A 72,089-nucleotide genomic window follows, 5' to 3' on the forward strand; every position below is an offset into this window, starting at 1 on the left:
GGGAAGAGACACGGAGAGATGAAGAGAAAAAGGAACCTGACTTAGGATAGTCAGACAGAACCTGGCTTGTCTGAAAAAGAAGGTTTCTGAGTAGTAGGAGTCTAGTAGACTTAGCAAGAGGAGCCTTTCTAGAACCCTTTTTACCTTTGGAAGGAGAGAGAGGCTGTCTATGCACAAAGGCAGGTTTAGAATGATAATTCCTCTTAAATTTAGAAATAGGGGGAAACAAAAATATGTTTCAGTTCCTGCAAGGCCTTGCCCTTTTCTTGCAGGGACTTAAAAGGCTCAGCAGTTGCAGAACAAAAAAGATTTTTATTATCAAGGGGAGCATCCATCAATTTAGCCTTAATATCATCAGACAAAGGCTGGAGGTGAAGCCAAAAGTAACACCTCAAGACAAAACCAAAAGCAGCAGCTCTAGAAGTAGCATCAATTGCATCAGAACTACATTTAACAGAATGGTAAGCCACATGAGAAGAAGAGCCCACCAAAGAGAGGGCCAAAACCTTCTGCCTCAGAATCAGGAAGGTCAGAGATAACTGGATAGTCCTGAGAAAGAAGAGCTACGACAGACCTGGTGATATGGGTCTGATAATTAATACGACAAAAGGCCAGGGTAGCAGCAGTATACACCTTTTTGTCCAGCAGTTCCATGGCCCTACTGTCCTTGTCAGAAAGAAGTAATTTAGTAGAAGGAAAGAGCTTGGAAAGTTTGTCAAAAGAGACAGACACAACAGAGGGGTCATCAGAAGGACATTTGTAGAGAAACTTACAATCACCAGGGACCTTATAATACCTATCAGGCTTTTTAGGGACTGGAGGATGGGAATCAGGAGCCTGAGAGGCTGCTGAAAGTGTCCAACAGGGCAGCTAGTACTGGAGGGAGAGCAGGGGGCTTAGGGGCTCCATCTGGATGAGCTCATAATACCCCTTCTGGATGTCAGAAACCTGAGTGCAGTCCCACTTAAAGAATTCCATTATACAGGAGATAGCATCCCAAAAGAAAGGTCCCCAAAGGGAGAATCTGGACTAATGGAATCCTCCTCAGAACGATAGTCCAATGAAGAAGGAATCTGACAGGTGTAAGCCAAGGACTCTTCTACAGAGTCCAAGTCCTTATCAGAAGAACTCCCTGGAGAAGCTTCAAGGCCATGAGTGCATTAAACAACCCCTGTGTAAGATACTGCCATTCACGCTGTGGATGTTTGGGAGCAGAGGAAATATGTTTACTTTTCTGCTTCTTCTTTACAGGGATATCAGACCTAAAGACATTAGGAGGTTTGGACCCTTGCTTCAATCAAATTAAATCAAATTCAATCAGTATAGAGGTAATCTCCTGCCAAACAGAGATCTGTGGAACACCCTTTGGTCTTTTGAATATGATCATCTGAGGTTTCTCCTTACATCCACAAGGGATGCCTGCAGACCTTCTGAGGACATGTAAGAAGCTGGATCTATGCTGGCCTCTGTCATGGTAATGGCCATGGCAGAGGAATCTGATTGAACTGGACAATCCTCTGGGCTTTCATCAGCCTCAAGAGAGATGTCTGGGGAGGTGATTCTGCAGCCGAATCTGACCTAACTTTTTTGTTGTTCTTCTTGGCAGAAAGTTGACCCTCAGGATGGGAAGATTCCAACATCACAACCTGCGCCAGCAACTTAAAACGTTGGTTCTTTAGGCTGATAGACAAGGAGGAGAGATGGCTATGAAGGATCTTAAGGACAAACACTTGACAAATCAAGCACGAGGTATGGCCTTGAGAAGCACCCAAGCAAAAAAGACACTGCCTCCTGATGGTCCTTATGGGGAATCTGTCTCCCATACTGACATTTTCCCTTTCTGGATGACATGTAAAATCACAAACCAAAAAAAAAAGAAAAAGATAAGAAGAAATCCCCAATGGTGCACTTATCTGAAAACAGCCTGGTAACCAGCACAAAAGAAGCGATGATCAAAGATGGCGTTCGGACTGGTGGCAAGGAAGTTCTGAGGTAGGTAAGTCCATATGTCACTTATATGCCTTACAACATGAGTGGAGAGCATACGTGTGATGTATGACATCTATAATATCCTAAGGCTTTGATATACTTGACGAATGTTGGGCAACCCTTGACAGGGGATCCCTTAGTGAAGAATACTGCAACAGTGATATGGAAGGACATCAAGTTACTGATCTACGGCGGCAGTACCAGTGTTGCACAATGCATTGTTTTTTGCAGAAATAAGTACAAAACAAGTATTGCTATGGCTTATGCTTTTGTGTTTGTGTGTGTTTGCGTTGCAGTACTGCCATAAATTGTGTGTGTGTGTGTGTGTGTGTGTGTGTGAGAGCATGGATGCAGTATATTTAAGAGTAACAAGTTGGCAATATTTTATTTCACTCACAATCTCATATATATATATATACCTTATATATGACAGGTGGCTATCTTTGTTGGCTTGGCAAGATGATAATGCATGTGAAAGTAACTGATCATTGCACCGATTAGCACTGCCATCTCACAGTGCTTTGTTCTGGGCTATGTGGAGTCAGCATGCCCTCCCTGTCTGTGAGTGACTCTATCCATCTGCTCTGATTAACCCCGACACCTCAAAAACATGCAAATGGTGAAATGAAATTGCTATCTTTTCCCTGAAGGTGAATATGCAGTGTGTGTGTGTGTGTGTGTGTGTGTGTGTGTGTGTGTGTGTGTGTGTGTGTGTGTCATTGTATGTCAAAAAAAAAAAAAAAAAAAAACACTGATTTTTTTATCTGTGCACTCACACAATAATGACGACCACATGCATAACTCTTCTGGGCAGCAGTGAAACAATGCAGTTAACAAATAATTATACTTCAAATGTAAGGCATAAAATATATCACAGAATATTCAGACACTTAGAGCTTTTAGGTTCATAGGTTCATACTAGGCTATCTGCCCTAGGGCATTTATAAGCCTAGCCAGAGTATGTTTGGCTTTCGCCACCCATTTTAAATTAATTTTGCTATGCCCTTTTTCAAGGTTAGTATACTGTGCCTCTGTCTAACAGTGACACAGAAGTGATACCCGGGGTAAACCTACGATCTCCCATCCACTCATCAAGACTCCTCTTGAAGAGAGTCAATGAGGGACTCTGCCTAACCTGGACTGGGATTTTATTCCAGAGTGAAGGGAGCCTCTGGGTTATGAATCTGTCCCTCCAGCATGTCCTATTTATTTCAGTGCTGAGGTTCAAGTCTCTCGAGCGTGTAGCTCGATGGGATTTGGATTTTTTGAGGTGCAGCATGTCCCTTAATTCCGGGTTGGACATGGCCTTATACGTCAGGCACAGGTCATCTCTGAGCAGGCGGTATGCCACTGAGTAGAGCTGGAGTTTCTTTAACCGGGCAGCATATGGCATCTGTTTGAGCCCTTTGATCCTCTTGGTGAGGTACTTTTTGGAATCTGGTGGCCCCCCACAACCCAGACTGTATAAATGGATTTTGACATGGACATAGCAGTGGCCTCTGCCTTCATCCACACCCATTCTAAAACCAGCCCTGCTCAAAGGTGTGAGTTTGTGTGTACAGAAGATTGCTGTAGATTATGTGGGACTCTGTGTGGTCATTCATAAATTTTTGTCACAATCAAACCTTAGAGGTATACACAAGAGGCAATTACAGCTTGTGCTCAGGCTGGGAACAGTGTACAGTAAGACAGTAGTAAGTAAGTAGAAAGTAGGACAGTTTCTTTTGCTTTTGTCACAGACCTCAGAGGCGTACAAAGAAGGTTACTGCTGCTTGTGCATGGGTAGTGCACTGTCTAGGAGCATCAAAGTGGAATACATTGCTGTTATTTTTTACACTTCCCTCACAATCACAAATCAGACATGGTGAGGAGGCATGCTATATATATATATATATATATATATATATATATATATATATATATATATGGTTTACTATTAAAATTTCGAACGGCACTCCGTTGACTGTACTATAGTCGAACACGGAAGTTAGAAAATGATAATTGCGAAGTCAAAAAAACAATCTGGGAATGGGTTTTAACATGGGTCGAGGTAGGGGAGATGTTTGTAGTTCAGAATAATACTGAACACCTACCTTGACCCATGTTAAAACCGTTCCTAGATTGATTTTTTTACTTCGACATTTGACGTTTTCGAACTTCCGTTGCCGACTATAGCACAGTCGACGGAGTGCCGTTCGAAATTTTAATAGTAAACCATATATATATATATATTATGGGTCTACCACACACTGCCGATATCTCAAATGCCGACGACAATATGATCGACATTTGAAATGCTGACAATGGAAGTAGACCGCGAAAAAGGAAAAAAAAAACTTCAGTTACACTGCTGGCAGGGGGGCTCCACCCCCCCCTTAACTTTAATATACCAACTCCGAGATAGCACTACAGTGCAAGAATGGAAATCTTTCCATTCCACACTGTACATGAAATATATGACTGTGGCTATCTGAACCTCTGCTATCATTCCAATCTAACACCAGAGGGATGCACAGGTTGAAACTGTCTTTTTTTTGGGGGGGGGGGGGTAGTGAAGCAGGAAGTATTCCCAAATAGAATTTGTGTATCCTCACAACAGTTGTCTTGTTAATTTAATGTGAGATACTATTTTAGCAGCTTTTAACAGTAAGCCTTGGCCATAACTTGTGGCTTCTTTGAAAGATAAAAATAAGATTGAAATTCTTTACTTACTCATGATTTTTGTTCAGGTCACCATTGAATTAAAAGGTTAATGCATCCCAGAGCATTGATAACCCTAAAGATCCTGGGGTTCCTGGCTAAACGTTATTTCCTAAGTGGTTATTACTGTCCTGTCTTGGTCAGGAAAGGATGCAAGGAAAACTAAAGCTGAGCAGCAACACTGAATTTCTTTCCTTAATTACAATTTATATTCAGACCATCTTTGGATAAAAATTATGTGTAAAAATAATAAACTCCTTTAAAATGCACTTCAGAGCATAAAATTATAACTTCTTGAAAAAGCTGAAGAGCATAAAGTTATATTTTCTTGAAAAAGCTGAAGACTAAGGCAAAATGTGAGAAAAGGAAGAAAAAAAGTAATTTGCATGGTGTTGGCAGTCTGAGATATTAGGGGGTGTAGAGGGTAGCACTGGTGGATATGTGTGTGTGTGTGTGTGTGGGGGGGGTCAAACAGTAAGCAGTACCTAGGGCATCATTTCAACTAAATTCAGCCCTGTACAATGAGGCGTTATAATGCATCATTGTTGCAACTAAAAGCCAGTTCCTGTGACTGCCCTCATGTAAAATGGGCCAAAACAGTGTGGTACACAGGCCAGTCATAATATAAGAGCATTGTAGCTACAGGTCAGCTTCTTCCTTTACTCTGACTCAAAACGTCTACTCATTGCTCTCAACCTTCCATCTCTAAAATTGGAAAGCTATTTTCATAATGTGGCGCACTCGCCAATAGTTTCCTTATAACTTCAACTAGGAAGCTCACAAGATGGTTAAATGTGTTATTTTATACTCAGAAAATGTTACTTTGATGAATTAAAGTAATTCAGTATTATTTACCATGGATATCGGTTAAAAAGTACAGTTTTGTACCTACCAGATCCACATTGCTGCAGTCCTAACTATTGGGTAGTCCGCTGTCCAGTCGGCCCGAATACCAAAGTATATGGCTGACGTCGGTCAGGGCGCATTAGACTGACGTCAGTACGTCAGGGTACTAATGCGCATGACCGACGTCATATCCTCAGTCTTTTCTTGCCCCAGATGTCAGAAGACCCTGAAAAGATAAGGCCAAAAACCAAAAACTCCCAACATACCTGCACCAAAATATATATACAAAATATACAAAATTAGCAGAATATAACCTCACCTACACAACCACCCCTAAACACAGAGGGGAAGGAGGGAGGGTAAATTGGACTGCAGCAATGTGGATCCTCGAACATCTACATTTATGGTAGGTACAAAACTGTACTATGTTCTTCATTCCACATTGCTGCAGTCCTAACTATTGGGTAGAATCCCAAAGCAGAGGTAAGGGAGGCTGGCAAATCATAAGGAAGCAGGAACTGACAACATGCCTTGCAAAATAGCTGTGGCAAAACCAGCCCTAGACTTAGAGTAGAGAGGAAGGTGATAATGCTTAGAGAAAGTATGCACTGAACTCCAAGTAGCTGCCTCCAAAATATCCTTAGTTGCCACCCCCCTCAGAAATGCTGTTGAAGTGGCAGTAGCCCTAGTGGAATGAGGCCTAATCCCAGCTGGAATCTCCTTGCCATGATGGGAATAACAAAATGTAATGCAACACCCAATCCATCTAGAAATAGTTTGCTTTGACACAGGCTTGCCCTGAGAACTCAAGGCAAAAGAAACAAACAACTGCTGAGACTGCCTAAAATCCTTAGTCCTGCTCAAATAATAACGTAATTGCCTGTGTACATCTAAAGTGTGAAAAATCTTTTCCCCTTTATTTTGGGGATCTGCATAAAAAGTAGGCAAATGAATAGATTGGTTTAAAGCCACACTAGAAACCACCTTAGGCATAAAGGAAGGATTAGTACGTAAAGATACTCTATCCTTATGAAAAATCAAAAAAGGCTCCACTGCCATAAGGCCTGCAACTCAGAAACCCTTCTTGCAGAAGTAATGGCCAACAAAAAAGCAGTCTTCCATGACAAGTATTTCAATTCAGTAGTAGCCGCAGGCTCAAAAGGTTGTAGAGTAAGTTTCTCCAACACAAAATTGAGATCCCAAGCAGGAGTAGGAGCTCTACGTGGGGGTCTTATATTCTTTGCCCCTCTAAGAAATTGCTTGAACAAAGGATGCGAAAACAGCAGTGGGTCACAATCATAGTGAGCTGAAATTGCTGCAGCATGAATCTTAATGGAAGAGAAAGACAAACCTTTGTCCAATAACTCAGTAAGATATTGAAGAGCCACACTCAAATTTGGCTCAGAAATCTCCAAATTGTTTGCTGCACTCCAAAATAAAAATCTCTTCCATTTTTCTGCGTACACTTTCCTTGTACTAGGTCTCCTGGCTTCCATAATCACATTTAAAACTTGTTGAGGAAGTTGAGACCTGCTGTCCTTCAAAACAGAATATGCCAGGCTGTTAGATGAAGAGAGTGAAGCTTGACATTGAGCAGGTGACCGTCTCTCTGAGACAACAGGTGTGGAATCAAGGGTAAAGGCCATGGAGGCTTCTGTACCAGACTCCTCAGTAATGGGTACCAGTGCTGCCGAGGCCAATCTGGAGCTATTAAAATCATCCTTGGCTTGTCTTGTCTGACCTTTAGAAGCACCTTTGGAAGAAGAGGCAGAGGTGGAAACGCATACACATGAAGATTTTTCCAACTGAAAGAAAGAGCATCCACTTTCCAAGCTGTGTGATGAAACCTCTTTGTGCAAAACTTTGGCAGCTGGTGGTTTAGTGGAGAAGCGAACAGATCTATGTCTGGAGTTCCCCAGGACACTGTCAACTTTTGAAATACATGAAGATCCAGTTTCCACTCGTGGGGATCCATGATTTGTCTGCTTAACACATCTGCTAAGGAGTTCTGTGCTCGGCAGAAACCTTGCCTGAAGAGTTAGTTGCAAGCTGAGCGCAGTCTCCCATAAAATCATTGCTTGCCTGCACAATGGGTAAGAATGTGTTCCCCCTTGTTTGTTGATGTACCACATGACAGTTGTGTTGTCTGTTAGAATCAACACCTGCCCTGGAAGAAATAACTCCTTGAAAGCCATTAATGCAAACTGGACTGCTAACATCTCCTTCATGTTGATATGTAGATGCTGTAGTCTGGCAGGCCACTTGTCTTGTATCCACTTTCCATTTAGATGAGCTCCCCAAGCAATGTCTGAGGCATCTGTCGTTAGAATCTGACTCGCCTCTGGCCGGGTCACAGAGAGTCCCTTGTTTAGGTGACATTCCTGAGCCCACCACAAAAATTCCTTTTGAATGCAAGGTATTATTTGAATGACAGTGTCCAAATCCTGGCAGTGCTGTGTCCATACATTTTGAGATACCATTGTAGCTTCCTCATATGCAGTTTGGCATTGGGAAGCACCAGAATACAAGATGCCATGAACCCTAAGGCTTGAAGGACTGTCCTTGCAGTCAGCCCGGACTGAAGAGATAGTTGATGGAAGTAACTGGAAAGATTCTTTTGTTTGTCCGGGGTTAAAAAGGCCATCTGGGCTGCTGTATTCAGTCTCACACCCAGAAAGCACATGTCTTGAGAGGGTACTAGACTGGACTTTATTTCGTTCACAGAATACCCTAGGCATCTTAGCACTGCTATGACATATTCCAAATGCTGTAGAAGGTCTTTCTTTTCTTGAGCCAGAATCAGGCAATTGTCCAAGTAAGGATAGATTTGAATTCCTTTTAGCCTGAAGTAAGCTATCACTGGAGCCAGAACCTTTGTGAATACTCTGGGCGCAGTAGATAAGCCAAAGGGCAATGCAGAGAACTGATAATGAGAATTTCCAGCTCGAAAACGCAGATACTTTCTGCAACTCAGTCTTATAGGCACATGAAGGTAAGCTTCCTTGAGATCTAAAGTTACCATCCAGTGATCTTTGCCCAGCAGAGGTAAAAGCTGTTGTAACGTCAACATTTTGAACTTGGGAATGTCCAGATAAGTGTTGAGGATAGATAAATCCAAAATTGGTCTCCACGTGTTCCCCTTCTTCGGTACTAGGAACAGGCGAGAATAAAATCCTAGGCCCCTTTCTGGCACAGGAACCGGCTGAATGGCCCCTATTTGGAGTAACAGAGAAATTTGCTTGTGAGCCTCTTGTCTTTGCAGAGGAGGAATGTCTGGCATGCCTTTGAAAGGAGGCAAGGTATGGAAATAAAACCTGTAACAGTGGTGAATGATATCCAGAACCCATCTGTCTTGGGTAATTAAATCCCAATTTTCTTTGAAAAGAGACAGCCTTCCTCCCAACGGTGCTGCCAGGCGAGAATGAACTGGCAGCTGAAAAGGCAGGTCATTGGGTCTGCTTACGAAAGGACTGACCCCTGCCCTCACCAGAAGTCTGAGCAGGGGAACTCCCTGTCCTAGGCCTAAAAGAACCCTGAGCTCTACCCCTACCACGTCTAGACCTACCCCTAGACTGGGAATCATAAGCAGGATAAGTCCATCCCTTAGTAGGCCAATTTCTACTAAACTTCGGAGGCTGCACCTGCAAAAAATCCTTAACAGTTTGCATAGACTTAGCCTTGTCCTCCATTTTCTTCAAAACTGCTTCTACAGGCGAACCAAACAACACATCCGACTGCAAAGGAGCATCCAAAATCCGTGTCTTAACATGCTCAGCTAAATTCTGATCTCTCAACCAGGCGTGCCTACGAAGAACAGAACCAGTGGCAGCCACCCTGGAGGAGGCCTGCACAGCATCAAAACCACATTGCAAGGAATGTTTACCCACCTGTTCAGACACATGAACTAAATCCTGCAACTCTTTACAGTCAATACCTTCCGCCAGAGCATCCACCTTAGATTTCAACTGTGAAAGAAGATAATTCTGATATTTTAACATGTGAAACTGACAATTCAACGCCCTCATGGCTAAAGTGGAAGAAGTATACACTTTCTTTCCCCATCTATCCAAAGCCCTTGCCTCTTTATCAGGAGGGACAGGATTTTTAACAACTGAGGCCTTCACACCTTTAGGCCCCTGAGAGACAGTTTCCGGGTCTGCCCTAGGACTCTTAAAAGATACTTATGAGCTTCAGGCACCCTATAATACCTATCCGGTTTAACTGGGGCAGGAGGCAAAGAATCAGGATTCAGGAAGCCTCTGCAAAACATCTTCCACCACATTCAAAACAGGAGGTATAGCTAAAGGCCTATGCTGGGGTAAAACAAGAATTCCTAAGCCTTTTCCTGGAATCAGAGAAATCTTGACCTTCCCATTTAAAATGCTCCCTCATGGAATGCAGAGTCTCTGAAAATGAAAAATCCTCAGGAGGAGAAGCTGAAGGAGTAGAATCATCCACATCAGAATCAGAATAAGGAGGGTACTCCTGCAAGTCTTCAGCCGAAGACTCAGAAGCCTCCGAGCATTGCTCAAAACTCTCAAACTCAGGTTCCACCCTAGGCCTCTTATCAGGAGGGGGCATAGAACCCCTTATCATAGTAATCAAATCCTCTGCCATTTTAAGCATATGTTTCTTAGGCAAAGACCCTGAAGCACTAGGAGAAACCCCCACTGAAGCAAAACTTGGCCTGCCCTCAAAGAAGCCTTGGAAACAGAAGGGGAGGCTCTAACCACCTTAGGAAGAGAGGGAAGAACAGCCACCTGAGAAGCCCCCTCAGCCTGGCCTACTTCCTGAGAGGATACATCCTGTAACAGTAAAGTCTCTCCCTGAGACTCCAAAGAAACACCTGGCAAAACCTCCGGCTCCACTGAGCCCTCTAAAGAACCGACATCTGGGACTGTCGGTTCTTCCACTCTAGGCTTTGCTGTCTTGTCCTTGCGTTTTTAGCGAAGCCGGCCGGAGCATCCGACGGCATTTTATAATTACAACGCTTCCCAAACACTAACCTGGCACAGTCTAACCTTCTCTTAATAGTGCGTTTGTTAAATCTAGCACAAGAGCGGCATCCAACAACGTCGTGCTCAGGCCCTAAACAAGGTATACGCAAAGTATGGTAATCCCTATGAGGTATCTGTTTCCCACAAGAAATACAGTTATTCACTTTTTCTGACATCCGGTTAAATACTGAGGCAAGAAAAAAACAAAATAATCCCCAACGGGGTACTTAGCCAACTTTGATTCGGTCTGAAACTCTGGCTTCAGAAACTTTCAGAACGCCAACCTGCACTCGCAAAATTGCTTCTGCATCGGACCATGCGGCAAAAAAGACTGAGGATATGACGTCGGTCATGCGCATTAGTACCCTGACGTACTGACGTCAGTCTAATGCGCCCTGACCGACGTCAGCCATATACTTTGGTATTCGGGCCGACTGGACAGCGGACTACCCAATAGTTAGGACTGCAGCAATGTGGAATGAAGAACATCAATTCTTAACTCTGAATGTGTGACAGACCCTTTCAACATGGAACTGTGAGGAATATGGGATTCTTAATACTCAAAAATTAGGAATATTTGTCATAATGAGGCACACTTGAGAGGTATGCTTTAACAAAGCCACAAAAAATATGAAAAGCTCTACTTAGTACACATCAAAATGTAACAATATAATTAGACTGTTCATATATTTGACTACAGTTGTTTCTTTGCAGACAGTAGGAAAAGTGTTTAGGTAGATTTACAGTGTTATGAAGGAAAGCTTCCCTGACAATTATCTTAACTGAGTCTCAAGCTGTCACTAATTACATTACTTTGTATGCACAAAATGCTGGTAGAGCATTTTTTCAGCAAAACTTAACATAATCTTGAATCTATGTTCCTGGTTTCATCCACCCGTTATCTTATTCCTAGATCAAGCCTCAGGCCAAGGATGACAAACAATAATCAACTTCAGGCATAATGAACAACCAAAGAGAGACAATTTAAGCCTCCCTCAACTGTTTCCAGGTTGCAATGCTCTTAACATGCATTAGATTTCAAGTAGGAGTCAGTATAACTTGATCTAAAATCAGTATCACGAATACCGAATGCAGATTTGCAAACTGTGTGCCTCTGACTTAAAAAAAAGAAAGTGTTGTAAATTATCTGAAAACCTCCCTTTATCAAGGCATCATGGGAGAGATGCACATTTCCCATAAAAAAAGATTTCAGCACACGGGGTTAAAATGCTGAAGTAATAAGGCTCTCTGACTAGCAAGCCAGAACTCACTAAGCAGGGACTTGTTTGACCTTATGTGACCTCATCAATGTTCCTAGAAATACTGTTGCAAACAGAAGTAACAGTAGGTAGCAGTTGTAATTTAAAGCCTGTGTGTTATCAGCTACAATAAATCAAGGCAATTAAAGACAGTGACTAAACATTTTCAATTCAACAATGCTATTTTAAATGTATCGCTGTAACAATGCAATTCTGCTAACTTTATTATTTTAATGCATCTAATGTTCTAAACCCTAAAACACGACTCCCACGCTTGTAATACAACACCCTGCTGTGCATTATTGCTGACACATAACATACACTTTTCCTGATTTGATCATGTGTGAAAGTGGTTGATTAAGTTGATTAGAAAATGCTTATGTAATTTGTACGCTATGAATTTTCATTGAGTAGTTGAAGACTTGAAGTGCAATTCCATTGTAAAAATAAACGTGACCATTTTGATTGGTGTTTACAAGTAACAACCCTGTCTGTGATGTAAGGTGAATTTTCTGTTATGAAGGATTTCAGTTTATGAAATGTTACTCTGTTAGTTTTCCGCAAGTAAAATAAACTTGGTATATTTTCAACAGGCAGTTACTGCCCAGTGGTATTCTTGTTAAAAAGCTCCAACACAGAAAGTTTGTTGTCAGCTCATTTCTGAATGTAAAAATCTGTTTAACAGCCATAACTTTCCTAACAGCTGCATGCTTATTTTTATGTTTTTATATTTATCTTATAGTTACAATTATTTATTAATATGATTCTGAAAGCCTCATAAGGGACATACTACACCCACCAATGGCCTAATTTAGTTGCAACCTGGGAGGTCATAGCAGTGGTACAGGAATAGTAAGTCCATTGTTTTCAGAAACTCAAAATTCATATGGTCGAGAACATATGATCGAGTTTTTGAAAACTTGAAGCTTTTAAATGAAGACTGCAATACAGTAATGATTGGAAAATTGTGAGGATCTGGAAATTTACCCTTTTCCTTACTGTAGAACAACCTCAGAGTTGGTATATATAATTTGCAAGGGGTGTGGGAGGCACAGACCTGCAAAAACGTAAAAAGGTAGATTTTTGTGGGGTTTTTTGCATTTTTTTTTTTGGATGTTCACGTTTTCAGAAACTCGATATACTGTCTTGATCATATGAATTTCAAGTTTCTGAAAACTCAATCATCTGACATAGGCCCATATATATATATATATATATATATATATATATATATATATACACACACATACACTGACTGTCACAAGACAAATGAACAACACATATACACTTAACATGGAAAGTGGTTGTATACGAGTGTTCCCTCATACCTTATGCATGTGCTCGCACACAAAAAATCTCAACAGCAGAAATGTGATAACTAGCAAATAAAACACTTCACAGTGTGTGTTATCTTACAGAATCACTTCTGGGACGATTCACAGATATACAAGGATAACTGGGTAGTTTGACCTTTCAGAGGTGATGTTATTACACATTAACAAATGACTAAGGAGTGCTTGTTCCTATCGTACAATGGATCATTTGTAATATGAGGAGTTATGATCAGGTCACTGGTTGCAACCACTTTATTATTTGTTCAAGACATGGATGCTAAGAAATTCACCTGGAGCGACAGAAGCTCAAGAGGTGAATGTTGGCATCCATGTCAAGAACACATCATAATGGGGTAAGATCTGTGAGACCCAATCATAGCTCTCAGCTGTCTAGATTTTTGCAGAATGTTCAGATTTTTTTCTTATAGTTTTGGTCTGTTCTGTTATCAAATGTGTGGTTTTCTATCAAATAACTAAGTACTGAAGTCACTAGCTAATGATACACATTTGAGTTTCAGACTTTATGTTGTGTCTTTCAGCTTTCCCGGTTAGGGGTCGCCACAGTGGAACTCCGGTCTGCTAATGATTGGCAGTAGATTTTTACATGCTGAGTTGCCAGCTCTGATGCACAACCTTCAACTAAGGTACACCAATTCACGCATGTCTCCACGCAGAAGATGATCTACTTGAGAATCGAACCGGACAGCGTCGTACTGTGAGGTGACAACGCTACCGCAGCACCACCACCGCAGTTGAGTTTCAAATTCTTCAGAAAATACACGCTAACATAAAACCTATTATTCTAGCAAATGTCTAAGTTTATAAGAACGATATTTAAAATGTATCCCTATTTTTGGGCCCTTGTTCCCCCCATTGTTTTAGGCCTTGTCTAGATTTCTTGCACTAAGAGGTTGAGAAGTATGGCCCCCGTCATATCTCTTTGCAATGCATGGAGTTTTATCTACTCCATACCTTTTACAAAAGAAAAAAGTAAAAAAAAAAAAAAAAAAGAAAGCCAAACTGTTTTACTGGCTTTAAAATCCAGTAAAGCACTTAGCGAGTGCTTTTACATAGACATCATGTAAGGAAAAAGTCAGCAATGTTTTTTTAAATACTGCCATAATTTAAATAAGTTACTTACAGACTAATGTCTACTATGTTCAGTGGACATAGGAGGAAAGATATTCAGGGACTAAAGTAATGTCCCTTACCTTATAACTGACTGTTAACAAGTGCTGTAACATTTGTTACACACCTCTGACAGCACCGTTATGGTTGGGTCTTAAACTACAGTAGGTTGCAACAGATTTAGCTTTTTTCCGATTTTGGAGCGTAGTCACAATGCTCCATGCACTTTTATTGATTTTTCTGAGGAAAAAGCAGACGATGTAACAGTCATCATCTGTGCATAACTCTTTTCTCGGCTTTGAAGATGCACTGAAAAGCAGGAATTACACAATTAAACTGGCGTTTTTGAGTTTCAAGAATGCTGTGAACAGCAACCTTTGTTTGATCTAAGAAGTGGCTGATCTGTGAAAATAGATATAAGAGAAACACTGGCAGCTGAAATAGCACACAAGCAATATTCAAGAAGGTACTGTAAAGTGCGATGCAACTAAGTGGTATGGCCATCACTTCTAAAAATAAAAGTAAAGCAATGCTGAACACATGCCTTTTCCTCTGAAAGTAATTTATTATGTCATCACTTTAGCAATGATCTAGTTTCTAAGTTTAACAACAGGAACATTATGTATGCGTTTTAGTTGGCAATTATTTAATAACATGGACTTGCTCAAATTTAGAATGATATTTTGAATGAAATATAGTAGCACTGATAATTAAGAGCTGTATCTATGGCTTTGTATCATTCCCACAAATATAAATATCCAGAAATGAAAAATGAAACTCAGTGGAACAAAATTAATGTACCAAATGTAAGTGGTTCTCCCAGTTACGTAAACATTATTTATTCGCCCACAATCCCTTAGCGGAATGTAATAAATGTACCAAATTTAAGTGCTTCTCCCAGTTACTTAAACCTTACTTATACCTCCACAATCCATTAGCAGCAATTAAGACGAATGTAATGTTTAATCTGTGTCTTTGCAGCTGTAGATATCAGGCTTTAATCCTACTATAATTACAGTTTAGTCCTTTAAATTAGTTAGTTTTCTATATTATTGCTATAGCCAATTATGTTTTAGTTGTGAGGACATAGAATGTTTTGAATTCTAAACTCATTTAGGCAATCCTCTCAATAATCTTTGATATTCAGGAATGTCTTTGATATTGGCTCAAAGTTAGCTCTGGCCCTAGGCTGCTATGATGGCATACAGAGATAACACCCTAACTAGAGCCCAAGTTGATGCAGTTTCACTTACTGGCTTGGGTGACTGATGGAGCGGGCAGGGAGGGATGGTTGTGCCAGTTCCAGTTGCGACAGCCTTCATCAATGACACTCCCTTAGGGGAGGTATGGCTCAATGAGAGATATTGCCCTTAAACGGAGATTTTGTTTTGTCAAGTGGGTTGTCCAACTGACCCACTGTCATTGATGGTCAAGGGAAATAAAACTCGACATTAATGAAATAAATAGAACTGAAATTACAGCCTGATTAGCATACCAGTGAACACAAGCAGTTGATTATACTGTTGCAAGTCTTGTAATGTAAGAGGAAGTGTGATATACAATTCTATGCACCTTAGGTAGCTAGACTGCAAATGAGGCAGTACAACAATACTGTATTCCGACGTGGATTATTCTCACTGGCTCCTTACTGGAATGTCAGCAATCATAATGCAGAGTGTTGACATGCAGAAAAAGAAAAAGATCAAAATGCAGGAGAAAAAAGAAAACATCCGACATTGATCTTTTCATTTAAACTTTTCTGCATACAGGCAAGCCTCCGTACAACCCCCCCCCCTCCCAAACTCCCAAAATGATATATAAACACCAACTCCAAGATCACCATACCTCATAGAAAAGGGAATTTTCTGAAAAATGTCCGTCTTGGACTTAGTATATGTTAATCAGATTTTTCAGCTATTCAGTCTCAGAATTTCAAGAGTCGCTAAAACAGGTCCTGACATTTCAAACAGTTACCTAATACAGAAGATGAGGTATAGAGAGAAGTATTCGCTTCCTTGGTGGGCTTAGATGGTGCTACAAACCAGGATTGGTTACTTAAAAGTGTGTCAAAGGTGGAAAAAAAAGTTGCCCTAAAAGTAATGGTTGGTATCAGAACAAAAATTTTAATCTGAAACTACAGTCTTAAAATCACTTCTTCCCTTCATGCCCTGCCTTACAAACCCTTCATAATAAACTTCATTGTAAAGATCTTTGCTTTTCCATTATGGCTACATTTCACTAGAAATCTCTTCCCAACCATAAAAAAAAAAAAAAACAAAAAAAAAAAACTTCATTATAACCTTAGATTCTGGTCTTAAAGTCACATTACAAAACAGAGCACCTCATCTATATGAGGACAATATCTAGATCACTGTCCTTTATTTGTTCCTTCTAATATACTTTAAAATTGCACTGACATTTCTTCTACCACGTTGTAAATATTAGACACAGCTTCCTTCAAATGTTTTACTCTGTCCAACACTCCAGAAATGCCTTCCTCACTCAGCAGCATTACTGTTATGGATTTGTTTGGATGCACATCTGTATATTATGACTCCATTCTGAACAGCTTTATTTAAAAAAATGTTCTTTATATTTTTTGCTTCCTTGGGAGTGATGCTGGTTTGACTAGCAGCCAAGCAAGGGTTTAAACATTTTGGGTCTGAATAATCACGTTGATTAAATGAGACACAATTATGCATAGTGGACTCTATTATTTCTTTTCCATGTATTCCAGGGGGTTGAGTTACCTCCATCTTAGACTCTAGACAGTTAATAACAAATGCCATCCTTTTTGGCCATTCTGTTTTTTCTAAGATGGTATTTCCTAATGCAATAAACTAATTAGTATATATTTAAAGCATGAGGCAGGCTTTTCATACAGAGAGTATACTAGACTATTGATTTAGTATCTATACCTCAAATTCAGTAGTCATGTTACCTAGGTTATGTGCATTATGACAAATGGCTTTGTTCCCACACTTGATTGTTGAGGATACTAGAGATAAGAAAAGTAATCGATTGCCATGCTTATTAATAAGAGTTATATTCTTCATGGTTTATTTGAATACCTTTGTTTGTTGCTCTGGGTTCAGGTTCCATGTCAATGTCACACAGCAGTCTGATGTGTGAAATTGCTGCTTCAGAAAATAGTTAAGAGGACTGATACAGATATTTATCAATCAAAACTGTTGCTAAGGTTTCAGCAGAGAATGCAGGTTGATAATCTTGTGTCATTCTATTCTTACTGATGCTAAACATAGTGTTTGTTGTATACATGTATTTCTAGAGATAAAATATAACTGGCAATGCTGTATATGTTTTAGTGTAATTAATAAGGTTACAGTAAACCCGCGGTGGTGGTGCTGCAGTAGCGTTGTCGCCTCACAGTAAGACGCTGTCCAGTTCGATTCTCAGCTAGAGCGTCTTCTACGTGGAGATGCGTGAATGAGCGTACCTTCGTTGAAGGTTGTGCGTCAGGGCTAGTAACTCGGCACATAAAAATCAACTACCAATCATTAGAGGACCGGAGTTCCGCTGTGGCGACCCCTAACCGGGAAAGGCCGAAAGACACAACAACAACAATAAGGTTACAGTAAGTTATAATGTAACAATGAATGTTTATGTAATTGTAAAACAGATTATAGTGATAGACCTGTAGTAATACTAGTGTATAATTATTATATTTTTGAAGATGTGTGCACATCTTTAATATCTGAATGTTTTTACCAGGTGTTTTCTATGGATGTAACTGATAGGCTTAATAGAGGCTATATTCATGAATTACATGTAGAGATAGAATGTGCAGTAAGGGGTAAGCTACTTTGAGGAACATGTAAATGGAACATCCCAGGGTGGTACGGTGAGAATGATGTTTTGCATAGCAGCAAATTTTAATTCTGTGCTAGAAATCCTTAGCCTTGCAGAGCTTCCTAGACTCAGAAAGACTGTACCTTCTAATAATTTGTATTTCCTGTGATATAAACATAAATGTTGGAATCAATGAAGAGGCACAGGGAGCCAAGTATAGATATCTGTGGCATCTTATAAAATAGTTGCTGATGTATGTGCAGTGCTGTTTGTTAAACAGTTGCCTCTATGCAACTCTAGGAAAGAAACAAAGCATCCTTATTTAAGATGCTTTGAGTCTTAAGATAAAGAAATTTGGCGATTGGACAGGTTCTTTTATTTTTGTGGGTTCAAACTTATTAGTTAAATACATAACATGCAAAACACTTACTTTCCATACCACAGATCCTGAAAAACAATGTCTGGTCTACACATGACCTAAAATACATCCTTAAATTAATAGATCAAACATGGTGATCTTCAGAAAAAAAAGGACTCTACAAAATGTTTAACTTCCACAAACAACAATCTCCTGTTTCAGGAAAGTTCAGTTTTTGAAGTTGTTAATAACCTTTTGGATTAAATAAACAAACAACACAAATTCTTTCACCTGCATCTAAACCACAAATAGCCCCCTACTCTCAAAAAAATGTACTAAAAGAATTCTCTGCTTTACTCAGCTCAGACCTTTGTAACGATAACCATAGCCATCCGACAGAATGTCCACCTATTTAAATCTCGTTTTTGTTCTTCTTTCAATAAATCAAATCTAAACAGATTTTACAGCAACTAGACAAGATTTCTTCAGATGCTCTTCAATAAATAGCAAAACTGTATTGATGGTTTATTTATCTATGTGGAGTACACTTAAAAAATTACCTCAGCTACATATGTAGAACAGTTCTCTGTGAAAAATTATTTTTCCTCCATCTGGAAGAAAGCCCTTATCACGCCTACACTAGAAGGAAAAAAAGGAACACAATACCTCCACTAACATCAGCAAAATGTTTGTGCTTCCCACACAAAATATTTGCAAAACCGCTCTACACATAACTGTCAAATTACTTGAAAAATGCATTATACAATCTCTTAAGCACTGCAAGATAAAGGAAGAGCACCACAACTGCAGATTGGATCCTTTTAGATTTCATCTCAGTAAACATGGGGAAGGGTAGCCTTACTGCAGCTATATTTATAGATTTAAAAAAAAGCTTCTGACTCGGTTAACTATATTCTTTTATATAACGAATTAATAAATGCAAAATTTCATCCTAATGAAATAGGTTAGTTTAAAAGCTACCTTATTGAAAGACTATTCAGCATTAAAATAACATTCTCATTAGTTAATTAACTGGGAAAACTACTTGGGTACCAACACCTTTTCCCAACGGTTCTTGGAATTCATAAATTCCAACACCCTGGATGAACTAATCCATTGTCCCACCAGAGGCTCCAATATCCTAGACCTGGTCATTACCAACATGGGAGATAGATGCTTCACACCAGTGGTCACCCCCTCATTGGTCAGGTCCGACCATAAGCAAATCACCCTTGACATCCACATCCCCCCCACCCCACCCCCCAGTAAGGAAACCTCCGTAAAAAATTTCTCCAAAGCCAACTTCATGGTACTTTATTCAGAAGTGACAAACTTCATGGCACCCATGCTGACGGGAGCTGAAAGTTCGACTGCTGAATCCTACACTAAGGCACTATATGAGCACATCCACTCGTGCATGAATCGTGCCATCCCAAACAGAACCAAGACGCTCTCCTCAAAAAAAAGGAAGCCAATCTGGTGGTCCCCTGCCATAAATAAACTATACATCAGAAGGAAGAAACTGTTGCAGAAGAGAGGAAAATCCCAGGATGCAAAAAACTCCATTACCAGCCTCAGTAAGAAGCTGAGATCCCTCATAAAATCCTCCAAAGCTAGTTATGAAAATACAATTGCCAAAGATTCCAAAGACAACCACAAGGCATTCTATAGTTATGTCAAGAATCTAAATGGCAATGCCCTGAGCTACAACAGAATGACATTAAATATACTGATGCCAATATCCTGGCAGATTGACTGAGTGCCCCTTTCACCCCCCTAAAGAGCCTATCTCAATACCAAAAGATTGCCAAATTCCGGTAATCACGGCCACACAGGTAGAAACCGCACTGTCCAAAGCTAAGAATACAGCATCCATGGGACCAGATGACATCCCAGGCTGTGTACTACATGAACTACAAATGAAGTGGCACCTCACTTAAGTGTCATGTTTTCATCATAGCCTCACCTCAGCCCTCGTGCCCACTGAGTGGCACACAGCTACAGTTATCCCACTCCATAAGGGGGGATCTACCTTGGATCCTGGGAACTACCATTCCATCAGTCTGACAAGCCTTATCTGCATGGGAATGGAACGCATTATCATGGAACTTATATACAAAGACACTAGCAACCTTCAAACACTGGACCCCACCCAGTTTGGGTTTGTGAAGGGCCTATCTTGTCTCCTGAACCTGAATGACTTCTTCGAATCAGTCTCCAGAGCTGTGGACGAGGGTAAGGTGGTCCACGCAGCCTAGCTGGACCTTGCCAAGGCCTTTGACACCATCCTCCACTCTGGAATCATAGATAAACTTACCAAGTGGGGCATAAATCCCTAAGTCACTCGATGGATTGCCAACTGGCTTACTGATAGAACCCAGACTGTAAAAGTAGCTGACTCCAAATCCAGCTCCAGACAAGTGACAAGTAGAGTACCTCAGGAATCAGTCCAGGGACCGCTCTTGTTTGGCATCTACTTCTCTGAAGTACAGGCCAACACTAAGGGATTCTGGCTAACAAAGTTCGCAGATGACTGCAAACTGGAAGCCATTATTGAATCCCCAAATGATGTGGATATTCTACAATAGGGCCTTACAGAAACAGATGCCTGGTGCCAGAGCCATGGACTCACACTTAATGCCAAGAAATGTATAGTTATCCCCTTTGGGAAAAAACATGTACCCATGAATTACCACATAGGTGGCAGTACACTAAACACCGAAAGTGTGATGAGAGACTTGGGGACACAGGTGGACAGTGGTCTCACCTTCGATAACCACATCACCACAACAGTCAGGAAATCCTTCTATGTGGCACACCTCATCACTAAGGGCTTTTCATCCAGAAAAAAGTAGGTCATTGTCCCACTGTAGTCATCCCTCATTAGACCCATTATAGAGTACAATGCCCCGTTTGGTATGTACCTCACAAGACCTCTGCAACAGTTGGAAAGGCTGCAGGAATACCCCACTAAAAGAATCACAGGCCTAAAGCAGATACCCTGTGCTGAGGGTCTATATTATATCCTCGAACGCTGATTGATCGAACTTATTTTCACGAAACTGCAAAATATCGAAGCAGCAGAAACTCAATTTTTTTCCTAGGGAAAGAATTTGGTTGTCTGTTTCTGTTGCTTTGGTATTTTCAGTGTTATGGTGGAAAGTTACCGGTCGGATTCAGGTAAGTGTGCGATTGTGTGGATGTGAGTGTTAGGGTGATTTGGGTGAGTTAGGGTTAAGGCTCGGGTTAGGTGTGTGTGCGATTGAGTGGACATGAGCGTTAGGGCGGATTTAAGTGAGTTAGGGTTAGGGAGCAGGTGAGGTGAGTGTGCGATAGTGACGGACCTTAGGGTTAGTGTTTGGGTTAAGGTAAGTGGGTAGTTAGTGGTGTGTGCATAGTTTAGTGTAGGGTTAGGTATCAGATTTTAGGTGTATGCGTGTGGATTTCTGTTTGTTTGGTGTGCTTGTGTTGTGTGTATGTGTTTTGGATCAGCGATTTTTTTCCCTGGGAAAAAAATCACTGATCTGACAGTTCGAGATTGTAAGCTTTCGCTTAAATTAGGTCAATCAATCAGCATTCGCTTTTTTAAGCATTCGATGATATAATATAGACCCTATGCTGAGCGTCTAAAGAAACTCCAGCTATACTCTGTGGCATATCGTCTACTCAGAGACGATCTCTGCTTAACATACAAGGCCATGTCAAGCCCTCAGCTGTTGGACATGCTCCACTTAATGAAATCCCAATCCCTCAGAGTCACATGCTCCAGGGATCTAAACCTTGTTATATCAATGAACAAAACATGCTGGAGGGATAGTTTCCTGACCCAGAGACTCCCCATACTCTGGAATAGACTGCCCATAAATGTCTAGCAAAGCGCCTCCTTGGCCCTCTTCAAAAGGAACCTTGACGATTGGATGGGAGATAGGAAATTCACCCTGGGGATCACGTCAGTCGCCGTGCTAGACTGGGGTCCAGGGAAGTAAATATTGTGGGAAGAAATATCCAGGGAATTGTTTGGCTAGGCTTGTATAGGCCCCTAGGGCTGATAGCCTAGTACCAACCTATGAATCAACCTTTCGCAAGTATGCAAACAACTGTTTTATGATTCTTTACAGATTCAACTAAAATCCTATTATTACTAATTTACTCTTGAACAAGGCCCCACTAAACTTAGCTCATGGCTACAAAACAACCATGATCTTTGGAACTTCACACAAACCCAGAGCTGCAACCAAATAAACAACCATAAGCCAGCAATTATGTCCTCTGTCACACTGCCAGCCCAGCTATCTGGAATTCTGTAAATAATTCTATGTCATTTGTGAATACTGATCTGATTTATACAGAACTGTATGTTATGTACTGAGCTAAAATGTAACTACAGTATGCCCTGCTGACTCAGAACAGAAATGCATATAAACTATATACTTGTGCAAATGTATGTTTTAACAGTAAAAACTAGAACATAAAGGGGTTAAATTTGCAAAACTTCAAGAAAATAAGTTGAAATTGAATTGCTTTATGGTTGTGCTATAAAAGTTCTCTCTCAGTTTCAGTGTAGCAGACATAATGTCTACAGCTAGAGGTTTTTATATTGTCTTGAAAGAGAAGTAATTACTAGATTTAAAATGTAAAAGTGTTGTATTGTTTTATGACTTCCAAGATCTGCAAACATCTGATAGATATGTATTTTTCACACAGAGATGTTAAATAGAAATTATGTACTTACCATAACGTTCCATGTGAGTTGCTTATCTCGTGTTTATTCTCACTGATGGGTTCAGAGCCGATCCTCGGCTCCGACACGGCCGATAGCAAAGCTCAAGGTTTGCCAGTAGCTCGAGACCAAGCCCCTTATCCCACAATGCACTGCTGGAATTACCTCAGATCTTGTTTGCTGCGAGTAACAGTATTTACATATATATATAAATAGTTATTGTTCAGTATATTCACTATTTGTTTAATAATGGTTAATATATCATTATTTATGTTTTCACTTTTAGGTGATATTTGTTGAATATCGCTTTAAGACAGAGTAATGTGATTGTGGTAACACGCATATATGCGTGGTGAGCTCATACTGCTGTTCAACACTGATGACGCTCAGTTTGAGCGAAACCGGTCTGTGGGGCGGACTGTTTCTGGCTTAAATAAAGCCTTTCTTCCAAAACGGCCGACTATTTGTTTTTTATTATAGTGCTGGACATGTTTGGAGTTTTGTATTTGGTCTCGGGCACTGTGAAGATACGGGCACGGATGGTTTGGAACTTTTGGATATATTTTGTTGTCCGGTGCTGTTTCTTCGGTAATTGGCCTACACGTGTGATTTGGCGTTGGGGCATTCGGCTTATGGTTTTGGTTGAAAACAGTTGCTACTAGGATGGCAGTTGGGCGTGATTTCAAATCCTTTTTACAACATCTCACGGAAGATAAGGATGATGTTTCCATGTTCACTTTACCAGAAGCGGGTGATAGCAATGCTCGCTTTAACATTGGTACGGAGGTGAATACTGGTATCATGATGCAGTTTAGAAGGCTATGTGATTTGACAAAGAAGGTACGTTCCATGGTGTGGCATAACAAGTTGTTAAAGGCTTATTTGAAAGCCAAAATTGTACCGAGGGGTCTGCGAGTGCGTTTGGAGCCTGGTTTGGGCAAAGATGACTCTGAGTTTGTTAAAAAATGGCGTGATACACAGCTGGCGGCCTCAAATATGTTTATGGCGCTACTTGTTGATTATTATGAGAAGCAGCTTTCAATTTTGTTTGCTGAGTTAAATGAATGTCAGGAGTGTATTTTGCAGTTTGAATCCATGCCGGACTACCAAAATTTGCATAAAAAATTTATGGAGGACATTGACAAATATGAAGCTGAACTGAGTGCACGTAAAATGAAAAAATTTCAGAGAGATATTAATGACTTTAAGAATGACAAAGTGTTTAATTGGAAAAGGGAAAGAAAGGAAGTACATTTTGGGACTGAGAAACAAACAAGACCCAAACGTAAAAGGGTGCGGTCTATTCTAAAGCACACCACTACAAGTACCTCTGATGGGTCATCTGGTTATTCCAACACGGATACAGAGGTCGAATCTGAATCTACAACTATTGTTTCACCTGAATTACCTTTTTCTAAAAAATCTAAAACCCCTTTAGGAGGGGGGGCCGGAAACATAGGAACTCATATGGACATTTAAGTTCTATTAAAGGGGTTAGCCCCATAGTACCAGTTTCTGCATTGTCTCTTAATAACAATAATATCTATGACAGTAATAATATTGTGGTTAATTTAACCAACCACCAGTTCAGTTTCTCTGAATTAAAATTACTGCATAAGGGATTAAACTTTGTGCCTTCTTTTTATTTATCACAATATGATACTGTTTGTGATTTAAAGAATTTTAGCAGAATGCTTAATTTAAAATGTTATTTTGCTAATCAGGCAGTTAAACTGGCATCTTCTAGTAAAAGTGAATTTATCTTTAAGAAATCTAACTTTACACCAGTATACAATAGTAATGTAAAAATCTTTGAACAAATGGTGTTAAAAGATTTACAGACCAGACAAGGTGAAATTTTTAGAAATGTCAATCATAATATATCTAGAGATGAACAACTGGCCCTGGACAGATTAATACAAAATTTCCAGATTGTAATTACCAAAGCAGATAAGGGGGGTGCAGTGGTGATTTGGGATAAGAATAAATATGATGCTGAAGCTATCAAACAGTTGAGTGACTCTAGTTTTTATAGCCATTTGCATGCTGATCCCACGTCAGAATTTAAATGTGTTGTTGATGTATTTTTACAGCAGGCAGTATGTGAGAATTTGATTGGTTCTGAGCTGGCTAAACAGCTGCAGGTGGAATGTCTAACCTTTCAGTATTATTATATTCTGCCCAAAATACATAAAAAACTACATGATCCTCCAGGTAGACCCATAGTTTCAGGTCGAGGTTCTTTGACAGAACCACTATCTGAGTACCTTGAAAGCAAGTTAAAACCTTTACTTGTGCAGGTAAGAGCTAGAATTAAGGATACCAAGCAGTTCTTGAAATTGATGGAAGATTTGCAATTGTCTTTTGACAGCAAACTTGGGACTTTAGATGTCCAATCACTGTATACCAGTATTCCGCACTCGGGTGGTATAGAGGCGGTAGAATTTTGGATACAGAGATCGGGGCTATATACAGAGTGTGAAATGAACTTCTTGGTTTCCCTCCTTAAACTAGTGCTTGAGCACAATGCTTTCAAATATAATAATGAATGGTATGTACAGGTCAAGGGAACAGCTATGGGGGCTACTTTTGCGCCCATATATGCTGACCTGTTTATGGGCTACCTGGAGGAACTGCTGATCTATAATACTCAATTCCCTTTTTTTGAACAACTTGTCATGTGGCGACGATTCCAAGATGATTGTTGGGTAGTATGGAGAGGTAACGTAGAAAGTTGGTTGGAGTTTAAAGAATATTTGAATTCCAACAAGTTTGGAATCAAGTTTATTGGAAAACTAGAGCTGTTTACTATAGATTTTTTGGATGTAAGTGTTACTAAGGCCATTGATGGCACCATAATTACTTCTTTATATAGAAAACCTTTTTCCAAAAACTCTATATTACATGCTACTAGCTGCCATCCTCCCCATACTATCAGGAATATACCCAAGGCACAATTTAGGAGAATTAAGACCATTTGTTCTGATGTGAATGACTATAATACAATGGCTAAGGATTTATCCTTAAGATTCAAAGCTAGGGGTTATAAAACTGGAAATATTAGAGAGGCTTATGATGCAAGTAGATCCTTGGAAAGGGACACACTTTTAAAAGATCGTGTAGATGTACAAATGCCAATGCAGAAGGGTGATAATATTCGATTTATCACCACATATGCTACCAATACATATCTAATCAGGCAGGTTATTGATAAATAAGAAGTTATGTACCTACCATAACGTTCCATGTTAGTTGTCTTCTCTCGCCTTCTTTCTTGCTTGATGGGTTCGGAGCCGATCCCTCGGCTCCGACTCGGCACTTGCTAAGCTCGAGAGTCTCTTTCACCAGCTCGAGGCAGCCCCATATCCCATGATGCAAGGCAGTAAATACCCAGATCTCGTTTGTTGCCAAAGGGCAATAATACCAAGCAAAAAATACTTCCCAAAGGAAGAGGAAACTTACAAATGGAAAAAAAAAAAAAAAGGACCAGGTCTGAATGGTCTTTAGCATAAAAGTTTCTTATACAAGGTCTGTCCAGGCCAGGGGGAAGGAGGGAGGGTCGCAAGAAAGAAGGCGAGAGAAGACAACTAACATGGAACGTTATGGTAGGTACATAACTTCTTAATGTTAAGTTGTCAATCTCGCCTTCATTCTTGCTTGATGGGACCGTCCTAGCACCTCTATCCTGGGTGGCTCAATGGAACAAACTCTTGAGAACTGTAGAGCCAAAACTGGCCCTGTCCCTGGAGGCCAAGTCCAATTTGTAATGGGAAACAAAAGTGTGAGGAGTGGCCCAAGTGGCCGCTGCACAAATAGTGTCCAAAGGCAGTCTAGCTTGAAAAGCTGTAGAAGTAGCTAAACTCCTAGTTGAATGTGCTTTAGGTTTTGAGCACAGCTGTTTTCCCCTGATCGTATAAATTTCAGTGATGACCGAAGAAAGCCATCTGGACAAAGTCACTTTAGAAACAGGAAGGCCTTTTTTATTATCCGCATAGGAAACAAAAAGTTGATCAGATTTTCTAAATTTTTTTGTTCTGTCCAAATAATATCTGAGCTGACGGTGGACGTCAAGATAATGTAGCTTTTGTTCAGCTCTATCTGAATAGTTAGGAAAAAATACCGGGAGATCAATGGATTGATTCAGATTGTTTTTTGAAGCGACCTTAGGTAAAAAGGATGGATTAGTTCTCAAAGATACTCTGTCTTTGTGAAAAATCAAATAGGGGGGTCTAACCGAAAGAGCATGAAGTTCAGACACCCTCCTGGCAGATGTAATAGCCACTAGGAATAAAGTTTTCCAAGAAAGATATTTCAGGGAACAAGAAACAGCTGGCTCGAAGGGGGGAAGAATTAAGGATGTCAGCACTAAATTTAGATCCCACTGAGGAGGAGGATTCCTGATTGGAGGCTTTAGTAGGAAAATTCCTTTCAAGAAGGCCCTGCAGAGCCTATGGGACATAATATTATGATCTGCTATCCCGACATGAAAATTAGAAATAGCAGCCAACTGAACTCTGACTGTGGAAGAAGAGGAGCCTGCATGAAAAATCTCTGCTAAGAAGTCCAGAACTGCCTGAACAGGGGCAGTAAAAGGATCAATATTTTGGGCCTTAGCCCAATAAGAGAAACGTTTCCATTTGCTTGTGTAAATCCTCCTGGTAGAGGATTTTAGTGAAGCTACTATGATGTCTCTAACTGGGTTAGAGATCAAAGGAAGCCTGGCTAAGGAAGGAAGTGGAGCAACCATGCTGTGAGGTTGAGAGAGGGGATTGACCGGTGCAGCTGACCGGATTGGTGAATCAGTAGATCTGGCACTGGGTCCAGATGCCACGGCTGCACCAAAAGGTGATGATGGAGGAACGGGAACCAAACTTGTCGAGGCCAGTAAGGGGCAATGAGAATCAATTTGGCTCTCAAAGCGGTAGCTTTCTGGATCACCTGAGGGATCAGAGGAAATGGAGGGAAGGCATAAAGAAGTCCCTGGGGCCAATCCTGGGTCAGAGCGTCTCTGGGGGGATGGCCTGATAGAGGGAAGAGGCTGAAGAAGTCTGGACATTTGCTGTTTTGGGGAGTAGCAAAAGATCGCAACATGGACGACCCCATTCCAGAAAAATCTCTTCCGCTATAGATTGCTTGAGAGACCACTCGTGAGGCATGAGGATAGCTCTGCTCAATCTGTCCGCTATAATATTGGTTTTCCCAGGGATATGCGTTGCTACCAGAAACCGATGAGAGGAGATCGCCCATTGCCAAAGTCTGAGCGCTTCTCGACACAAGGGGTAGGACTTGGTTCCGCCCTGTTTGTTGATATACCAAACTACAGACATGTTGTCTGTGTGGACTGCAATTGTCCCTACGGGAAGAAAGTCGTTGAGGGCTTGCAACGTTAAAAGCACTGCTCTCATCTCCAGGACATTTATGTGCAGATGGTACTCGAACGGTTGCCACGTCCCATGAACCATCCTGCCCTGATAATGACCCCCACCCGATCAGGAGGCATCCGTGGTGACAGTGGCTATCGGGGACGGAGGTACAAAGCACCTGCCTTGGTGAACCTGAGACGATGTGATCCACCAAGCAAGATGCTCTTTGCATGTCTGTGTCACCAGAATCTGGTGACGCATTGGAAGTTGCTGGTATGACCACTGTGTGAACAGCATCCACTGAAGAAGGCGCATGTAGAATCGAGCCAGGGGAAGAAGAGTAATGGCCGCAGCCATGAGACCTAATACCTTCAGAACCATTCTGGCCTGTATTTTCTTGCTGGCCAGAATGATCCTGACATGAGTCTGAATGTCTGAAACTCTTTGATCTGTAAGGGTAGCTGACATCCGAACAGTGTTTAAGTTTGCGCCTATGAAGGTAATAGACTGGCAGGGCGATAAGGATGGCTTTTCGAAGTTGACTGATATGCCCAAATGAGAACAAAGGTCTATTGTGTAATCCCTGGCTTGTATAAGCTGATGCCTGGTGGTGGCTGACAGGAGCCAGTCGTCTAGATACGGAAACACCTGGAATCCTTGACGTCTCAGGTGAGCCGTGACCACTGCCATGCATTTGGTGAACACTCTGGGGGCTGTAGTGAGACCAAAGGGCAGGGCTCTGAACTGGAAGTGACTGGACCCCAGCCGAAAGCGGAGAAATCTCCTGGAGCGTCTGTGAATTTTGATGTGATAGTACGCATCCTGAAGATCTATTGAGCACATCCAGTTGTCCTTCTGTAAGAAGGGCAGAATTGACTGAAGAGTGACCATTCGAATCTTGTCTTCCTGACAGACTTGTTGAGTCTGCTGAGATCCAATATTGGTCTCCAGTCCCCCGTCTTTTTGGGGACCAAAAAGAACCTTGAGTAGATTCCGGGCTCTGAATGGTCTATTGTAACTGGCTGAACGGCTCTTTTTGCAGTAGTTTTGCGATTTCTAACTCTGCAATGTCCCTTAGACCGGTGGTACATCTGGAAGGGAACTTGAGGGAAGGGACTTTCCTCGAAAGGAATTATGTAACCCTTGGATATGATCGACTGTACCCATCTGTCTTGAGTGAGGGAATGCCAGGCTTCTGGGTACAGTGATAATCTTCCCCCGACTGCCTCCAAGGAGGGACAGCCGGGCAACACCTCAGGGATGCTGAAAGGGCTTATCAGAGAGAGGCTCCCTGTTTCCCTGGTTCTTGGACCCCTCTGCCTCTAGAGCGCCGTCTGTTGTTGTTACCCCCTCTGCCTCTAGGGGTAAACTGACCACGTGAATCCGGCGTGACTCCTTGGGATTTACGGAACCACATCTTTCCACCCTTCTGTCCTTTGGGATAAGGCCTAGAAGGGGTGGAAAAACGGACTCCAACAGCAGAAAGAGTCTTGCCGTCCTGCTCGCACCTGGTCAAGGTTTCCTTCACCTGAGGGCCAAACAAAGCTGACCCATCAAAGGGAGAATTTGTGAAGGACGCCTTAAAGGGATCCAAAATCACATAGCCGCATCCAGGCTTGGCGTCTAAGAGCCACACCTGTGCCTGCGGCTCTACTCGCTCCATCAGCAGCATAAGATATTAGCCGCATGGAGGAGTTTGCAATGGAATTGAGGGTTCCTAGCTGAGAAGCAATTTTTTCTTGAGCCCCTGCAGCTGTAGGATCCTGAACTACTTCCCCAGCTCCTTCAGGATATCCCTTTGGAGTCTGGTGAAGTGACATAGGTAATTCAGCGACGCATAGCAAAGGTCGCTGATGAAAACATCCGCTTACCGTACCTATCCATGGTCCTAGAGTCCTTATTAGGAGGATGGACGGGCACGGAAGGATCTGCAAGTTCCTTTTTGGTGGCCGCAGCCACCACCATGGCAGCAGCGGGACACCCTTAGTAAGGAATTGTTTGTCGCCGGGCGGTGATAAATTTTGAAGGCCTCCTAGGGACTGGCTCTACAGAGTCAGGAGCTGCCCACTTCGTGCAATCACCTGCATAAGGGGTCGAAGGCGGAGATACCCAGGAGGTGGAGGGCCGAGATCCAAACGCCTCTAGGTATACTGACTCATCCTCAGAGGGATTGCTGGTGGGCCAGTTTCCCTCTGTTTCAGAAGTTCTAGGATGTCTGAGAAGGAGACATCCTCAGAGGGGATCTAGGGATCCCTCTGACTCATCAAAGTCAGTATCCAGTGACAGACTCGGGAGTCTACATGCTTCCTCTTACAAGTCCTCTTCCTAGGAGGATCTCCCGAAACATCAGGAGAATCCTCGGAAGAGGGGGAAATTCCCAATGGGGAAACCTGAGGCGGAGGATCTCTGGGTCCTGTAGCAAGAGAAGTGGCAGAGATGTCAACAGGTACAATAGAGGGAGGAGCTACGGGAACAGACTGCTGACTGATACCAGTGGCCAGTACACTCTTCATCACCTCGAATGCTCCCTCCCAGGCAGGTCCGAGAGAACCCGCTCCGAAGAGCTAGGAACTCCAGGGGCCACTGAAAGGGAAGTCTCCGAGGCAGATGTCGGAGCCGAGCTCACCAAGGCCGAGGCTCCAAGGGGAAGAGCGGGCTCGGACAAGGGTCCGATGCCACTCACCCCCTCGGAGGAGACCATGGAAGCCCGACCACGAATCCCTCTAAGGAAGAGGAGATAAGAGTAGAGGCTGAAGGAACAGAAGGGGGTATCCGTCCTCCAGCCGTAGCAGTAACCATTCCCGAAGACTCCAACTCCAAACTCTGTGGTAGAGTTGAAGGAGGAACAGTAACGGGGTGTGGGCCAACAGTCGTCTGTTGAGACGGACTGTGTAACATTTGGGCCAGTACCTGTGACTTGAGTAATCTACTGACCACTCTCTCTAGGTCATGGTCTGATAACCTGGATGACCTTGAAGATCGGCTCCGATGGCTCCGTTCCGATAGAAGAGGTGAAGCCGGCGCCGAAAGTATCGGCTCCAAGGAAGGAGACCTCGACCTCTTCCTGGAATGAGCCATCGGAGCCAATACAATAGATCCTGTCGGAGCCAACTTCTCGGAGCCGACAGGAAGCCTCGATGCATCGGCTCCAGCCGGAGCCGATACAGCCACCAAAGTAACGGTGTCGGAGCCGATCGGAGCCGACACCGATGCCTGTGCCACATGGGTGTCGGAACCGATCGGAGCCGACATCGAAGTGGTCAAAACAGATTCGGCACCGATAGCCATCGGCGCCGAAAGCTTTGTCGATCCAGAATCAGCTCCAGCCGGAGCCGATCTCGACTCAATACGAGTCGGAGCCGAGGCCGCAGGCTTAGAAACAGAAGCCTGGGCCTTGGCAGGTTTAGTTGATTTTGGTGGAGCCGACTTAGCCGGAGAGCCCTCCGGCTTAAGAAGGCCCCTAAGAATCAACTTATTACGTCTCTCCTGCAGAACTCTCTGGCTGAAGGAGTGACAAATAGCACAGGAGTCCTGCAGGTGAAGAGGGCCCAGACAATACAGGCAAGAAGTGTGACCGTCTGTCAGAGACATCTTCTGACAGCATGAGTCACACTTCTTAAAACCCGAGACCCTCTCCTTAGACATAGTGTTGAGAACACAACACACACACACACACAACACCAGTCTAAATTAACTTACACAAATACCAAAAAGGTATTCTATAAAATCCAACACACACACACCCTAACAGGGGGGGGGATGGGATAGGGAAAAATTGACTAACAAAAAATTAAGGGAGACAGGAAAATTCTGTCAGAAAGGGTAGAATATAACTTAAACTATCAATAAAAGAGTTTTTTTGACTAAAAAAGGGGCTTAAATCACAAAAGTGAACAACTTACCAGGAGCTGGTAAAAAGAAGACCTCCTAAGCGAAGCGGCAAACGAGATCTGGGTATTTACTGCCTTGCATCATGGGATATGGGGCTGCCTCGAGCTGGTGAAAGAGACTCTCGAGCTTAGCAAGTGCCGAGTCGGAGCCGAGGGATCGGCTCCGAACCCATCAAGCAAGAATGAAGGCGAGATTGACAACTTAACATTATTGGTTTATTCTACATAATGACCCCTTATTGCATACAATATTGGACAGCCAGTGCCAGTTTGGATATAGGAGAGGCAAAAATTTAGGTGAATACTTGTCACATTATAAAAAAGGTTTAACCCCTATAACATTGGATTTATCTAGGAAAGGAAGCACTTTTTGTGGACACTGCAAATATTGCAATTTGATGTCTAAGACTACTACATTTACTTCAGCCAACACCAGTAAGGTATATGACATTAGGTGCTTTGTTACATGTAGCACCTCATGGGTGGTATATATGGCTTTGTGTAGATATGGTTCATTTTATATTGGACAAACTTCGTGTCATCTTAAACAAAGAATTGCCACTCATCTTAGTGATATAAAATGCAAGAGGATGAGAAGTGCATTATATAAGCATATATTGACTCATCCTTCGGCACATTTTGTTTTTGTTGGTATTGATAAAGTAAATGATAGGATTAAAGAGGATATAGTTAAACATAAAATCTTAACTAATAAAGAGCGTAGATGGATCGTAAATTTAGGGGCTTTATTTAAGCCAGGTCTAAATGACCACTGGTAATTATTCCATCTTTAGCTAATGTGAATTTTGATTTTATTCAAATTGTTCATTTGTATTTTCATGTATGCCTTTTTATATATATTTTATATATATTTTGTATTTTATGCATATATTGATCTATTTGTGCATTACTTAGGCATACTATGAAGACAAATGTATTTTTGTAGGTGTCTATGCATGAATGATAGATTCTTAGATTTAATATTAATATAATACAATATATAACATGTATTTATATTATGTTTAGTTTTGGGGGGGCCTTTCTAGTGTGTAATGAATGTGATACTGGTTAAAAGTAGTTAAAAATAGTTATTGTCCAGTATATTCACTATTTGTTTAATAATGGTTAATATATCATTATTTATGTTTTCACTTTTAGGTGATATTTGTTGAATATCGCTTTAAGACAGAGTAATGTGATTGTGGTAACACGCATATATGCGTGGTGAGCTCATACTGCTGTTCAACACTGATGACGCTCAGTTTGAGCGAAACCGGTCTGTGGGGCGGACTGTTTCTGGCTTAAATAAAGCCTTTCTTCCAAAACGGCCGACTATTTGTTTTTTATTTAGTGCTGGACATGTTTGGAGTTTTATATATATATATATATATATATATATATATATATATACATATACATATATATATATACAAACATATACATACCCTTTTATGTATTTCTACCAAGAACACTTCCCAAAGCGGAAGAAGAAATATTGAGTAACCAGGATGGTACTAGCCTCTAAGTCAACAGTCAGCCAGGAGAGGGAAGGAGGGAGGGAGGGACGTGAGAATAAAGGCAAGATAAACAACTCACATGGAACGTTATGGTAAGTACATAACTTCTATATGTGAAGTTGTTAAATCTCGACGTTTATTCTCACTGATGGGTAGCGTCCCTAGCACCCTGAATCCTGGGTGGCTCATGGGAGTATGTTCTTCAGTACCGTAGAACCAAAGGAATACCTGTCCCTTGAAGCCTTATCCACTTTGTAATACGTGATAAAGGTATGAGGCTTAGACCAAGTGGCTGCAGCGCAAATATTTCAAGGGGCAATTTAGCTTGAAAAGCAGAAGATCTAGAGACGGCTCTGGTAGAATGAGCCTTAGGTTTGTGTGTTAATGGGATGCTCACATTTTCATAAACAAAGGATATACAATCGGATAACCATTTAGATAAGGTTGTTTTAGCTACTGGATTGCCTTTTCTTGCTTCCGGGAAGGATACAAAAAGTTGATCTGATTTTCTAATATCCTTAGTTCTGTCAAGATAAAATCTGAGCTGTCTGTGAACATCAAGTATGTTCAGCATGTATTCCAATTTGCTAGAATGGTCAGGGAAAAAGACTGGCAGCTCAATGACCTGATTGATATTTGATTCAGAACAGACTTTAGGTAAAAATGAGAGGGTTGTTCTGAGAGATACTCTATCAGCATGGAAAATCATGTAAGCTGGTCTGATAGATAATGCTTGAAGTTCTGACACTCTGCGGGCAGAAGTAATGGCCACAAGAAATATTGTTTTCCAGGATAAAAATTTGAGATCACAAGAAGATGCTGGTTCAAAAGGAGGAAGAATAATTTGAGACAGCATAAGATTTAAATTCCAGGGAGAATAGGGAATTTTGATAGGAGGTCTCATATGAAGAACGCCTTTAAGAAAAGTCTTAGATAATTTATGGCCCATAACATTTGAGCCACCAAAACCAAGGTGAAAATTTGAGATGGCAGCTAACTGAACTCAAATTGTAGCAGCTGCTGCTCCTTCCTTAAAAATTTTTGTCAAAAATTCTAAAATAGAAGATAGCGGAGCTCGGAAAGGGTCAATGTTCTGCGTGTTGGCCCAAACTGAGAACCTTTTCCATTTACTGCCATATAATTTCCTGGTAGATGGCTTGTGAGAAGACAAGAGAATTTGTCTTGTATATTCTGAAATTGAATGACACCTGGCAATTAGGGGAAGTGGATTAGCCAAGCAGTCAGTTTCAGGGACTGCAGTGAAGGATGAAGGTCCCCTGATGGGTGCATCAGAAGGTCCGGAACTGGGTCCAGGATCCATGGACCTTCCAACAGATGGTGGTGGAGAAACGGAAACCAAATCTGTCGAGGCCAGTAGGGGGCTATGAGTATAACAGTCCTTCCCAGCGATTTTGCTTTCTGTAAAAATCTGGGTATTAATGGGAAGGGTGGAAATGCATAAAGGAGACCCGGGGGCCAATCGTGTAGAAGTGCATCTCTCGGGGGATGACCGGGAGGTGGTATTAGGGCAAAGTAGCTTCTGCATTTTGAATTGATGTGGCTGGCAAAAAGGTCACAGCAAGGCTGGCCCCATTTGTGGAAAATCAACTCCTCAACCTGTTGTTTGAGAGACCACTCATGAGGGAGCAATATCGCCCTGCTTAGCTTGTCCGCCATCACGTTGGATTTCCCTGGTATATGCGTTGCTACGAAAAAATGCTGGGACGACACAGCCCATTGCCAGACCCTGAGGGCTTCTCGACAAAGGGGGTAAGACTTGGTTCCACCTTGTTTGTTCAAGTACCAGACTACTGACATGTTGTCCGTCTGAATTGCAATAGTTCCTAGAAGAAGAGAGTCCTGAAAGTACTGCAACGCCAGAAGTACCGCTCTCAACTCTAGAACATTGATGTGCAGATGTGATTCTTGATCTGTCCATGTGCCTTGGGCAATCTTTCCCTGAAAATGCCCCCCCCCCCCATCAGGAAAGCATCCGTGATCACAGTGGCTACTGGGGGGGGGGGGACAAAGGGTCTTCCGATTGTGACATGAATAGACATCAACCACCACCGAAGGTCTCTCCTTCAAGAATCCATGATGAGAATCATGTGGTGCATTGGTAGCTTCTGGTAAGACCATTGAGCGAAGAGCAGCCATTGAAGAAGTTGCATATGCATCCTTGCGAGTGGTATAGCCAGGATTGCTGCCGCCATCAAACCTAGTACTTTCAATACCTCTGCTGCTGTAGCTCTGTTCTTTGACACCAGTAAGCTGACGTTTTGGCGGAGAAGAGAGACTCTTTCGACAGGGAGACGTAGAGTGGTAGTTGAGGTATCTAATTCTGCTCCTATAAAAATGGTATGCTGCGACGGCGATAAGGCAGACTTTTCAAAGTTGATTGTAATGCCCAATTGATGGAAGAGTGTCAGAGTGTATTGTGTTGCCTGAGTCAATTGATGCCTGGTGGTAGCGGTTAGGAGCCAATCGTCTAGGTATGGAAACACCTGGAATCCTACACATCTCAGGTGAGCCGTGACCACTGCCATGCATTTGGTGAACACTCTGGGGGCTGTAGTGAGACCAAAGGGCAGGGCTTGAAACTGGTAATGATTAGCTCCCAGCCGGAAGCGCAGATGCTCTGTGGAGCATCTGTTCATCTTTATGTGATAGTACATGTCCTTGAGATCTATGGAGCACATCCAATCGCCTTTCCCTAAGAAGGGAAGAATGGACTGAAGCGTGACCATTCGGAACTTTTCTTTCTTTACGAGCTGGTTGAGTCTGCTGAGGTCCAAGATAGGTCTCCAGTCCCCTGTTTTCTTTGGTACCAAAAAGAATCTTGAGTAAGTTCCGAATCCAACTTGGTCTGCTGGGACTGCTTGGATGACTTTTTTTCTAGCAATCTGTGGACCTCTACGATTGCTTGTTCCCTGAGATTGGGTGGAACATCTGGGATTCTCTTTACAGGAATGGGAGGGGAAGATAACGGAATCAAATATCCTCTGGAAATGATGCTTTGTACCCAAGTATCTGATGTTATGTTCAGCCAGGCTTCTGGGTACAAAGACAAGCGACCCCCGACTGCCTCCAGAGCCAAACAGTCGGGCCCCCTTTCAGGGGCACTGGTAGGGCTGACCGGAGAACTGACCCCTGTCACCCTGTTGCTGCGGACCCCCTCTGCCGTGGGGGTGGCGTCTTCCGTTATAACCCCCTCCTCTGTCTCTAGAGGGGCTTTCTCCACGTGTGTCCTGAAAGGCTGCCTGTGCTTTTCAGAACCACATTTTCCCTCCCCTAGGGCCCTTTGGGTAGGGCTGAGTAGGGGTCGAAAAACGGACTCCAATGGCAGATAAGGTCTTGCCTTCCCACTCACACCTGGTTAAAGTTTCCTTTACTTTGGGTCCAAACAGTGATGAGCCATTGAATGGGGTATTAATAAAGGAAGACTTAAAGGGTTCCGCAAAGGAACAGAGATGCATCCAGGCTTGTCTTTGAAGAGCAATGCCCAAACTAGCGGCTCTACTCAAACCATCAGCTGCATAGGATATGAGACACATGGATGAGTTTACCACTGAGTTTAGGGTAGCGAGCTGGGTATTGACTTTGTCGGACACCCCTGCAGCTACCGTACCCTGGAGAGTATCTCCTAGCTCTTTCAAGAGATATCTCTGTAGTCTCGTAAAATGGGTTAAGTAGTTCAGTGATCGCAGTGAAAAAGTCACTGAACTAAACATGCGCTTCCCATATCTATCCATGACCCTAGAATCTCTGTTAGGGGGATGGATGGAGTTGGATGTCTCAGATACTTCCTTTTTGGTGGCTGCAGCTACCACCATGGCATCAACAGGCACTCTCTTTGTCAAAAATGGCTTGTCCACTGGGGCAGACATAATTTTATTGGGTTTACGAGAAACAGGTTCCATGGCCTCCGGTGACTCCCACGCCTTATGAGAAATCAGTTCCATGAGCTTGTCGTAAGGCAGAGACACCCAAGAAGTGGAAGGTTGAGACCCAAAAGCATTCAAGAGCATGGACTCATCCTCAGTAGGGGTCTTGGACTGCCAATCGCCCCTCTGACTAATGATCTCTAGTATCTCTGCAAAGGAGATATCCTCAGAGGGGGATCAAGGGGACCCTTCTGACTCATCTAAGTCCGTGTCAGATGTCAAGGACTCCTGTGGGGAGTCTAAGTGCCTCCTCTTGCACAATCTCTTCCTGGGCACCTCCTCAGTGGGGGAATCTGGGGAGGTCTCAGAAGAGTAGAGGACCGGTAGATGAAGAAGCAAACACAGGAGCTTGAGGGGAGAGGGAAAGCTGAACTGATGTTGGCGTTGTCTTTGGAGACAAAACTCTCCTCATAGCATTGAAGGCACCATGGCTCCAACAAGAAGGAGTGGACGGACCCGAGAGTACCGTCCGATCCTCCCGCACCAACACCCTGGGCTCCGAGCCTGAGGTAGGAGCCGAGCTCATCAGAGCCGAAGCCCCGAGAGGAAGAGTCGGCACCGACAAATTGGTTCGACTATTCTCCCTGGACCCGATGGGAGAGCGTCGGCTCCTAGAGTCCTCGGTCGGCGCCGAGGACATCTGAGTAGATGGAGCCAATAACACCGGTGCAGGTATCGGCTCCAAGGGTTCAACAACCAAGGCTCAGTTTCTGTCGGCTCCGAGAGTCCAGTATGGCTCGGAGGAGGAGTAGACAAATCCGGCTCCATGGTCTTCGGCACTGACGAGCTGGTCGTGGCCGACAACAATTTGGCAAGTCCTGGTGCCTGTAAAAGCTTCTGCACTAGCCGATCCATGTCCAAATCTGAAAGGCTGACTGAGGACTTAGATGAATGCACCGAAGGCACTGATTGGAGTAGAGGGGAAGAAGGAACTTCAGAGACTGGCTCCAATACTGAGAGTTGGCTCCGAATCAAAGGTACACTCTGTTCCGATGTCTGTGGAACTGATGACCCTCCTTCTGACATTTTTGCCTTTTTTGTCACTTTGTCTGAAGATTTGGATTTGGAGGATGTACTAGTACCCTCATGGCTACTCAACACCTCAGAAAAAGATTGCTGTAGCAATCCCCTGTCTATAAGTTTCCTCCTTCTCTCCAAGAGGACTCTTGAAGAAAAGGAGTGACAGATGCTGCAGGTGTCTTGGAGGTGTTTAGCGCCAAGACAGTAGACACATTGAATGTGTCCATCAGTGACGGACATTTTCTGCCCACAATCTGGGCATTTTTTAAATCCCGATTTAGGATGGAATTTCTCCTTTTCATCCAACATATTTAAATAAAACAAATAGTAAACTGCAAAAAGTAATAAAGTCCTTATTCTCGTAAAGATCCACACACAATTAAGCCCAATCCAGGCACTATCTATAACAATGTAATTATAGATTAGAAAAATAGGGCTAAAGAGGCCCACAGAAAAAAAGCCTGACTATTATAAAGATTAATAAGAGTAAATAGGGCTAAAGGCCCACACAAACAAAGAAGCCAACAAGGCACTAACTTTTAAACTATTTATAACTTTTGAAACTATAGATTATATTATGAAAAGACCTAATACTAACACACACTATTTTTAAAACAAAAAGGAAAACTTTTTCTATAGACTTGCTGTTGTTTCTTCCAAAAATGGTCCAAGCTATCTAGATCACAGAGATCTCTCTTGCCGCAGCAAACTAGATCTGAGGTAATTCCAGCAGTGCGTTGTGGGATAAGGGGCTTGGTCTCGACCTACTGGCAAACCTTGAGCTTTGCTATCGGCCGTGTCGGAGCCGATCAGTGAGAATAAACTGCGAGATTTAACAATTTCACATTTTCTGTTAGTTTATGTTTAGCTTGAGAGCTGAAGTCAGGTGACAAAAAGTGATGTAATTCAAGCTAACTTAGCAGTAATATTTGATATTAATTAAAGAATTTGCTCACAGAGAGACTGTGCATTTTGTATTTTGTTTTGGACCTAGCAAGAATATCCACTCATCACCATCTGCACTTGCCTTGCTGTAAGTAAGATTTAGGACATAGTATCTCTTTTAGATATAGATAGAAATATAGTATACACTAGTTTAGATGTTTTCTGTATTTATTTGAGACTGTTCTGCAATTTTATTTTAAAATATTTCCTGTGATTTTGAACTCTAAAGTAACTGTGTTTGTGTACTGAGTATTGTCTGGTTCTTTTATTGTTTATTATTAAATATATTTAAACCTATTGTTGTGTCTGATATTTGTGAGAAATATTTAAGCTCTTAGAGTACTTGCATATGTATTTGGTGACAATGTACAGGCCACTCCTAAATAGCCTTGCAAGTCTTGATCAGACTACCATTTAGATTTATAGTAACATTCCATAGTAGGATTGGGCACCCTTTATCAAGGGCCTTAAAAGTAGCTGGTAAGTAGTGGTTGGTAGCAGTGAAAACTACCTTATAGTGTGGGCAGAAGGGGACATAGCTAGTAAACCTGTGCCAGCCTTTCCCAGGTGTATGTGTGCTTGTATATAAATCAAACCTCAAAGTGTGTGTGTGTGTGTGTGTGTGTGTGTGTGTGTGTGTGTGTGTGTGTGTGTGTGTGTGTGTGTGTGTGTGTGTGTGTGTGTGTGTGTCAGTTACTTGGGCATGGACATGAAGCACTGGTTGGACAGAGAGGGTGCTGGAGGTTTTAGCTTGGCCACTCAGCTGAGATCTCAACCCTATAGCTGTGGCAGTGGGGAGTCTTATTGGGGATCTGGAGAAACCATGCCCAGACTGACTGTGGTCTCTGTATGCTCTTAAAGGAAATTGCATATTACTGTATGTGTACTTGTCATCCTCCCAGTGTGTATGTCCCCAGCTGTTGCCAGTGGTGAGGACTGAGGCTCCCTGATTACTGGGCCAGTGCAGGGGCATCACATCCTCTATCAAGGCTTAAGGCTACACCAAAATCTTAATTTCCACTTTCACATACAACAAACCAAAACCAAATTAGTAAAACACTATTTTGGCCCAGAATATCTCTTATTTTGAAGACCCTGAAGATAGGGAAGCCTTAGAAAAAGGCATATTATTCAAGCAGTTTAAATATGAACCTCCTCTCATACCATCCACCTTTCCAAAAATATCAGTCCCCCTTACAAACCACTGCCAATTCTATCAACAATTTTATTATCTTTGCAATACAAAGAGAACACCATTTTGTTTTCCTTCTGTCAAAGGCCAAGTGGTTCTGAGTTCAGCAAAAATGTGACCCACTGCTAGGGTTCGTTTTCTAAAAAATAACAATAATGGAATGTTTTCTCTTTCTGGTCAATAAGCTTTAAACCAATACTTCAAAATACCATCTATATTCGACTTGATCCAGTCTTCTTGCTTTTTTTTTTTTTCAAAAACGTCATCTAACTGCCTACAGTCTCTCAGTTCTGGCAACCAAACTCTAGGAGTCTATCACCTCTGTCATCAGAAATCTTAATAAGTAGCCTGAATTCCGTAAAACGCAAATGTGACTTTGAAGTGTATTGGACACTTTCTGAACCATTTTTGCTTTGCAATTATTTTTGTTTTCAGTTATACTTCTCATTTTAAAGTTGTAAGAGATTATTCAAAAAATAAAGATAATAGTGTGCAGTTTGATTTTTTTTTTTTACTTTTATTTCATATTCACTTTCTATAATCATGTCAACAAAATGATGTCATGGTAGGTATCAGGAAATGATTTGCATACAACTGCAAAGCATTCTGTGTAAACAGCTTTCTTCTTTTTAAGAGCAGCATCTTACTTACATTGTGGTTTTACTATGATATTATTATGTGCATTAATTTGAAATGTATGGTGTTTCATTTGGAAGACTTAGTTGATAACTTGTCTTCTAGGAAGTAAAAAACTCCAACTAATGCATTTAGCATGGAAATATAACCACCTATACATCAGTTTAAGTAGTGAGACATTGTGGGTCAGTCTTTCAATATGTCATGGCAGGGAGTTTTAGCTGCAGGAAAAATTTCAGGGGGGTGTCCTTATCAACAAAATAAAATGCAAAAACATTGCACTTTCTACATCAAAACAGTATAATTTGAAAAAAGTACAATTTGGTATTGTATTTGGTAAGGAGGAAGTCATACCTCTCAACTGTCCAGAATTTTACAGAATGTCCATATTTTTGCATCATACTTTTGGTCTGATCCTCATACTCTCTACGGTATTCTAGAAAATCATAAATTGAAGCCAATAAAAAATGACAGATTCTAGCTGTGTGAACCTTGGCTGTAGATGATCGGCACTGCTGAAGTGACACCCTGACCCCATGTGCAAAAATAGGAACAGGGGGTATGGATGGATGGATTTGAGTTTCAGAATTCATATCCTTGAGAAAATGTATGTCAATGCACAACCTGTTATTCTAGCAGCCTTTTAAGCTTTTAAGATCAATATAAAATTTATCCTCGAGTTTGGACCTTTGTCTCTATTATTTTTTACTCTGTTCACAATTCGTGTGGTAAGAGGTTGTGCAATAGGTATCCAACCCAAAAGAGGTGGCACTTAAACTTATTTCAGAAACTGACCAATACACTAAGAATCAGCCAGCATAAACCCTTTTCACTTATGTTCTCATTCTGAACACCTTGCCAGTCTATGTTACCAAAACATTTCTCACAGACAGGCCATTACACCCAGACTGTAACTCACTATCTTAACTTATGTTTATCTACATATCTGTTTTAATTCTTCTATCCTAATCAGCTCCTAATTTAATATTGTATATATTGCAAATAAATTATATTCAGTGTTAAAACTTAATAGTAAGAAACTAACATCAAATAGCTTAGTACTCTGTGTAGTTATTCAAATTTATTTTTATCTCTTCTTTGTATACTCAGTTCACTTGCCGTTTTGAATTTAATCAGTATGTTTTAGGCAGTGATTCACTGTTGTCTTGCTTTACAGCACAGACTGGGTCTGAGAAATGTCCATCGGGATTGATGCACTATTCTTTTAAAAAAATAAAAATAAACAAATCAATTCAACAAAGGCTCTCATTATTGCAGTACACTGTTGAAAAAAAGAAATGTATCAGGGTAAGAGACTGGTGCATATGTTAGTGAAGTTCAGTTTTACTGAAATTAGAAAAGAGAAGGCAATGTTTACTCATTTTAATATAATATAAAACAAAAATACATTCTAAATATAAACATAAAAGTACATTTGCAGAATATAAGGCACACACTATAGTTTGGGAAATGCAAGGTGACCAACTGTCCCAGTTTTTCCAGGACAGTACCAGTTTGGAAGTCTCTGTCCTGGAATCCCAAACATTGTCTTTGGGACACAGAAATGTCCCAGTTTAGACCGCTCAGTCTGAATGATAACTTGGCTTCCCAGGGTGGCCAGTCCCCCTGCTTTCCCATCCTAAGCAGCTCTGGGGACTTTGTGATTTTTCGGGGATGCCACTGGGTATGGGGTAAGGTTGGATGCCTTCCCCCTGGCAGGAACCTTCCAGACCCTGTCGCCATCAGTGAGTCACTCCCTCAAGGACTTCCATTGTGAGGGGTTCTGCTTGACCCCACTCACCCAGGCAGGAGCTCTCCAGGCCCAACACCCATCTGCCTGGTGCTCCCGTACTGACTTCTGTCAGAGGCAAACCCTACAGTCCTCTCCTTTGATCTGGCAAAGAGACTTTCCCCAGCCGCAGCCCCCCCCCCATGTCAGGGGACTCCGCTGCCTGCATGTCTCCTGCAGGTTGCCAAATTATGCTGGATCACTCATGCCTTCAGACCCTCTCAGGGGAGTTTCCCTCCAATCCCGTCTGCTCCTCCGGAACTCCTCTCGGCCACTAAGGAGCAAATTTTCTCTCATGAAGGCTTCAGAGTCCCCTTGCTTTCCCATCCAGAGAAGAGCAGCTCTGGGGACTTTGAGAATTTTCAAGGATGCTGTTGGTTATGGGGTGAAGTTGGATGCCTTCACTCCTGCAGGAGCTCTCCAGGCTCCTCTGCCATCCACCCTAGTGCTTCTTCAAGGACTTCCATCATGGGAAGCTCTGCCTGACCCCACTCACCCATGCAGGAGCTCTCCAGGCCCCATCACTGTCCGCCAGTTGCTCCCTTAAGGACTTCCATCATGGGGGGGCTGTGCCTGACCCTGCTCACCCAGGCAGGAGTTCTCATGGGTTCTCCAGGCCCCGCTGCTGTCCGCTGTAGTGCTCCCTTAAGGACTTTCATTGAGGGGAGCTCTGCCTGACCCCCCTCACCCAGCCCTGCCACTATCTGCCTCTCTCCCCCTTCCAGACTTCTGTCCCAGAGGGGGCATGGTCCGTATCCCCTCACCCAGGTGAGAGCTGTCCTGTACCAGTCACTTTCCACCTCTCTCTCCCTTCCAGACTTCCATCGGGACTGACCCACCCCCTCTGGGGTTCCCCTTCTACCAAGGAGAGAGAGCTCTTTTCCAGGATTACATATCTCCTAACTGCTGCCAAAAAAATGCAGTGTCATATGTGCTCTTGGGAGTCTCTCAGAGGATCTTCCTAGCCTCATGGAACTCTGCTGGGCCACGAAGCCTCAGACAGTCCCTTATCCAGGCTTCCATGACACAGGTTTACCACTTTGCCTTGCACCTAGGGCTTTCAAACTCTCAAGGGAGATGTCCCTGGGTCCCCCATGGTGCCAGGTGCATGCCTCCTGGCATGTAGCATCTTGCCTCCTGGGTGGTGCTATTCACAGAGTGGCATCCCCACAGTGCCTGGTGAAGGACAGGAGGCCAACCTGCCTGCCCCAGTGTGAGATGACATGGCTGCTCTATCTCCACTCCCATGGGTGCTGGGAGAATGGGATTGCAGACCTGGCTTCCCAGGGCAGCTCTCAAGTGTCCCAGTTTAGGTCTTGTAACAAAATGGTCACCTTGGGAAAATGGTCTATCACAACCAAGTGAGCTTTAGGCACTTAATGCTACCTATTATAGAATTAAATCTAGCAATTCCTTTTTTAACTAATCTGCTGATAATTAGTGACCTATATGCAAACAAGTTATGCTGTGTGATACAATCAGCATGACAACAGTTTACCAAGACAATTCTTTCTTATGACAATATCCCTGTCATGTGTATAGCATAGCATGTATAACTAGGCAGGTAGGGTTCTAATGTTACTCAAGCAATTTTACATAACACAAACAGCAGGACAAACACAATGATTCAAGTAAATGTCAACATTAATGTGCTTAAATCCATTAATTTACAAGTAACTAGTTTCCTCATAGAACAACAATGGGTAAAACAGAAAAATCCAACTAGACTTAACCTTACATCCTCAAACAGCTCTCTCATTGATTTCATCCTCTCCAGTATTCCAGACTCCCCAACATTGTGAATCACTCAGCTTTATTAGTGACCACTGCCCCATATGCTTCTCCATCCTTTGCTCAGTTCCTATGACCAGCCCCAAGCTAATATTTTTCAGAGCAAAATCCAGCACTAACATAACATAACATATAACATAACATATAACACATAACACATAACATATCATATAACATAACATATAACATAACATAGAGCATAACATATAACATAACATAACATGCTACCTGTCTCACTTCCATCAGCTGGATATTTGATTCAAGTAAAATCATCATACTTCTCACAAAACTTTTATTTTCCATAAATCTCTAGACCCTCCAATAGAAAACCAATAAAATGGTTAACACATGAATTAAAATCCCTTCTCAACCTCAGGGATGAATTCTGGCACTTTTGGAAGTCCACTCACCCCCTATAAACTTGGGAACTGTACATTAACCAAAGTAACCTAGCCAAAATGCCATCAGAAGACACAAAAAGCCAATCCATGCTACAGGCTCAAAACTCTCTTAGACACAGCCCAAGGAAATTTTGGAAAGAAGTTAGTAACCTTGTTAGATGTAACCTCTACTCCACTAAAATCTCACAACTTCCTCTTCTCTATCATCAGATGATTTCCAAAACCACTTCAGTGACTTCCCCAGTTATGCCAGATATCCCAAACACCCCTCCTGAATATCTTTCTCTCTTCCTTTTCAGTCAGATCTTATCCAAAAGTATCATACTGCTACTAGAAAGTACAACTGGATGGACCACCAGGTATCAACAGCCTCCATCCTTGGTTCATTTATTGCTGCCGAGACTGCATTGTAAAGCCTCTACAACACATCTTGAACCTACAGCTCAGTACTAATACCAAGCTTAATATCTGGAAAACTGCCATAGTAAAGACATTTCACAAAACAGAAACACCCCAAACTTAACATCACACAATTGCCTCATCTGTGTTCTTCCAACCTTGTGCAAGATCTCTGAAAAAACTGTCTACTTACAACTTAAAGATCATATCTCAAAATATCATCTTCTTCCTCATAAACACTATGGGTTCTGATAAGGTTGGAGCACTTCCACAGCCATGTGGGCACTCATGGTTGACATTCTCATTTCAATCAACAAGGGCATGATAGCCGCATCCATTTTCATACATCTCATGAGGACCTTCAGCCTAGCTAACCACTCTTTCTTCATACTCCACCTGTCTGAACTAGGCATCAGCCTCAGTGCTATCCCTGGTTACAGAACTATCTTACAGACATTTCACAGTTAACTGTAACTCTACTAACTCTCACACTGCCCCTCTACTGAAAGGAGGTCATCATGTCCCTGTTCTTTCTCATCTGCGTATCAGTAAACATCTACTGGATCTTTGTCTTCTTTTATATACTGATGACATGGTCCTCTACTGCTCTAACCACTTATTAGCTATATTAAAATATGAGCTATAATCCGATTTCCTCTGCCTCAATGCTCAGTGAATGAATAAACAAGAAAAATCACATTCTTAATAGACATCAGAAACAGAAATAATGCTGTTCAGCACTCATAAGAAGCTCAGTAGATCCCCTAACACTATAACAATGTATGACCACAACAACTATCCCTTGGAGCAAGTGTCCTCCTACAAGTACCATAGTCTCTGGTTTAAACCCTCACTGCATTTCATCACTCGTCTAGAAAAAAAAACATAAAAACGGAAACCCCTTCAATTCTGGGTGTAATAAATATCCCCTTTTTCGTCATACCAAACCAGAGCTGCAACAGGGAAAGGAATCCTACTTCCTCAACTTGAATTCTGCCTCCCTCTTCTCTCAGCAGCATCTGCTAAAAACTCCATTACTATTCAAGCTTTAGAAAATAAAATCTGTAGGTTTGTAACTCATTTCCCTAAAAATAAACAAAATTGTAAAAATCTAGAGAAAGCAAACTGCTCCCTGTTAAAAAAAAAAAAAAAAAAAAAAAGCAAACCTACTTCTAGACTCACAACAACTATTCAAGCTATTACAGGAATATATTCTCCCTCATTTAACCCCAAAAGCCACCAAATGCAATCTCAGAAACCTGAATCAATCCATTCCTTAAACACAAATCCCACGTTTCAACCTTCACACCTACAACAATGTGTTCTCAATTCTCAATCCCAGACTATGGGAGTCCTTCCAACCTGAACTTGAAAGCACCAAGTCGTCTGCTAAAACCTTATATACTTAATGAAGCAAAATATTCTTGCAACACAACACACCACATAACCTAAATCAACTGATCTCTCTCCTCTATTCTAACTAGCTTTCAGTATCTTAATAATTAATACATTACATCAAAAATGATATTAATACTGCTCTTCTGGTTTCCATTGCTTCAATTCTCCACCTCAGACTTCAATACGCCAAACACACACACACACACACACACACACACATATATATATATATATATATATATATATATATATGTATGTGTCTACTTTTCCTCATCGAAATAACACTTGTTTGAATCGCAAACAGCCAGCTCCACTTCAGTGAACTTCCATTCAACTGATAGCATGAACTACTGAACTTCATTCCCTGGGAAACGAACCACGTGGCCACCAGGGAAAAAAGTGAGCGGAAACAAATTAAACCCACCCAAGTGGGGACTTTGCCCCCCACACCCCCTAACTAAATATACCAACTCAGAGATAGCACTACAGTGGGGAAAAGGGCAAAGTTCACCCTGGTGGCCAAGTGGTTAATTTCTCAAGGAACGAAGTTCAGTAGTTCATGCTGTTTATTAAATGGAAGTTCGCTAAAGTGGAGTCGCCTGTTTGCGATTCGAACAAGTGTTATTTTGGTGAGTAAAAGTAGACCCATATGTATGTATGTGTGTGTGTGTGTGTGTGTGTGTATGTATGTATATATATATATATATATATATATATATATATATATATATATATATATATATATATATTATACTACATTATATTGCTGTATCTTGCTTAATGTAAAACAACCTTTGTACTTAAATGTGTATTGCTATCAGTGTTAACGTTATTTTGTCACTTTACTGATTTAGTACTCTTGTATTCTTAGCATTGCACATTCTTTGTATTTTATTCACTGTCCCTTCATGTTTTTATCATCTTATGTACTCTGTATGAATGGACATATTGACCATGGGCTGAGGCTGAAATTGGTCAGAACCCCAGTTAACAAATTCAATAATGAATGAATTAATTAATTAAACAAACAAATGCATACATATATACATTTCCACATCTGCTTCCTTAACCTGAGAATTGATGTCGTCTTATATTTATTTTCTCCATGGCTGATAATGTTCACAACAGTTTTAGCAGTATTTATAATACTTACTCAAAAATTCTTCTTCACAGGTACATTTTAAGTGCAGTTGTTTAATTATATGACTGCATTTAATTACAGCTTTTGGGATTTCCATGCATTTGCAATAAATATGTCTGTTATCAATAACTAACATATACTTTCAAGTGTATACAGACTGCTAAACTCTTTTTTTCACAGTTCGTATGTATCTGGTGGCTACATCTATACATTTATGATGCCTAACAGCCCTGACTTACCACCTGGCAAACAATCCAGCAGTCTGCAATCTATGGTTTCTGCTTTAGAATAAAGGGGAACAGTGACAATAGGTGTATCATTGCTTTATTTTACATTTAATTAAAACACTATTGCTTTCCTGATTTAAAAATGGAGAAAAAAAAACAGCATTGCTGCTACTGTCTTTAAGAATTAATGCTGTTATTTCTAATAATTAATATTGTTATTTTGTCTAATACTGTAGTGCCTGAACAATGTTTACATTCAGGGTTGTGGTTTACATAATGGATCTGAATGAACATTTGTCTGATGTGAAGTGAATGTCAGAATATCAAAACATGGTGTACAAGCCAGAACTAGGTATGATCATCTGGTTAAGAAGTTGTGTGTAGCATTTCTAATGTTTCATAGATGTGCTCATCTGCCATTTTTTCCATTTGATCTGATATTCCTGATGACTGTACTGTGCTAAGCAGGCTAATGTGGCTCCTGTCCTGGAAGAACCCTTCCACTTGCATCCATTCTTGTTGCTGCCATGAATCAAGCCCACCACCACCTGTCACTCTCACCTGTGACAGTGAGTTCACAAGTAGTGAGTGTTCAGACTATTCACTGGATGAACTGCATAATTAGCTGATGAACTGTCATAGGAGAAGCCTAATGATGTAATACCCCCTCACTTCACTGCAGAAAATATGTCTGGCCCAGAGATAAAAAAAAAAAAAAAAAAAACGTATGTAACAAAATATAATTTTTTTTTTGTTTTGACTTGCTTTATCAGAGTAGTTATACAGAAGCATAGTGTATGTGCAGCTGCTACCGGTAGCATCTGAGCCTATTTGGGTGCGGACTCTTCATTAGTACATGGTATGCCTATTTAGCAATACTGACTCTTAGGTGGGGAGCAGTATTAGTAGGTACTCTGCTCTAGGACTTTGACTTCTGTCAGTCTGCCTCTCTCTGTTTTTTACAGAAGAAACAATCTAGCATTAACATGTTTTTAGGTTCCAGCAGTCTTTTCCCATTTTCTGTGTACTCAGAAAACATCCAGCTGTACAATGCATTATTCCTTACTGACAGGGCTAGAAATTCACCTGTTATTGTCACTTACTGTAATTTTATCCCCAGATGTTTACACTGTGTGTTTTTATTGTACTTAAATTTATCTTGACAGCTGGTTGTCTAATTCACAAGGACTTGATGCAAGTAATGTCATGCGCAGGTCTGACACATACCTCTCAACTGTCCAGATTTTCACAGAATGTCCAGATTTCTGCTTCATATTTTTGGATTGTTCCTCATAAAATTTGTGTTTTTTGGGAAATGAGTGAGGATTGAAGTCACAAAATAATGACTGACTTTTGAGCTTCAGACTTCTCATCCTTCAGAAAATGCATGACAACACACATCTTGTTTTCCTAGCTACATTCTTGGTTTATAGGAGTAATACTAAAAAATATGTTCCTATTTTTGGGCCTTTGTCCCCCCATTATTTTAGGCTTTGTCCAGATTTCATGTGCTAAGAGGCTAAGGAATATGCATATATTCAGTACAAGCCAACATTATATCTGGTAACCATATTAGCCCACTGGGATCTAAAGATGTATTTTTCATCACATTACTTTCAAACCCGAATTCCCAGATCTGCACTCAAGTGTCTTAAACCGTGTGTTATATAAAAGGAAAATGAAAATCATTTTCTCGGTAGGCTAGCTGATACAAAGTCAAACATTGCAGGTGTCTTAACAGATTGTGCTTCTTGCTTTAATTAGAAAACCTAATGCAACTCTTTGCGCACTAACTTTAAGGGACGTATTCAACATAGATGAATTACACAACACCTGTTTGGTGTCCCACCAGAGCCTGAAGAAAACATTAGGTCTGAGAGTTCTCATTGCTGACAGACGTAGATTTCTCAACACTTCACTCCACTTTCCTGAAGAAACTCATTGCCACCTGTTACAAAATGTCACCTTTCTATATATAAATCACATCCCCTTCATGTAATGCAGACAAAGTGCCCTTCAACAGCTGTGGGTCACACAGGCCATTATGCTTTGTACAAATCATTTTATATGAATAAATAAACCAAGTGTGACAGTACCCTTTAGTCTGTATAGGCCTATCATCGAACTATTAGAACTGGTTACGTGACACTAATCTGCTTAAAGTTCAACATGCTCCCTCCTGTAATCTATACATTTGTCACTCCACTACATTCATCAACCATACTTCATCCATCTATCCTCAAACCCTTTTTCCCAGTTTGTACATGGGGTTGAGGTGTCACTTTAGCAGTGACAATTATCGCGTCCCAAGGTTTACACCACTGGGTGGCTAGCATTGCCATGGTAGTTTAATTTGTAACACACACACACACACACACACACACACACACACACACACACACACACACACACACACAATTTAGAGTGTCCAATCCATGTACTGCATTGTCTTTAGAATGTGGTAGGCAACCGGAGCACCTGGAGGAATCCCATGTGACCGCAGGGAGGACATGCAGACTCCACACAGAAGGCACCCCAGTCGAGAATTGAACTGGACAGCCTCTTGCTGTGAGGTGACAACGCTAACCCCTGCACCACCGTGGCCACCCTTATCAATCATACTTCTGCTACTTTTATTTCTTTCATCCATCTGAACTTTGTGCTCCCACTTCCCACTCTACTCCCAGCTGTACTTGATTTTAGTATTACCCCACAAACACTACCACAACATCCTGTCTTTCTTAAGTTTCCCAGGCAGAAGGAAGAAAGGCAGTCTATGTTCTCTCCTGAAGGTTCTAAAATGATGATTACTGATTTCATTCACACATCTCTTAGGGTCTACCCTGCTTGGGCTGCTCATGATTACACTGATGAAATATTGATTTTCATTGACTTTACTTTTGACTGTCCAAACACTTTGGATTGGGCTCTTCCAAGTGTTTACTCTCACATAAATGCAATGGGCAGCCACAGTGGTGCAGTGGTTAGCACTGCCACCTCACAGCAAGAGGTTCTCCAGTTCGATTCTTGGCTGGGGTGCCTTCTGTGCCAAGTCTGTAAGTCCACCCTGTGGTCGAGTGGATTTCCTCCAGGTGCTCCGGTTTCTTCCCACATCCCAAAGACATGCTGTATGTGGATTGGACACACTCAATTGGCCCTAGGTGTGAGTGAGTGTGTGTGTGCCTTCTGTGGAAGGTTAGGCACCGGGCTGGTAACTTGGCACCGTAAAACTCCACTGCCAATCGTTTTGCTGACCGTTATGGTGACCTCTAACTGGGATAAGCCAAAAGGAGATGATGACTCTCACATAAATGCAGTACATCTTCTGAATCACTGGCTGTATGACCATGCACTCATAAATTACAAAATGAGAAATGCTATAGTTACATAAGAACATAAAATTATTCTAGGGAGGGGCCTCTCACATTTTGAGGAAGCAGCCTCTGTGAAAACCCAGTACTATTTGCCAGTCAGCTTCCTCTCTCTGCATGGTGGTTTGACAGAATATCTCATTTTCCTAGTCATCCCTGATTGACACACTCTTTGTTAAAGCATGAAGGCTAAGGGTATCTGCCACAAATAGATGGCCCTATCACTAAAATAGCTTATGCTTGAGAATGTAGTTAAACCTGTCACACTACAAAAAAGTACCATAATCCACAAAACTGTTTGAGGAGGCTAAGATGTTCTGGAACCATTCACACAACCATTATAGGAGGTTAGGATATTATGGAACCATTCACGCAGCCATTACAGGAGGCTAGGATATTCTGGAACCATTCACACAGCCATTACATAAGGCTAGGATGCTCTGGAACCATTCAAACAACCATTACAGAAGGTTAGGATATTCTGGAACAATTCTCATAGTCATTACAGAAGGCCAAGATGCTCTGGATCCATTCACATAACCATTACAGGAGGCCAAGATGCTCTAGAACACTTTCAGATAGGAAAGCCAGGATGTAAACAGTCATATCAGCATGGTAGCTCAGTAGTTATAATCTCTGCTGTAAGTACCATGGTCCAGGGTTCAATCCTGACCTCTGCTTGCTGTTTGGAGTCTACATGCTCTCTGTGTGCATGCATGGGTTTTATTTGGGTACTCCAGTTTTTTTCCCAAAGCATGCTGGTTGGTAGCTTGTTCTACAGTGTCCACATATATTGCATTTATTCTTGCCCGGATGCCCTGGGCCACAGTTGAAAAACTTCCAAGGATCAGTTCACTGATAAAGGGGTATAATAAAATATATACATGGGTTAGAGTACAAGATATTATTCATCACTCAACCCACATCATCAAAAATGTATCACAATTCTTTTATTTAATTTTTTATTTTACATTTGTTTACCCAATTGTGTAGTAGTCATATCTGGGCATTTGCAGATACAACCCAAGAGAAAATATTCACAAAAACAACAAAAATAACCACACTTCATAATTGCATAGATACCTACAAACTAATGGTGAAAGAGTTTTGATCACCAGTTAAGAATTAAACAAAAGACTAACTTTGCCACAAGGTAAAGTTCAGTAACAGGTTATAAACAAAAGTAGTACAACGTACAGAGGTGATAGAAGAGGCAGAGGGTACCTCTACTTGTCATCAACAGTATGTTACCAGTCTACCTATTTCATTAGCAACCAGACCTAAAGAGAACAAATTATCAAAGCTCTAGCCTATATAACTACACTGAAATAAAATTAAATGTGAAACCCAATACTTTGAAACCTGACCCATCAAAAATTAAACAGTGATTTATGCAGAAAACAATAAATTCAGAAACGTTGTTAAACCTTTAAAGCTAGAACTTCTGCACCTCTCCACATGGGATGTCTCCCTCTCCTCTGTTACTTATATATACTAACTCAGAGATTGCTATATCAGAGAAGGGGAAGACTCCAAGAACCTGTCATCTCAGAGTTAGAATATATTCCTCCTATTTACAATTAAATTCTTGCTATTCTCTCAATTTATAGTCCTCTGATTTTCAACTGTACAAAACATAAAGGAGGGTTTGCCATAATAGCTAAGGTATGTATCTCACAGACACAAGGTAGAGGGCTTGATTCTGACCTCTGATAATTGGTTAGGCTTGAAAAAGTCTACAGACCAGTAACCTAGTATGCACCCATGAACCTAATCAAACACAATACTGAATCCATACTTGCACTAGCAAATTCTCAAAGCTCCCCTGTCCTAATGAAAAACACAAACACCTTCCTAATGAAAACAGCTTTGCCTTTTAACCTGTCTCTGTAAACTTGATTAAAAAATTACTCAAAATCCTAAAACCAGCCACACTAGCTGCAGACGAACTCCCAGCTGAATTTTTCAAAATTGCCACTGACATAATAGCATATCCAGTAACCAACCTTATCAAATGCTTCATCTCCAAAAAACTAGTCTCTGACCTATGGAAGATCTCCCATATTATTACCCTCCATAAAGTGGGCAGCTCAAAGGAACTAACAAATTACCGCCTGTAGCTATATTGTCTCTCCTCTCCTCTCAAAAATAGTGGAAAGGTGTATTCATATACAAATTATGGAACACCTCAACACACAGAAACTGTTCAGTAACACTCAGCATGCATTCAGGCCTTACCATACCACTACCACTGCTCTGATATCATTCACTCACATAGTTAACAGACATAGAAATGATGGTAAATACGTTTCAGCCATCTTCCTAGACCTTTCCAAGGCCTTAGATATGGTTAACCATAACAAGCTTATAAAAGCTCTATCAGAACTAAATCTTAGCCAATCCACTATCACATGGTTTCTAAGTTATCTAGCAGAGAGAGAGCAAACAGTTAAAAGGTACCGGGAGCTATCACCTCTGCTCCCATTAACTATAGGGTTCCACAAGGGTCCATTCACAGACTGCCGCTGTTTACTATATTCACCAATAACCTTTACACCTCTACTCTCCACTCGTCAGTCATCCAGTAAGCAGATGACTCTACATTAGCCTGTGCCTCCTCTTCCCCCTAAGAACTACACCAGCAAACTCAAGCTTCTTTTCTCTCTGTCGAATCTTGGCTCAGCTAATACTCAATGCAAACAGAACAAAACTTATCATCTTCCAATCTACAAAACACACCATTCCTGACCTCTCATTTAACATCATATCCAATAACAAAAGTATCATATCTCCTGTTACCCACACAAAGCTTCTTGGGGTGGTGATTGACTGCAACATGAAATTCAATATCCATAACTCTCTCACCGTAAAGAAATCCATAAAAACTAGGTACATTACATAAAAATAAACAGTTCTTAAACACTGCTAGGACCACTATTGCTGCACACATCTCATCTCTACACTACAATATGCCTCTCCAATCCTCACCAACCTTAGAAAATCTGCTTAACCAAACTAGAAGCCTGCTATAGCAAAATCACCAAATTCGCTACTAACAGTTCTTACATATCCCATCACTGTTCACTGTCTAGCTCTCAAACAGCTCAACTGGCTTGAACTTACTCACCTACTTTTATATAATTAAGTTACTCTGTCACACAAAATTCTGCAGATGGTGCAGTGGTGCAGCGGTAGTGTTGTCGCCTCACAGCAAGAGGTTCTCCCGTTCAGTTCTCGGCTGGGATGCCTTCTGTGCAGAGTCTGCATGTGTGGGTTTCCTCTGGGTGCTCCGGTTTCCTCCCACATTAGAAAGACATGCATCTGGAGCATTTCTCTCCAGGCCTCCACTGAAAACTGTCTTTGTTCCAAGTCGGACTTTCCCGGTTAACAAATGTTAAATAAATAAATATCATCCTGAGAAAACCCCTTGACAGCAAGACCTGAAAATTCCATATTCCTGTACCAGAAACCTCCGTTCCATTAACAAATGTGTACTCACAGTAACTAAAGATAATAATGCCGCTGGTTCATCCCTCTAACACAATAGCCAAACAATGGAATAAACTTCCCTCTATTATCACAGCTATTGCTTCCATACATGAATTTAATAAGTCCTTAAAATCTCATTTGTTGAACTCATGGCTCTGCAACTGTGACAGTCCAGGTTAATACGAGGACCCCTCCCTTCTTTCACTCTATCTCCTTATTTCAGCACTTAATAATCACACCTTCATCCCATACTTCTCCTCTCCTCACATCCCTATAATCATACCTACCTGCACCTTACCCTTGCTGTACTTATGATAGCTGCTAATGTGTAACTACTACTTTCTGTTGAATCTAATATTTTATACTGTTTATGCTATTACATTAATTTTATGTCTTATGTTAAATAATACTACTTAACATTGATGTAGTGTACTGTGTGAATTCAAATTGAAGATTATTATCGTGTGTATAAATGTTATTTGTGGAGCTTTTCTCCCCGGGCCTCCGCTGAAAAAGGACCCATGTCCAGTCAGATTTTCCTGGTAACCAAATGTAAAATAAATAAATAAACAATACCCACATAAAAATGCAAAATATAAAATGTTAAAAGCAGTAAAAATCAGTTAATAACAACAAAACATGCACATTATACATACACACACAGCAAATGCTACAGCCCTCAGGAAAGAAATATTAAGCAATCCTACCTACTTAACTATACATTCCTTCCATGTTTATCAGATGCATTTGACTCCTACAGTAACTCCACAAACAGTCGCCACCATTCAAAGAGTTTACTAGGCAAATGAATGGATTTTGTCAGGCCTTGCTTCTGTATCACATACGTACACCTAGGGACAGGACAATTTACAGTCTTTGAGAGGTGGGAGAAAACTGCAGCACTCAGAGAAAACCCACGCAAACACAGGGAAAGCATATAGACTTCAATCATAGGGTACAGCAGATGAGACTGCTATTAATACAAAAGTACAATTACATAAACATTAAAGTAAACATTATACACTAAAAATAAATTATAAAATAAATATCTACCTAATCACACAAAATGATGCCTGGAACTACTGAAGTATTAAAAATATATGTAGACATTAAAATACTAAGATGTATAAATTTACTTACTTAATCCACAAAGAAAGTGACATAAGAGTGCCTGTTGAAATTCTGAGGCTCATTAACTGCAAAATTTTCAGAATGTTAGGAATGAATGTGCAAATATGGGGGAGGATATACTAAGTCCAGTGTTGCAGTACCTTGGAGTATTACCCCCACAGTGACATACAGCAACCTTATAGTACTTAGATATGTTACTGATACATGTAACTCTGTATAAACTGCAGGAGGAGTCAATACTGTGCACACTGCGGAAGCTGCAAAGAGCACTTCCGGCTACCATCAAAAACTGAAACAATACTAATTTCATAAACTTTAATCATACTTTGACTTAGGAATGGTGTCCATTCCCATAATGGTATTAGAAACCCAAAAGACTTGGAGAAATTAAAAAGAGAAAGACATTATTAATAAGTACATAGGTAATCTCCAAACTCTGGACTCAACCCATTTCGGATTCATTAAAGGTATATCAAGCTGTTAAACATGGTTGACAGAGAGTGTATACCACCTATCCTGACCTAGCCAAGGCATTTGACACAATCCCCCACTCAGGTATTATACAAAAACTCTCCCAATTGGGAATTAACTCCTACATTACCAGACTGGTAGCCATCTGTCTCACCGACAAGACACATATTGCAAAAGTGGGTGATTTCACCTCTAGCAAAAGACCAGTCAACGGTGGCGTACCACAGGATTCTCTGCTGGGCCCCTTACTGTTTGGAAATTAATTCTCAGAGGTCCAGGCAAACTTGAATGGCCTGTGGCTGACGAAGTTTGCTGATGATTGCAAATTGGGAACAATCAACGAGTCCCCCAATTATGTTAATATACTGCAGAGAGGGTTAATGCAGACAAATGTTTGGTGCTAAAGCCATGGATTAAAGCTAAATGCAAAAAATGCATTATTATTCCCCTTTGGGAAAGCTGACATTAAAGGTAAATGCAAAAGAATGCATTATTATTCTCCTTTGGGAAAGCAGTCATCCCTGCTAACTACATTACAGACAGCACTCCCCTAAGTGTATACCCAGTGGTACATGACCTGAGTACTCAGGTTGATAGCAATCTGAACTTTGACCACCACGTATCCACAGTAGTAAGGAAATCCTTTTATGTGGCACATCTTATAAGTAAAAGCATTGCATCTAGGTCTACTGATGTTATAATTCCATTATACATTGCCCTCATCAGACCAGCAACTGAGTACAATACTCCCTTTTGCATGTACCTCACTAAACACCTGCAACAATTGGAGAGACCAGAGAGGTTTCTAACTAAAAAATTTCAGGTTACACAAAACGAATCTTACATGGAAAGACCGAAAGCCCTGTCACTGTATTTGGTCTCCTACAGGTTGCTAAGATGTAACCTGTGCCTGCCTGACAGAGCAGTCTCTGAACCAGCCTTGATGGAAATGCTACACATTCATAAATCAAACTGAACAAGGGTCACTCACTCCTGGGATCTTAACCTAGCCTCTGACATGAAAAGGTCATGCTGGAGACATAGATGTATCTTCCAGAGGCTGCCACTTCTCTGGAATAAGCTTCCAATTCATGTGAAACACAGCTCCTCCCTGAACCTCTTCAAATGCAACCTAGATCAATGGCTGGGTTCCCACAAATTCACTCCTGGGGTGGCACCCATGTCCCTCCTGGACAGAGGAAGTCATTATTAACTACCACAGACCTTTACCTCTGCGAACTTCACTCACCTAACCACCGATAATTGGGGCAACTTGGGCTAAATATGGCTAGGCTTGTAAGGGTTCTACGTCCATTAGCATAGTAACCTTCTATTAACCCATGAACTATGAGGGAGATAGGGTTTGTATGGTTTAGGTCAGTCTGGACAGGAGCACTGGCAGATCTTAGAGTTGTTAAGGTGTTGTTTCAGTCGGGATTTCACAAGTAGTTTGGACTTAACTTGCTTTAGGTGAAATTAAATGGAATTTCAGATATTTGATACATAGCTGGAATTTAGTGAGTTTCCAGCAAAGTTGTTTGATTTAGATGTGAGCAGTTGGAGTTTGGAGGTACAGAGTAGAGCATTTGGTAGTGTATAGAGCAGGATAATATTTACTTGGGAAGGGTAGTTGTTTGGGTTGAAGATAAGACTGTGGGTAGTGAGGAGGTGGCAGCAGTTTAAGTGCAGGAATAGTTTTAATCATTCCAATTTTCTGAGGGTGAAGCAGCGGTGAGCTCTGTAGGCGAGCTTAGTAGGAAATTTAGCTATTTTGTGGTAACATTGTTTTAGTTTTCCCAATAGGGAAGCTTGTAAATTGGTATAGATTGGAGCAGCATACAGGAGCAAAATAGAGGCATTTTTTTTTTTAATTTGCATGATGTGATAGGAATTATTTTATCCTATAAAAGAAGTCTATATTTTGGTGATTTTTCTATTGGTGCTGGATGTGGTTTCATCTGTGTATACTCTTAATAGTTTAATATGTGCAACCGGTTCAATACTGGTGGAATTTCAGGAGGTTATAAAGCAGTTTGCCTTCTTGGGTGTAAGGTGTTTGGCAGTGAAACATTTTAGTTTTGGAGAGGCTGAGGAGTAGTTGAGAGTTTATTAAATGTGTTTTGATTGATGAGAAGAATTCCTGGGTAATTTGCTGCATGCCGAACAGATAAGCATGGAGTCATGAGTGTACTGCATGACAATAACATGTTTACTGGCTGCGCCCAAATCATTAATGAAAACAGGACCAACAATGGAGTCTTGGGGGATGTCCAGGAATATGGGAAGAAAGGTGGAGAACTAATTTTGCATTTTGACAGCTTGGGACCTGCAGCTAGATGCAGCCAGCTTAGGGATGTGTTATTGAGATGCAGGAGTGCCAGTCTAGACAAGATTTTCTGGTTTAAAATGATGCAACAAGCCTTAGATAAGTCAGGAAACAGGGCTGATACTAGTTTCCTTTTGTTTCGATGGGTGTCTATGACGTTTGTGAAACTAAATAGTTCAGCAGGGGTACTGTGGAGAGGGCAGAATAAGAAGTTATGTACCTACCATAACATTCCATGTTAGTTGTCTTCTTCTCACCTTCTTTCTTGCTGGTTGGGCTCGGAGCCGATCCTTGGCTCCGACTCGACCATCTTCTAAAAGCTCCAGAGCTATTTACTTACTCGAGGCCTCCCCATATCCCACAATGCCTGGCGCTAGATCCCCAGATCTCGTTTGGTAGACCTAACTACAGACAAACATAAGGACACCTGTCCTAACAGCATAGCTTTAGCTACAGAGCTAAAAGGTTGAGGGAACAAACCAGATAAGACTCAGCCAGTGAAAAGGAACTCAAAAGGAAACTCTTCTCGGTCTATTAGGATAGGGGGACGGAGGGTGGGACGCAAGAAAGAAGGCGAGAAGAAGACAACTAACATGGAATGTTATGGTAGGTACATAACTTCTTAATGTTAAGTTGTCTATCTCGCCTTCATTCTTGCTGGTTGGGACAGTGTCCCTAGCACCTCAGTCCTGGGTGGCTCATCAGAACAGACTCTTCAGCACAGTGGAACCAAAATCAGCTCTGCTCCTAGAGGCCACATCCAGCTTATAATGAGAAATAAATGTATGGGGGGTGGCCCAAGTAGCTGCCGCACAAATGGCTTCCATTGGTAATCTTGCCTGAAAAAAAGCCCTAGTAGAGTGGTCTTTTGGTTTAGCAGGGAGCTGTTTGTTCCTCAAGTGATAAATCAAGGTAATAATAGAAGTCAACCACCTAGATAGAGTTACTTTAGACACTGGTAGACCTTGCTTACCTTCATCATAGGACAGGAAGAGCTGGTCTGATTTTCTAATTTGTTTAGTACTATGCAAGTAGAAACGTAATTGTTTATGAACATCCAACTGATGTAATTTATGTTCAGCTTTGTTGGAATAATTTGGAAAGAAGACCGGAAGATCAATGGACTGATTCAGATTACTGTCAGAAGGTACCTTAGGAAGGAAGGAGGGATTAGTCCTGAGCGAAACTCTGTCATTATGGAAAACTAAATAAGGAGGGCGAACACAAAGGGCCTGGAGTTCAGAAACTCTTCTAGCTGAAGTAATTGCCACCAGAAAGAGGGTTTTCCAAGAAAGAAACTTCAAGGAACATGAAGCTGCGGGTTCAAAGGGGGGCAATATTAGGGAAGCTAAGATCAAATTTAGATCCCACAGAGGCAGAGGATCTCTTACTGGGGGCCTGAGCAAGGTAGTCCTTTTAAGAAAAGCTTTGCAAAGCTTATGGGACATAATACTAGTTTCAGATAGGCCTGTATGAAAATTTGAAATTGCGGCTAACTGAACTCTAATGGTGGCAGAAGAGGACCCAGCCTGAAAAAGTTCCGCTAAGAAATCTAAAACGTGGTGGACAGGGGCTGCAAAGGGATCTATATTTTTAGACTCTGCCCAGCAAGAGAAAAGTTTCCACTTACTAGCATAAGTCTTTCTGGTGGTAGATTTATGCGAGATAAGATGATTTCACGCATCGATTGGGAAATGTTCGGAAGCCTGGCTAAGGTTGGAAGTGGAGCAACCAAGCAGTGAGGTTGAGAGACTGAAGGGATTGGTGCAGCTCGCCCGATTGATGGATCAGGAGGTCCGGCACTGGGTCCTGGGTCCAGGGCTGCTCCAGAAGGTGATGATGCAGGAACGGAAACCAAATTTGTCGAGGCCAGTAGGGGGCAATGAGGATCATCTTGCATCCCAGCGCTGTAGCTTTCTGTAATAGTTTGGGAAATGGAGGGAATGCATAAAGAAGTCCCTGAGGCCAATGCTGAATTACAGCGTCTCTGGGGGAGTATCTGGGAAGAGGGAGGAGAGAAAAGAAACTGTCGCACTTGCTGTTGAAGGGGGTGGTGAAAAGATCGCAGCAAGGCTGACCCCATTTGCGGAAGATTTGGTCTGCCACTGTCTGATTGAGAGACCACTCGTGAGGCATGAGGATTGCTCTGCTCAGCCTGTCCACTATAATGTTGGACTTACCAGGGATGTGCATTGCTATCAGAAACCGCTGGGAAGAGATCGCCCACTGCCAGAGTCTGAGTGCTTCTCGACATAGGGGGTAGGACTTGGTTCCGCCCTGCTTGCTGATGTACCACACTACCGACATATTGTCGGTCTGAATTGCAATGGTCCCGGTGGGAAGAGGGTTCTGAAGAGCTTGCAACGCTAAAAGCACAGCTCTCATCTCCAAGACATTGATATGCAGATGGTACTCGTGGGGTTGCCAGGTGCCTTGGACTGTTCTGCCCTGAAAATGCCCCCCCACCCGATCAGGGAGGCATCCGTGGTCACCGTGGCTACTGCAGGAGGAAGAACAAATGGTCTGCTCTGGGGTACAAGCAAGCTGGTCTTTGCATGTCTGTGTAATCATGATCATGTGAGACATTGGAAGTTGTAGAAAGGACCATTGGGTGAAAAGCAACCACTGAAGAATCCTCATATGAAAACGAGCCAGGGGGACTAGTATGATCGCTGCTGCCATGAGGCCCAATGTCTTTAGGACAAATCTGGCCTGAATTTTCTTGCATCCTAATAACACCTGTACATGGCGAATATCTAACACTCTGTGTAACGGAAGTCTCGCTGACATGTCCTTTGTACTTAAGCTTGCGCCTATAAAGGTTATAGATTGACAAGGCAACAATGCAGACTTTTCGAAATTTATTGTGATACCTAGCTTGGAGCAAGTTTGAATGGTGTAGTTCCTGGCTAGCAGCAGCTGATGTCTGGTGGTAGCAGTAAGGAGCCAGTTGTCTAGATAGGGAAACACCTGGAATCCTTGCCGTCTCAGGTGAGAGGTAACTACTGCCATACATTTGGTGAACACCCTGGGGGCTGTGGTGAGACCAAAGGGCAGAGCTCGGAACTGATAATGACTGGCTCCCAGCCGGAAGCGGAGGAATCTTCTGGAGCACCTGTCCATTTTGATATGGTAGTATCTTGAAGATCTATGAAGCACATCCAATTGTCCTGACCCAAAAAGGGTAGAATGGACTGAAGCGTGACCATCCGGAACTTCGTTCTTTGTACAGACCTGTTTAGTCTGCTGAGATCCAAAATGGGTCTCCAGTCCCCTGTCTTTTTTGGTACCAAAAAGAACCTTGAGTAAATTCCGGATCCTTGCTGGTCTGCTGGGACTTGTTGGATGGCTCATTTTTGTAGCAATTTTGAGACCTCTTGCACTGCTTGTTCCCTTAGACTGGGTGGAACATCTGGAAGGGATTTGTTTGACCTTAAGGGGGTGTGAATGAAGGGAATTTTGTAACCTTCGGATATGACAGACTGTACCCATCTGTCTTGAGTTATGTCTTGCCAGGCTTTTGGGTACAGCGATAATCTTCCCCCGACTGCCTCCGAAGGCGGGCAGCCGGGCAGCCCCTCAGGGATTCTGGAAGGGCTTGTCAGAGAAGGAATCTCTGCTGCCCTGATTTTGCAGGCCCCCTCTGCCTCGAGGGTGGCATCTATTGTTGTTCCCTCCTCTGCCCCTGGAGGGAAACTCACCATGTGCGTCAGGCACTGCTCCCTGGGGTTTCCAGAACCACATCTTCCCACTTTTCTGACCTTTGGGGTATGGTCTAGAAGGAGTGGAAAAATGGACTCCCACAGCAGAGAGAGTCTTGTCTTCCTGCTCACACCTGGTAAGGGTATCCTTCACCTGTGGTCCAAAAAGAGCAGAACCATCAAATGGGATATTGGTGAAAGATGCCTTGAAGGGTTCCACAAAGTTACATAACCGCATCCAAGTGTGCCTTCTCAAGGCCACACCTGTGCCTGCGGCCCTACTCGCCCCATCAGCTGCATAAGAAATGAGCCGCATGGAGGAGTTCACTATCGAATTAAGAGTCGCCAGCTGGGAGGTAACCTTATCCTGGGCCCCTGCAGCTGATGGATCTTGAAGGGTATCTCCTAGCTCCTTAAGGAGATCCCTTTGAAGGCAGGTAAAATGGCACAAATAGTTCAGTGACCGCATGGAAAAGGTCGCTGAGAAAAACATCCGCTTCCCGTATCTGTTCATCGTCCTAGACTCCTTGTTAGGGGTATGGACAGATGAAGAAGTCTCAGCCAACTCCTTTTTCGTGGCCGCTGCTACCACCATAGCATCAACATGGACACCCTTTGTCAAAAATTGCTTGTCTTGTGGTGCTGTGATGAATTTCGTGGGCCTTCGGGGAGTTGGTTCCACTGTGTCTGGGGCTGACCACGCCTTTCGAGCCACCACTGACATCAGTGGATCAAAAGGCTGAGACACCCAGGAGGTGGAGGGGCGAGAACCAAATGCATCCAGAAATACCGACTCATCCTCAGAAGGGTTAAGGGTAGTCCAGTTCCCCCTCTGCCTAAGCATCTCAAGGATGTCTGAGAAGGAGACATCTTCAGAGGGGGACCTCGGAGACCCTTCCGAATCCTCTAAGTCGGTATCTGAAGTGACAGACTCAGGGGAGTCAACATGCTTCCTCTTGCATTTCCTCTTTCGAGGGGGCTCCTCTGAATGATCAGGGGAGGCCTCGGAAGAGGAAGACACACCCACTGAGGCGACCTGGAGCTCTTGTTCTCCTCGCTTGGGGTCTGGAGGAGGGGCAGAGACAGACGCAAGCACCATGGGGGAGGAGCCAAAGAGGCTGATCGTGGGGCTGACTCAGGGGCCAGCACACTCCTCATGACCTCGAAAGCACCCCTTCCCGGCAGAGAAGGCGGCTCAGGCTCTGAAGAGACCGGAACCCTCCCCGGCACCGAGAGAGACGGCTTTGAGGCTGATGTAGGAGCCGAGCTCACCTGTGCCGAAGCTCCGAGAGGGAGAACGGTGTCGGACAAGGGTCCGATGCCACTCGCCCCCTCGGAGCCGACAAGAGTGTCTTGGCACCCAGATCCCTCCAAGAATGGCACCATGGAAGTGATCGGAGCCGACGAAGGAACCGAAAGGGTAGGTATAGGCGCCGATGGTTCCACGATCCAAATCCCAACAAGCTCTGGCTCCGAACTCAAGGGGTGAGTCGAAGGAGGAACTACTGTAGAGATGGGCAGAGTCGAACCCTGATGAGGGGGGCTGGATAACATTTTAGCCAGGGCCTGCGATTTCAGAAGTCTGCTCACCACTCTCTCCAAGTCATGGTCAGACAGTCTCGAAGACCGAGAAGAGTGAGATTGGTGACTTTGCTCCGACTGTAACAGAGGTGACCCCGGAGCCGAGCGAATCGACTCTAGGGATGGGGACCTAGAACGCTTTCGGCTCCCTGAAGGTTCCGACACCAGGGTCGGAGCCGACTGAGAGGCAGGTACTTTTGGTTCCGGCCAGAACCGAAGTCGAAACAGATGCCACACCTGACGACGGCTCCAAGCTGGGAGCCAACGGCTTCGTTGGCTTGGAGGGTTTCCCTGGCTGAGTCTTAGCCGGTGACCCTTCAGGTTTTAGTAATCCTCTAAGGATTAGATTGTTCCTACACTCCTGCAGGACTCTTGTACTAAAGGTGTGGCACACCGAACAAGAGTCCTGCAGGTGTAGGGTGCCCAAGCAGTAGACACAAGAAGTGTGACCATCTGTCAGAGACATCTTCTGACAGCATGAGTCACACTTCTTGAATCCAGATACCTTCGTATCTTTGAACATCCTGCAAAAAGGAAATATCACAGGAAAAAAAGGTCAACAGTATGACAATAGGTAACAAGTATAAAAAAAACCCGCACACACAAAACATCAGTTACCACACCTAACAGCACACACACACACTATAACTATAATATATACCAGAAAACAGTAAAGTACTACAACTATTTCTACCTGAAAAAACTATAAAAAGTATTTTAGAGAACAAGGATTAGTCACTAACTAAAAACGGCTACCTTGAAGAGAAAAAAGAGAGGGGGGGGGACTCTCTAACAGTAAAAATTAGTTTTCTAAGGGGATGGGATAGGTCTAAAACTACACAGAGACAATAGGAGTACTAAAACTACTATAATAAAACTAAACACCAACTATCTATAAGAAACGTTTTTATAAAGCCTATCAAAAAGACAAAAAATACGACCTGAGCCAGCAAAAGCAACCTTGTAACAGAAGCAGCAAACGAGATCTGGGGATCTAGCGCCAGGCATTGTGGGATATGGGGAGGCCTCGAGCCAGTAAATAGCTCTCGAGCTTTTAGAAGATGGCCGAGTCAGAGCCGAGCATCGGCTCCGTGCTCAACCAGCAAGAATGAAGGCGAGATAGACAACTTAACATGCCATGTTGGGTGGGGAAAAGAAGAGAGATTTAGGTGACAGAGTTGAGGAATTGGCAATGTACGTGCTTATCAAGAACATAAGACAGAGGAGAGGGGACAGCAATTGGGCAGACGTTAACTTTTGTGTAATGACAGGATGTAGTTTTTTTTTTCCACAGGAGTGGAACATATGATTCTAGAACTGAGTGGCTTAGTAATATTCATAATGGGTATGCTATAGCTTCAGCTGCCATCTCTAAATATTTTTATTCCCAAAAGTTCAGAGTACCTGCTGGATGTATGTGGGAAGTGATAGGGGAAACTGGTAGCATGTTTATGGGTATGCAGAGTTGACTGAGATTAAAGATGCAATACAAAATGCCCTAGGGCAGACATTGGGTGAACAAGTGGAATTTAATAAGAAGATGATGTTGCTAATTTGGAATAATGGAACTGGAATGTACATACATAAGAAGGACTTATTAACTTTAATTATGTTAGCAGCCAAAAAAGCAATAAACAGAAAATAAAAATCATTAATAAAACGTGCGTAAGCCTTGGAAGATGTGCTAGGTATTATAAAGGAAATACAACAGTTGCAGCAAGACTTAAGAGAAAGAACAAGATACATACCCTTAAATGGAATGTGTGTGGAGCCATTCAATTCACAATGGAGACTACAGTGATGGGGAAGAAATGTTGGGGAAGACTGAAAATAGTGCAAAAATAAGAGAGTAGGAAATGGCATGCACGTTTATTGGTTGGAAAATGTCTACAGTTTGAAATATTAAAAAAGTTTATGAATACTAGTGAATATGTAAATTCAATAAGCATTTGATTGTCATATGATGATGATTGCAGATACAAGTGTGATAAATTGCGAGTTCAACAAAGCTGCATTAAAAAAAAGATAAGGGTTAAATATTAATGTCAATAAAAATCATACAGGACTGTTAGGTTGTCTTATTTGGGTTATAAAAATTGTGGTGGTAAGCGTGATGCCTCTGCACTGGCCCAGTAATCAAGGAGCCTCAATCCTCACCACTAACACCAGTGAAGGACGTACACACTAGGAGGATGACAAGTACTCAAACAGTAAGGTACAATTTCCCTTAAGAGCACACAGAGATCACAGTCAGTCTGGGGCTGGTTTCTGCATCTTTCTTCAGATCCCCAATAAGGGTTAAGATCTCAGCGAAGTGGTCAAGCCAAAACCTCCAGCACCCTCTCTGTCCAACCAGTGCTTCGTGTCCCTGTCCAAGTAGCTGACATTTACACACTTCAGATCTGATTTATATACAAATACACAGACACTCCTGGGGAAAGCTGGCACAGGTTTACTAGGTATGCCCCCTTCTGCCCAGACTATAAGGTAGTTATCACTGCCACCAACCACTACTTATCAGCTACTCTATGGCCCTTGCAAAGGGTGCCCAATCCTACTGTGCAATGTTACTATTATCCAGATGCTGTGTGTGACCAAGATCAACGCTATTTAGTAGTGGCCTGTACAGTATCAACAAATACATATGCAAGTACACTAAGAGCTTAAATATGTTTCACAAATATCAGCCACAAAGATAGGTTTAAACATATTTAATAATAAATAATAAAAGAACAAGACAATACTCAGTCAACACAATAACTACAGAGTTCAGAATCACAGGAAATATTTTAAAGCAACATTGCAGGACAGTCTCAAATAAATACAGAAAACATCTAAACCAAACTTTACTATATTCTATCTATATCTAAAATATATTATGCCCTAAATAAGCTACTTACAGAGCAAGGAAAATGCAGATGATGGATGTTTCTAGGTCCAAGACAAGACACAAAATGCCTAGTCTCCCTCTCTGAGAGAGTTCTTAAATCAGTATTACATATTACTACTGGTTTAGCCTGTATGACATCACTCATTGTCACCTGCCTTCAGTTCCCAGGCTAACAGAAACTACCATAATTTTAACATCTCTATGTGAGAAGTACACATCTCTCAGACGTTTGCTCAGAACTGGAAGTTGTAAAACAATTAATCACTTTTACATTTGAAACCTAGTAATTATTTCTGTTTCAAGACAAAAGGAAAACGTTGAGCTCTAGACACTGTGTCTGCTTACTGGGAGATAGCACAATCGTAAAAACGCTTTACTTTTCAACATATTTTCTTGAAGTTTTGCAAGTTAACTCGTATGTTCCAGCTTCTACTATTAAAACATACACTTGCACAGGTATATAGTTTAAATACATTTCCGTTCTTTTTCAGTAGTGTACACTGTAGTTACATTCTTGAAGCTCAGTACATAACATACAGTTCAACACACACTTCTGCACCAGTAGTTTAATATACACATAACATATAGCTCTCTTACACTTGTAAGACAAGCATATGAATCATATTAATATTCACAAATGACACACGACTATCCACAAAATTCCAGATAGCTGGGGTGGCAGTGTTACAGTAAGATTCATGCACAGCTTGTAGAGGTGGGAATTATTCAGGCAGGGCCTAACATTGTTACCAATGATGCCAACCTAGATAGATAGCATTTTTATACAAGGAACTGAGTAGTTCACCTCATCTCAAGCTTCATTTCTGAAGCCATATCTGGAAAACTTGCTAAAAGGGTGAGAGGTGTGAGGTTTAAGTAAAATATGCATTGTTTCTGCATCAGAATGCAATATAAGTATAATCTGCACTTAAACCTAATAAAGCCCGCAGCAAGTAAACAAAAAAATGTGATTTAATCTGCAATATGTATGTGTTTTTCTGTAGCAGGAAAAAGATGCAAGAACTTCTGATCTTTTCTGTAAACATTAAAAAAAAGAACATGTAATATAATGGCTTTATAACTGAAGTTGTATAGTTGTAGTTCCCTGCTGTACACAGCAGATACAGTAACAACAGAACAATTAGTGGTGAATTGCTGGTAAACAAAACACATCTGTTCAGAGATCGCAGCTAAGGACAACAAACAGCAGCTCCATGCAAATACATTCAACTTTTAGCAGTACAGTAAAATGCTAAAAAGCTTAGATGATCATACTGACCAATAGCAAAAAAAAAAAGAAGTTATGTTCTTACCATAACGTTCCATGTGGAGTTTTCATCTCGCCTTTGTTCTTACACACGGGTTCGAGTCGGCTGCATAGCAAAGCTCTGCATCTTAGAGAAGCTCGAGACCAGGCTATATCCCACAAACCTCCCTGCCATTACTCAGATCTAGTTTGCAAGCAAACCAGACTAACAATAACCCTGAGGTGCTAAGGCTACATACTGCCACAAAAAAAATTCAGAGACACCATCTCACTGACAAATTAACTAAGGGTAACGAAATATACCCAGAAGAGTTAAAGACATGTGGACCAGACTCTAGTCCTACTCGTTCTTCCAAACACGTGAGGGAGGGAAGGGGGGGAATGTAAGAACAAAGGTGAGACGAACACTCCACATGGAACGTTATGGTAAGAACATAACTTCTTTATGTGAGAGTGTTCAATCTCGCCGTTTGTTCTTACACACGGGTAGCGTCCCTAGCTCAGTCACCCTGAGTGACTCATGGAAGAACGTTCCTGAGCACAGTGGAACCAAAAGATGTCCTGTCTTTGGAGGCTTTGTCAACCCTATAATGAGCGATGAAAGTATGTGGTTTAGACCACGTGGCTGCTGCACAAATCATGTCCAAAGGCAGGCGAGCTGCATGAGCCAAGGAAGTGGAGACGGACCTAGTAGAATGGCCTTTTGGTTTGGTGGGCAAGGCCTGATTTGACTTAGAATACACAAAGGCTATACAATCAGTAAGCCATTTAGAAAGCGTACATTTTGTAACTGCCATGCCCTTTTTATTGTCTGCAAATGCAACAAAAAGTTTATCTGTTTTTCTGTAGTCTTTAGTCCTGTCTAAATAAAATCTGAGCTGTCTGTGGACATCTAACTTGTGCAACATATATTCCATCTTGCTGGTATGGTTCTTGAAGAAAGTAGGGAGTTCAATGGACTGATTAATATTTATGACAGAATATACCTTAGGAAGGAAGGACGGATTTGTTCGTAAAGAAACTCTATCTGGGTGAAAAATTAAGTAAGGCGGTTTAATTGACAGTGCTTGCAGCTCTGACACTCTCTGAGCTGAAGTAACCGCTACAAGAAAAAGAGTCTTCCACGACAGAAACATCAGGAGCAAGAAGAGGCTGGTTCGAAGGGTGGTAACATTAGTTGTGACAACAACAAATTTAAATTCCATGGGAATAAAGGTCTCTGACGGGCGGTCGAAGATGGAAGAAACCTTTCATAAAAGCCTTACAAAGCCTGTGGGACATAATAGAAGAACCGTCCTCACCAACATGGAAGTTGGATATGGCAGCCAACTGCACTCTTAGTGTGGAAGTAGAGGCTCCTTCGTGGAAAAGGATGGAAAGAAATTCTAGAACTTTATGTAAAGGAGCAACCAGGGGGTCCAAGTGTTGACTAGATGCCCAGTACACAAAGCGTTTCCATTTACTCTTGTAGAGTTTTGTGGTGGAAGCCTTATGAGAGGCAACCAAAATGCGCTGAACTGCCAGAGAAAGTAGATCAGACCTGGCTAGGTGGGGAAGTGGAGCAGCCACGCTGTTAGTTTGAGGGATTGAAGAGACGGGTGAGGAACTCCCGACGAATGTGTCAGTAGATCTGGTACTGGGTCCAGGATCCAAGGTTCCTCTATTTGATAGGCTCAAAGAAAGGGGAACCATATCTGTCGAGGCCAGAATGGGGCTATGAGTATAATTGTCCTTTCCAGATTCATGGCTTTCTGAAGAAATTTGGGAATCAAGGGGGTAAGTGAGAATGGATATAGGAGAGCCGGGGGCCAATCATGCATCAGTGCATCCCTGGGGACATCCCCTGGAGGGGGTAGAACGGCAAAATAGCTTCTGCATTTGGTATTCATCAGGGAGGCGAATAGATTGCAGCAAGGCTGGCCCCATTTGCGGAAAATTCTTTCCGCCACTTGTAGATTGAGGGACCACTCGTGAGGTAACAGGATGGCTCTGCTCAACCTGTCCGCAATGACATTGGATGACCCCGGGATGTGCGTTGCTATCAGAAAGCGACCCGTGGACTATGCCCATTGCCAAATTCTCATGGCCTCTCTGCATAATGGGTAAGATCTGGTTCCCCCTTGTTTGTTTATGTACCAGACTACAGACATGTTGTCTGTCTGAACTGCTACTGTTCCTAGAGGTAGGAGGGTTTGAAAGTGTTGCAACGCCAAGAACACCGCCCTCATTTCCAGAACATTTATGTGCAGGTTGTACTCCATGTTGGACCATTCCCCTTGGACTGTTCTTCCCTGAAAAAGTCCCCCCCACCCTATCAGGGAAGCGTCCGTGGTTATAGTGGCCGTCGGATTTGGTAGAACAAATGGACGACCCATAGTGAGATCCTGGCTGGACACTCACCATGAGAGGTCTCGCTTGCAAGAATCTGTTATCAGAATCTCGTACGTTAGGGGTAACTGCTGGAATGACCACTGCGTGAACAGCAGCCATTGGAGGAGCCTCATGTGCAATCTTCCCATGGGAATCGCAATCAGGGACGCTGTCATGAGTCCCAAAACCTTCAACACCAATTTGGCCGGGGCTTTCCTGCATTGCAGCAGAAGAAGAACCTGTTCCTTGAGGGATGAAGCCCTTACTTGAGGGAGCTTTACCAATGTTAAGCGCGTATCTAGGTCCGCTCCGATGAATGAAATATGCTGTGAGGGCAGTAAGACAGATTTTTTGAAGTTTATGGATATCCCTAGGTGGGAACAAAGGTTGACTGTATAGTTTCTTGCTTGTATGAGGAGACGCTCGGTGGTGGCGGTGAGGAGCCAGTCGTCCAGATAGGGAAACACCCGGAATCCTAGACATCTCAAGTGAGACGCTACCACTGCCATGCATTTGGTGAATACCCTGGGGGCTGAGGTGAGCCCAAAGGGCAGGGCTCAAAATTGAAAATGACTGGCTCCCAGCCGGAAGCGCAGGTGATCTCTGGAAGTTCTGGCCATCTTGATGTGGTAGTACGCGTCCATGAGATCTATCGAGCACATCCAGTCATCCTTCTGCAAAAATGGAAGGATCGATTG

This window comes from Protopterus annectens, chromosome 9.part0 (assembly GCF_019279795.1).
Source record: "Protopterus annectens isolate FY-2018-M chromosome 9.part0, PAN1.0, whole genome shotgun sequence".
Taxonomy (NCBI): domain Eukaryota; kingdom Metazoa; phylum Chordata; order Ceratodontiformes; family Protopteridae; genus Protopterus; species Protopterus annectens.